Raw genomic sequence first — 72089 nt, 5'->3', positions numbered from 1 at the left:
TTCAATTATTTTGATATTTATGAAACATTATGTCTAACTGTTTACTCAAGTGCAGAGCATACCAGAATCTCTTCTGGATAATAGGAACAGTACTTCAGTAGGTAGTATGGAGGGAATGTCTATTAAACACTTAAATCTTATTCTATTCTAACTCAGTAGAAGAGTTGAACAGTCCCTTAATTTCTTCTTTACTTTTATGTTGCTGACTAAACATACTTTTCCTAAAAGACAACATTAATTCACATTTCAATAAACTGTTAACTTCTACTCACAACAGCATTTGATAACTACTGTCTTTTTTATAATGACCATTCTACCTGGAGTGAATAAATGCTTTGTTGTGGTAAAATTGGATGTTTTTAAAACATTCCAAGACTTTGAGATCACTTGGTCCCAGGTGAATATTTGCCACTTAAAAGAGCAAAATCCAAATTCCAACATATTACAAGTATTCAATATACACAAGCTTTTAACAATGAAAAGAAGAAAAGCAAAACACTTGAGCAAAGCAATTCGTCTGTGTTAATTTTGTAAAAACAATGCATCAACAGCAGCATAAATCATATCTATATTACATTACACTAAAGTATAACTCAGATTGTAGTAGCATAGCAATTCATTTTCTAATACCTGTCATTAAAATTGTTGACTGTAGTGATGTGAATTAAACATGTTAATGAATTGCCAGTTAGGTATGACATGTGTGTGGCACACTTTATAGTTTTCAGTTCACAACAGTGCTCTATGACATTCTGCAGGAGAAGGGAAAAAGAAGTAGTGAGAAAAATATCAAGTTTTTATGAGAGAGAATGTCCCAAAGACTCTTGTCATGGCCCCAAGGACCTCCTTATTCCTCAGACTGTAGATAATGGGGTTGAGCATAGGGGTGAGCATAGTGTAGAAGACAGCCAGACTCTTATCTTCTGTGGGAGAACGGAGACTCCTAGGTTGAAGATAAAGGTAGGCAAAAGGTGCATAGTAAAATGTCACCACAGTTAAGTGAGTTGAACACGTGGTGAAGGCCTTTTTCCTTCCCTCTTTTGAGTGAATATGAAAGACAGCAAAAAGAACCCGGCCATAGGAAGTTGTGATGCCAAGAAAAGGAAACAGGAGAAACACAAAGGTGCTCACAAATACTATATCCTCATAAACCGAAGTGTCCATGCAGGCCAGGGGCAACATGGCTGGAACATCACAGAAGAAGTGGTTAATGGACCTAGAATGGCAGTAAGGAATGTGAAAGGCATAGATCGTATGTGCTAAAGAGTTAATGGAGCCAAGTGCCCAGGATCCTATGATCATCTTCAGGCACATCGTTTTGCTCATGCGAATGGGATAATGAAGAGGGTGGCAGATGGCAACAAAACGGTCATAGGCCATGGAAGCCAGGAGCAAGCCCTCAGAACCTGCCATGGTCATAAAGAAAAAAGCTTGAGCACCACAGCCCAGGAAGGTGATGCTTTTCTGGCCAGAGAGGAAGTTGAATGCCATCTTGGGAACAATGGCAGAGACATCTATCAGGTCCATGAGAGAGAGTTGACTGAGGAGAAAGTACATGGGTGTGTGGAGCCTGGGATCCACACGAATGAGGTGGATCATAGTTGAGTTTCCAAGCAAGGCCACAGAGAATATGCAAACGATGAGTAGCAAAAGCAATAATCCAACTTGGTTTTCTGGAAACAACCCTAGCAAAATGAAATCACTTGAGCTACGATTCCATTTCTCCATTAGAATATATTGCCTTGCCTTTCTTGAAAGGGGAACCTGAAAGTAAAATATACTTATGAGATGAACTAAAACAAGAGAATAAAGGTCTGGCTTATAATTAATACTTGCACGGAATTGTTCTTCCTGGAGTACCGTCCTTCTGCTCAACTTATATTGAAATATGAGCTGAATGTTTCTGCTGTCTTGTCTCTGGCCAAGTTCTTGATACAGAGATACCTGTATGATCGATTTAAAATCAAACATGAGTAATATAGCTCACACATTTTCTCATAGATAACTCCATGCAAGACCATTCCATAAGATCATCACCTACCTTACAAAGCTAAGAAAGCCTCTATGTTCTGCATCACTTGCTTCCTGGCACTGTTTCCCTAAATGGTCATACTTCAGTCAGATCCCAATAACCTGGTCCTTGGTGCTCTGCCTCTCAAAGCCTCTAATAAATCTTTGCCTTTTCTGAAAATAGCTTTCACTGTTCTGTAATGAAATGGTGTTATGTATGGTCACATCCATACTAATCATAAGATGCTTTGTGTGTATACTTACATCCATAAGGGATGCTTTGGTCTTTCTAAATTTTATAGTTATGAACTTAATATACAAAATTACAGTGTTTATCGAATAAAACATAATAAATGTCACACATTAGATAGAATGTGTTTTGTTTTATTTTAAAATTGTGTATAATATACAAATATGTCCAAATTGTATGAAGGTTGCTTATATGCATTGCTTTTTCCTCTTACTCTGAAATTCTGGAATTTTTACTCCACTGGCAGGAATAAGAAGCCCTTAAAAACCTATTCTTTTGGGAAAAAAAATGTGTAGTAGCAAATGCTAAACTTTCTGCTTACCAATATTTCAAGCATTTTTAAGCTTTAATTGATTTATTTATGTGCACTCATGGAGTATATGCATGTCATGGTACATGTATGAAAGGTAGAATATTATTGGGAGAGTCAATTTCCTTCCTCCATCCAGAATATTAAATTCAAATCATCAGATGGAGGCAAGTGTCATCACTTGCTGAACTTTCTCAGCGGCCCAAATAGCAAAGTAATGGCTTGTTCTTATTTAATAATTGTCTGTGTCCTATGTATCTTAATTGCACACATTAGACTTATTCATCTGAGGAAAATAAAACAAAAGTACTATTCGTATGTAGAATAAATTAATTAAAGCAATAATAAAATTAGTAATTTTGATGCATATATGTGTGTATAATTATATATTCCTAGATATATAAATATAATATCTTCAGTTTATATAATGGTACAGGTATGCGTATGTTCACAATAATGAACTTTTGGTATTGAATAATAATTGATTTTGCAAGAGAGCATGAATAATACATAGTAGAGCTTAAATAAAGGAAATAAAAAATGGATCTGGTATAAGTATATTATAATCTGAAATATAAAAATATCATCTAAAGAGAATAAAATGAATAAATGTTTCTACCAGGATAATGATTCCTACTTTTTTATGGTCAGTCCTTGGTGTACAGCTTGCCTCAGTAATAGTGTCTCCTATTGCTGTTCTGTGTTACCTGATTCTTCTCCACACACTAGCAAGCATGTTAAATCCATAAGTATGATATATTATCTATCCAAATACATTTTCTTTCCTCTTTTACATGTCCTTAGTATGAAAGTCCATGCTTTATGTGTGTGTATCATTATATGCGGGAGAAATACTGAAGACAGAGCCTCAAAAGGTTACTGGCCTGAGTACTAATGTTGAAGAACTACTAATTCTCAACACTAAAGACCAGAAAATGGTACTTCGCAAAAATTATTCTTATTTGGTATTAGATCACTTACAATTCTATATGTCTGTGGTGAGCACAAATGCAATGTAAAACAGAGTTTGTGACAGAAATGCACTTTTATAATTATCTGATAGAGATACAACTAGGAATGCATATGCAAGAATAGAACAGGTGTACAGAACTATTTTGCGCATAGAAAACTTGATACCAGAAAAATCCTGTGCTTCCTTATCACCTTTTAAATAGAAATGCTTGGAAACTGATTGATAAACATGAAGTATAAATAACATCCCATAGGTTCTCTCAGGAGGCATTTCTGATAGCCATCTTTGAACACGGAGTCTGTACTATATTTCACATAATTGTTTGCAATAAAAGGAATGTACATGTATATGCTCTTAGAACATTTCTCATTGGTCCATAGCATGCTTTGGAAACAGTTACAGTAGAAATTATTTTTCTCCCAATGTTTATAAACTGTCATTTTGGCATGTAATTTTAGGAAACAGCTGTTTTCAGGAGGCCAGATATATGGAACTTAAGGTTTAATATCTAAAACATTGAGTCAGCGCTAATGATCTCTACATTGATGACTAGACAATTTCAGTATTTGATGTGGGCCTTATTTAATACAGAGTCATGGAAAGGATTGTATTTTGATTATGTTTTAAGTTTAAACCTTCCAGTGGCTGCAAGACAGATGTAATGTTAGTGTGTCCCTTGGTCATTCCAAAAGCCATGAAAAACACAGAGTTATTTAAACTCTGTCATGGAGATTCATATTATACAGGAGTGCGACAATTTCAGTATGCTAGACTAATTTTTCCAAAGTCATAGGTGTGTAATCACTACAGGGATGCACAGTCAGCAAGAAATCTACAGAGCACATAATCAAATAGGTAATTGAACATCTAAGTCGCTTATTAATCTTAAAAACTCCATGTGACTCTGAAGAACATGTACCTCAATGAGTAGTCTGTACTCCGCATATATTAGATCTTGCAGAAGTGTCCATATCTTTCCTCTATTCAACATCTTAGCCTTTCAGAAAAGTCAAGACCAGAAAAACTCAGTCTCTTAGTTATGGTCACAACCTTCAAAAACAGTACATTGTAGAATTTAAACATGTTTACATCAATTCTTTTACTTAGTATTTTAAAGTAACATGGAAATCATATATCTAGAATCTCTCCTTGTTATTCTAACCCAAACCAATTATGTTTGATAATGTTTTCTGGATGTAGTTCATGCAAGTATCTTATACTTGTGCTTTTATTTGTGGGAAAATGTACCTTTACAATAAAGCAGTTCCCTGCAGACAGTCTCTGTGCGTTTTGAGAAGTCTTCGCCTTCCTGTTTGTTCAAATCCCCTGCCAAATACCCCACAAGATCATCTCACTGTGTACCAACCTCAACTGAAGGATGAAAATCTTATTCTTATACAAGAGCCCCTTCTTCCACCACAAAAATAGGAAAGAACCTTTCAAGAATTATCTATTAGTCATATATTCTTGATGAAACCCAGAGAATATCATTAATCCTCCTGAAATTCAAGCTCATTGCTCAGATGAAGTATCATTTCTTACTAATTATTTTTAAATGAAACACAAGAGATTTTAGATTCATTTCCCACAGACTATATTAGTGAAAAGCAGAACACCAATGCTATCTTTTATAAGCACAACCTTGCATCACCAAGATTCAGATGTTTCTTTCTTTCCTCTAATTGATCCCTTGTCTCTAAATCTACAGAGACAAAACCTTGGCCATTTCTCCTGAATTGGCTGCTCTGAGGTAGCTCAGTTCTAAACTTAGAGAAATAAATACGTGACAATTGCCACTCCTACAATTACAAAATGCCTGAAAATAATCCAAGGAGGGTAACTGCAATATTTCAGAAATGGAATCCCAAAATATAGACTGAATTATTCCAGAATATGACTTGAAACTTGTGAAGGATGTTAGACAATATGTATTAATGTACCTCATTTATAAAATCTGGGCTCCAGAGCGGTACACATATACTGAGACATTGACTGAGGCAGAAATTCTACTTTAGTCACAGGTTGATGCAGAGATCTTGTGGTAAAGTGAATATTGAGAATCAGAGTCATCCAGGAAGACAGTCCCACCACTGATTGGAAAAACAAATTGATCAAACTTCAAAACATGAAAGATTGTGACCTAATCTTTAAATTTTCTACAATTGGAGGGATGTTCCAGGAGCAAGCAGGGAGGTGACATGCTACATGCATGTGGAGTATCTATACAGAAGCAGCAAGATATTTTTCTTTTCATTTTTTAATTATTTCTTTTCATTTATTTTACATACCATTCACAATTTCTCCTCTGTCCTCTCTTCTGTTCCTTTCTACCACCTCCCGTCTACCCCCATTCACTCCTCTTCCATTCAGAAAGGGTCAGGCCTCCCATGGGAGTCAATGTAGTATTGCATATCAAGTTGAGACAGTATCAAGCACCTCCCTGCATCAAGACTGGGCAAGGCATCCCAGCATGAAGGTCAGGTTCCAAAAAAAAAAGTTTCATGCGCCAGGGATAGGTCCAGATCCCACTGTTACCAGCCCCACCAACAGACCAAGCTACAAAACTACTACCCACATACAAAGGGCCTAGGTCAGTCTCTCAGTCTCATACAAGCACCATAGCTGTTAGTTCAGAGTCAATGAGATTATAGGGAGCTCAGATCAGATCAGCTCTTTCTTTGGGATCCCCATCATGATCTTGATCCATATGGATTATACAGTATCTCATCCCTCTTTCGAGTTGGACCTCCAGAGCTAAGTCCAGTGCTTGGCTGTGGAACTCTGTGTCTGATTTCCATCATTTACAAGATGAAGTCTTTCTGATGACAATAAGGTAGTCACCAATCTGATTACATAAAGAGGCCAGTTGAGGCACACTCTCCACTATTGCTAGGAGTCTTAGCTGGGTTCTTCTTTGTGTATTCCTGAGAAATGCCCTAGCGTCAAGTTTCTCCCTAACTTCATAAAGGCACCTTCTATCAAAATATATATGTATATATATCTTTCATTGGTCCCTTCTCCATCCCTCCCCTGTGGAGGGCCACAACCACATTCTCCATTGCAGGCATCCGGTTTCACCGCCAGGTGAACAAGATAATGCGCATGTAATTGGTGATTTTCCACTGCTGCGTCCCTGCCTACTCCCGAGGCGTCATCTGGGTTGAGGGGCAGCAGACCAATCCAGGAGTGACACGTCCGAGGCGAGGACTGTTTCCTATATAAGGGTTGGGTTCACCTTGTCCTGGGTCTCCGCTTTGGAAGCTGATGCTCTCACTCTCAAGACGCATTAAAGCTTTTTCTGCAGAAGGATCCTAAGTGTGCCGCATCGTTCTTGCTGGCGAGACGATAGCGTGGGACATATGGTGCTGAAATCCCGGGAAAAACTCTGACCACAGCTCGCACCAACGGGGACCTTTTGGATTCACCTTGGATTCAGGAAGGATTCAGAACTGCAGGTCTGCATGCTTAGAGAGGTATGACTACTCTTGGATTTTTCGGTTTTGGGCTTGACTTGTTTCCGCATTGGGAAGGTTTCATAGAGGCCTTGGTACTTATCTTAGCAGTTTTCTTATTTTTTGCCAGAAATTGCTTAAAAGATGAATCTTGCCAAGTGGTTGTTGCAAAAGCAGAGAAAATCCAGGATAGAATATCAGAAACTGAGTGCAGTGAGAGGTTAGGCGCGCGCGCAAGAAAAGAAAATAAGGAAAAAGGACTCCCCGGTGGTTCTAAGAAAATAAAAATGGGGGAGAAGACTGATCTACAAGGTCAAAAGCTTTATGTTATGTTGTCTGTATTGTCTTTTGTGTACTGGACAGGAGAAAGATATTTGAATTTGCCTAAGAATATGATGTTTTGGAAAAGAGGTTCTGTTTTCGTCTCCACAGAAAATAAGAGCCTAAAGGTGTACTTGGGATTTATGTGGTTTGAATCACCGAGACCTCCTGAAATGTTGTAGTGTATACCCCTAAAATGCAACGTCCCAATTCAGCAGGAAATAGCCAGAGAGACTAACGATGCCCAAATTTCCTGAAAGATTGTTTAAATAAGGTCCTTTCAGTGGTTGCAGAGCAGCAAGCCTGCTTCTCTGAGTTCCGCTTTGCTCCGTGCACCAGTTTGGGCTCAGAGTGGGTGCAGCTGCGGCTGGAGGGCGGCTGAAGTGGAGCTGTGTTAGGTGGCTATGGTAAGGTAACAAAGGCGGATCAATTGCCTGGGGCAACAGGTGGAACAAACAATGCTAGACCTAGAGATTTTCCATCTGAATAAGGAACTGGAAAGATGGCTTAATGGTTAAGAATGCTGCCTGTTCTTCCAAGGGTCGTGAGTTCGATTCCTTAGCGACCACATGGCAGCTCACAACTGTTTGGTTTTTTTTTAAAAAAAAAAAAAAACTCAAGTCCTCCTGAAAGATTGTTGTATATATGCTTGGTTTATCTAATGTTTCAGGATCTGCAGGGAGGTGGATGCAAAAAGCCCTTGGATTTTTAAGGTGATAGGGTCATTGGCTAAATCTGTGACTGTGGCACAGATGTTGAGAGTCTGCTAATTATCCCATCTGCCCCATGAGCTGTAATGGCTCCGGCACGGACCTTGAGATGTTGCGGCACCAACACAGCAGCGGAAAACTAGGCTAGCCCCGCGGGGAAGGCAGGGGCGCCTGGGGGTGGAGCCGCCACTTCCTGGCCCGGGACATGCTGAATCGCGCAGCGAGCAGGCCTAGGGCCATGCGCAGCCCTTGGATGGCAGGGCGGGCTCTGGAGCCCGAGGCCACCGTACCCAGCAAGGAATATGTGAGCCAATAAATCCTAAACCTAATATCAACAAACAGGGCCTAGGTTTTTCCTAGGTGCCACTGAGGCAGCACGGCCTATACCATGGAAAACAGAGACCCTCAATCAGTTATCTACCACAGTGGCTACAGCCCTGGATCAGCAGGCTACCATAGATACATCTATTAGAGGTGGAATAATGGTTCTTAATCAAATAATTGACCTAGTACAAGAACAGGTGGATATCTTATGGCAGCTTGCCCAATTGGGCTGTGAATGGAAAACTCCAGCCTTATGTGTGACCAGTGTACCATATGAGAACTTTACAAAAGCGGCTAACTTGTCCCGAGAATTGTCTTTGTATCTTGCAGGAAATTGGACCGAGAATTTTGATGATTTGCTGTCCTCCTTGAGATGGTCCTTCGTGACAATCAACTCCATGCGAGTGGACATAAGCTTGGTCGAAGGATTCCAGTACTGGGTTGTGTCCTTCATCTCCTACTTCAAAGAATGGGTGGGGGTGGGAATGTTTGGAGCAGCCCTATGCTGTGGAAGAGTGTTTCTCCTCTGGATGGTCTGCTGACTCAAATCCCAAAGTCGTAGGGACAAAGTGGTTATTGCACAGGCGCTGGCTTCCCTGGAACAGGGAGCCTCTACTGATGTATGGTTATCTGTGCTGAAGCAGTAAGGTTTATGCCAACCAGCTCCTGCATCCCTAGGACAGTGGTCCATGGCACAGGGTGGAGTGTTTGGCTTAGCTAGCCCTGAAGGTTGTCGAGCTAAAGAGCATCGCACAGAGAATGGCCCTCTCTGAGAGATATGTCGCCCTGCATAAGGGTTTCCTGCCGTATATTCCCTTTCCCAGAAAAATGGCAGAGGGCAGGCTGGATAAGTTCCAGGTGTCATGAACCTAGGGGCAGATTGCATGCAAGCCCATTACAATGTTTCCACTTTGGGAAGTGCGGCCTCTATCTTTGCCTTCTGAAGGAGTTGCCTTTCTGCAAAAAAGTAAAAAAAAAAAGGGGGGGGAGATGTGGAGGGCCGCAACCACATTCTCCATTGCAGGCATCCGGTTTCACCGCCAGGTGAACAAGATAATGTGCATGTAATTGGTGATTTTCCACTGCTGTATCCCCGCCTACTCCCGAGGCATCATCTGGGTTGATGGGCAGCAGACCAATCCAGGAGTGACACGTCCGAGGCGAGGACTGTTTCCTATATAAGGGCTGGGTTCACCTTGTCCTGGGTCTCCACTTTGGAAGCTGATGCTCTCACTCTCAAGATGCATTAAAGCTTTTTCTGCAGAAGGATCCTAAGTGTGCCGCATCGTTCTTGCTGGCGAGACGATAGCGTGGGACACTCCCCCAAGTCAACCATCTCATTCCCTCATGTTTTCATCCCCTACCCCTTCCCCTCTATGGCTCCTTGCCTGCAGTTTACCCAGAATATCACATCTATTTCCCCTTCCCAGAGCAATCCATGTGTTCCTCTTAGGGTTCTCCTTGCTACCTAGCTTGTCTGAAACTGTAGATAGTAATCTGGTTAACATCTAGTAGCCACTTATGAGTAAGTACATACCATGTTGGTCTTTCCGAGTCTGGGTTACCTCACTCAGTGCATATTTCATGTTGTCAATTTTTTACAATGGAGTAATACTCCATCGTGTAAATGTACCACATTTTCTTTATACATTCTTCTGTTGAGTGTGAGACAAATAATAAAAACCCAGAGACAGATATTGGGGTTCAATCTGAACATCAGAAAAGGAAAACAGCGGAGCCACTAGAGAGTTCTTACATCTACAGACTGAAAAGAACAAGTTCCTGTCTCAACCTGCCTTAAATTCCTCTCTAGTGTTGTTATTAAAAGTGTGAACTGCACCACCATTGTCGAGCCTCTGTGGCTAACTAGTGTGCCTGCTGAGATTAAAGATGTGAACTACCACTGCCTGGCCTGTATGTCTAACTATTGTGGTTAGCTTTGTGCTCTGATCATCAGCCAATTTAATAAAACAGAAATAAAATATCACTATATTTCTCCTTTTGTCTAAAATAAAAGAGAAAACTATAACTAATATAAGAAAAACTACATATAATAAATATAAGAACTACATATGATGTATACAGGCAATAAGTACATCAAAAATGTCTAGTCCATTTGCATTTGACAGATTCAGAGAAAATACTTCATATGTATCCTATCTTATTGAGTCCAAAAGACTATACCTCAGTCATTTTCTATTCTAATTTGTATTATCAAATTATCTTTATTGTCTCTCAACTTTTTATACTTTACACTTCTTTGGTGAATTTCTTTTCTGAGTCTGGTAATCAAAGAAAACTATAACATAACTATCTAGTCTTCAACTACCTCAGAAACCTGGGAAGAAAATAATGTTAACTGAGTAATCCGGAAGTACAAGCATGCGACTTCCAAAAAAAATTTGAGAAATAGCAGAAACATCTGACTGTCTGGACAGTCACACAAAGGTCCTCTGCAGTGTTGGGGCATCCATCCTCAGCATAAAAGCTAGAATATTCAAAAAAAATTTCTATCAGGCAGTTCGGTCCCACTCTCTCTTGACAAGGTTTGGCAATCAATTTCTTTTGTGTCTTGTCTTTCCAATTTGGACAGCATATCTCCCACGTGCATACCAGGATCGGGATCGAAGGTTTGTTCCTCTAATTCTTGTCTTTCCAATTTTGACAGCATACCATCAGCAATTAAGATAAGAGCACTTTCTCACCCAATGATTTGCTTTTGCCATGAGGAAAGTAAACTCCACGTGGAGTTTCTTTTATGCCCATCATCTTCTCTGAAGTAGATTGGTGCTGCCAGGAGTAGACATGTCTCATTGTCATAAAGAAGAGCCTATGTTATTAAAACATCATAAATGCCATATTCTGTAGATCTCTGAATTGTTTGAAGACAACTTGTCTATTTAAAATAAATCTCTTTGGCTTTGAAAACATATCTAATATTACTACAAGTTTATTTGCAATAGGTAACTAATTATTAAACTGTATTTCCTTACTATCCAAAATAGTTGGTAATAATAACTTTTGAGAACTAGACATTATAGCTGTATAGGTACAATACCTTAACCAAGATTAGAAACATATGTACAGTATGTTGTAACAGAATCAATCTCAAATTTGTATCAATATGCAAATTTGAATGCAATATACAGAAGTCCAAACCAATGCAAAATATTCAAAACTAATAGTTGCTATTTAAAAGTAGTTTCGATAATATACCTTTTTATCTTATTATATCTATATCCTCCCACTTTTCTTTCCAGAATAGATTCAATAATCTACCCTTTTATCTTATCACATTTATATCCTCCTTTTTTTCAAAACAAGAACTCTGAATCTAATCTTCTTTGTTCAATGTGTAAATGTGCCACATTTTCTTTATCCAGTCTTCAGTTGAGGGGCATCTATATTGTTTCCAGGTTCTAGCTACTACGTCTTTATAGTATGATTAAGCATCTTTTGGGTATATGCCCAAGAGTGATATTGCTGAATCCCAAGGTAGATTGATTCCCAATTTTCTGAGAAACTTCCATACTGATTTCCAAAGTAGTTGTACAAGTTTGCATTCCCATAAGCAATGGATGAGTGTTTCCTTTATTCTATATCCTCTCCAGCTTAAGTTATCATTGGTGTTTTTCCTCTTAGCCATTCTGACAAATGTAAGCTGGTAGTTTCTCAGAGTAGTTTCGATTTGGAGTTCCCTGATGACAAAAGATGTTGAACATATCCTTGAGTGTTTTTTGGTCATTTGTGATTATTCTGTTGAGAATTCTCTGTTTAGTTCTGTGTCACATTTTTTAATTGGGTTATTTGGAATTTTGATGTTTAATTTCTTGAGTTCTTTACATATTTTGGAAGTCAGTCCTTAGTCTGATGTGGGGTTGGTGAAGATCTTTTCCTATTCAGTAGGCTGCCTTTTTTGTCTTATTGACTGTGTCCTTAGCTTTACAGAAGCTTCTCAGTTTCAGGAGGTTCCATTTATTTTTGTTGTTTTTAATGTCTGTGCTACTGGGGTTATATTTAGGAAGTGGTCTCCTGTGCCCATTCATGGAAGGCTACTTCCCACTTTCTCTTCTATCAGATTCAGTGTAATCGTATTTATAGTAAAGGCTTTAATCTATTTGGACTTGAGTTTTGTGCATGGGGATCGATACAAATCTATTTTCATTTTTCTGCAAGTTGACATCCTGTTATTTAAGCACCATTTGTTAAAATACTTTCTTTTTTTCATTGTATAATTTTAGCTTCTTTGTCAAAAAGCAGTTGTTCATCGGCATGTAGATTAATATCTGAGTCTTTGTTTTATTCCATTGGTCAACCTCTCTGGTTTTATGCCAATATAAAGCTGTTTTCATTACTATACCCCTGTAATAGATTTGATATCAGAAATGATGATGCCTCCCAAAGTTCCTTGATTGTACAGGATTGCTTTGGCTATTGTGGGTTTTTTGTTTTTCCATATGAAGTTATTTATTATTATTTCAAGTTATTTATATTTTGTGAAGAATTATGTTGGGATTTTGATGGAGATTGCATTTAATCTATAGATTGCTTTTGCTAGGACTGCCATTTTTACTACGTTGATCCTACCTACTCTAGAGGATGGGAGATTTTTCAATTTTCTGGTATCTTCTTCAATTTCTTTAATCAAAGACTTAAAGTTCAGAACTTGAGGGAATGGGATAGTTCAGTTGAAGGAAGGACAGAGATGAGAGCAAAGAAAGAGATACTTTGATTGAGGGAGTCATTGTAGGGTTAGCAATAAACCTGGATCTAGTGAAATTCCCAGGAATTTACAAGGATGATTCCAGCTAAGACCCTAAGCAATAGAGAAGAGGAGACCTGACCTTGACTTGCCCTGTAGTCAGACTGATGAATATCTTAAATATCACCATAGAACCTTCATCCAGCAACTGATGAAAACAGAGGCAGAGACCCACATCAGAGCACTGGACTAAGTTCCCAAAGTCCAGTTGAAGAGTGGGATGAATAAGAATATGAACATGAGGTCAAGACCATGATGGATACACCCACTGAAACAGTTTACCCCAGCTAATAGGAGATCATCAACTCCAGCCAGACTGTGAAGGTACAAGCATAGAACCAAATAGTCCTTTTGAATGTGGTTGATAGTTGCATGGCTGGGGCAAACTGAGGGGCTACTGACACTGGCACCAGGATTTATCCCTATTGCTTGTACTGGCTTTTGGGGCTCCTATTCTTTTTCTATGTATACCTTGCTCAGCCAATATATAGTAGGGAGGGCCTTGAACTGTCCACAAGGCAATGTGCCTTACCCTCTCTGAGGATTAGATGAGGTAGGGAGGGAGAGGATGGGGAGAAAATAGGAGGATGTGTGGGAGTGAGAACTTGGATTGGTATTTTTTAAAAAATCTAATAAATTTTAAAAAAGAAAGAAAAGAAAACACAATTATGAAAATGGTAGGTAGGTCTTTGTATGATAATACAGTGAATGGTTTAAAATGAAATGACTAAATGAGGGGATAATTAACTTAGATGGGATTTATATAATGTCAGTTATAAACATTATCAGTTTGATCCTATTATTTTATCCAAAAAAATGCTTGACATGAGTGCCAAGATACAAGTCTTTGAAAAACTTATTAAAACAGATCATAGAAATATTCGGATCCAGAGAGAGAAATTTAAAAGAGAACAAATTTCAATCTTACATTATAATGTTCGATAGTAACAATCAGCATTGATTTATCCAGTTACTTTGGAACTTCCAAATGAAAGGTATATCCAAGGCTATGCAAGAACTGACTGGATTCCTGTGGAAATGTTAGATTGAGGAGATTTAAGGAAATGATCATCTCATATAGTATTCACTAATCTTTTGTGAAGCAGATGTTAAACTCATGGTCAATTTGTAACAAAATTATCCCACAAGACTAGAGAGACTTGGTTACAGCAGTGTTGAACTCTGGTCCTCAATTACTTTCTGGTATAAAGATGAGGCTAGGACCAATGCACAACAAAGTCATGCTATAGGTATTTAATTCTCCCAAGACAAACCTCTTGGAGAGGGCAATGTGCTAATCTAAAAAGATAGACTATATATACCTACCACTTCTTGGCTGTATGCTGTGTAACAGCTTTGAATGCTTGGGATAGAATTGAAGATGTCTGAAAGAAAAATGAGTCATTTACTAAAGTTATACAGGGCCCAAAAGAAACTTTCACTGATTTTTTTTACAAATATTGACTTCAGCAGGAAATAGAATGATGCCAAATTCAGATGCTAGACAAATAATTAAATCTCTGACTTTTGTAAATGCTAATTCACAGTGTAAACAGGTAATCAGGCTTTTAAAGGCAAGGGCAGTAGCCATAGAGGAATGAATCCCAGATACAATCTCATAACCATGATATTGCTTGAATAAAAGAAGTAATTTTCAGAGATTTGAAGAAAAATCAAAATATCAGGTGTTTTAATTGTTCTAAACAAGGTCACATAAAAATGCAGTGTACTAAGGGCATTCCTAGAAACAATGTTTTTTTCTAAGAATAATCCAAACAGAACATTCCTCCCTTCTGAATTTTGCAGAAGGTGTGTCAAAGGCCGATATTGGATCAATGAATATAATAACAAGGGATAGACAAAGTAACACTCTGCCATTGGGAAATGCCTTGGCAACCCTCTCGCAGACTCCCATATCAAGTCTGGTTCAGTCATTCCCTGTCACCATGGAGGAAAGTCCTCAAGGTAATTAAAGAATATAATGTCTATGCAGTAGACTGCCTTTGTGGGAGCCTGGTTTGTTTGGATGCTCACCTTTATAGACCTGGATGGAGGGGGGAGGACCTTGGACTTCCCACGGGGCAGGGAGCCCTGACTGCTCTTAAGGCTAGAGAGGGCGGGGGTGATGGGGAGGGGGAGGAGGTGGAAATTTTTAATAAATAAAAATAAATAAATATATAAAAGAATATAACGCCTATTGGAAAAATTAAACAAAACCACTCTGGGTGATAGAAAAGTCTTAGAAAATAAATCAAAAATTTCAGGAGAAACCATAAATCAAAATTGATAAGATTAGATTTGAAGAAGAAGACCTCTTAGTTAGAAGAGATGATAGTTCATCAAGCAGCATGACCATTCAACCTGAACTAAGTTATATGATGAACAAATGCTTTTCATTTCGTTTAATTGGATATAACGTCACAAAAGGAAGCCTCTCCAAAGTTAGTGTTGGGGCAAGGCTTTGATTTTGTCATTTCAGGAGAATCGGCATCCAGCTAAAAAATTTGAAGACCACTGAACAAATGAGAAATCTGAAGAAGAAAAAAGGACAAATCATCCAGGCAAAAAAAAAGTTTCAAGAAAACAAATAAATTGGACTTTTAGTATATCACATCTCCAACAGACTAAAATTTTATAAATCTTCCCAAATGTTTGTTTCTGCTGTTCTCTATTAACATATAATGTAAATTGTCTTTTTGTACTCCCAGTCCAATTAAAAATTAAAACTAGCTTTGGAGTTAGAGTGTGGCTTTTTCATTCTCTAAACTCAAGCATGCTTGGTAAAGGAATCCAAAATCGCTGTCTCATGCCAGAAGAGCCAGCTGATATGGGATAGAAGAAAAGCCAAATTAGAGGACTATTCTATTGTCGCTAATATCAAAATCTATTTTTTAAATAATTGAATTTTTTAATAATTGAATCTATTTTTACTCTTTAAAATTTTTATAGGTATAAATATTTTCTCAAAATTTTTAAGATTACAATATGTGCATATATATTGTAATCTTATAAATATAATACATATTAAACTTTTGTCATAATATTAATGGTTATATATAATACTAGTTCCAGAAAAAAAAGGCTTCACCTAGCTTTCTATACATAATTTTTGGATCTGAATCTCTATCAGGTAGCTAGAAATTTGTTTTTTTACTGTAGATTATATAACAAATATTGATCCTTTAACATCTTTGAGATCTGCTGTGTATGACATTAAAAATGTTTAAGTTTTCTGCCGTGTACCATGACCATGCCTAGCAGGAACTTTTGAAATCTCTAAAAGGAGAATAGGGCCCCACAACAATGATTCAACCTTGATTGTGGCAATGCCACTAAGCTGACAAAACCACTAAAAAATCAGTTTTGGACTACAAACTGCTCAGTACAATTTTAAGGTGGCTAGCTGAGATGGTCTAGCCTCACAGACTACTCTAACCAGAATTTGAGATAAGTATTTTCCCAGTATGCTCTCCTCCCTCCATTCTGGAATTGCACTGTATACCCTATGACACTGTGTGTCAAAAGTATGAAATCTGCTTTTCTATTTTGATTTTACAGGGAATTACAATAAAGCGATTGCATGAATTTCAGAAGACATTTTAGACTTTGAAATTTTAAACACTGTTGAGATTATTATAGACTATGGGGACTTTTGAATTTGGACTAGATACATTTTGCATTATGATATGGCTACAAGACTATCAGGGCCAGGGAGTAGAGTATGGTATTTTGAATAAAAATGCTCATCATAGACCTATATGGAGTGAGACTATTAGAAGGCATAGCTTGTTAAAATAGGAGTGACTTTGTTGGAGGAAGTATGTCACTAGAGGGCATGCTTTGAAGCCTCTATTATTCAATCCAAGTCCTAGTGTAACAGACAGAGACACAAAAATATCGGGGCTGAGGGTCTGGGGACAAAGTGGTGAGTGCAATCGTTGCAGGATTTTCTTTGTCCCACTGAGCCTGCACCCAGCAAGGCCTCCCTTTTGTCTGTGAGGTCCCTGGCCAGCAAGTGACCTGATCCTGTACCAGAAGTTCTGTTCTTCCAGGGGGGTGAGTATGTGCCCTACCGGAAGTCGGACACCCTGGGAGCACAGGCACCCCCCAATCCCCTAAACTTTCTGATAATTCAACAGGGCTTCTCCAAGGCTACTGCCTTTCTCTACATATCCCATCCCAGCTTTCCCCCCAAGCACTTCTTTCCATTTGTGGGGTCCTTAGATCCATCACCACAGCATACTCTAGGGTGGAGAGGAATTGAGAGACTCCAGTGCTGTGGGGACCTAAGAGAGAGAAGACCAAGAAAAACCCCCAAGTACACAGGTAGCTACAGCAAAGATTGCACCAAGCTGATGACTCCTAACAGCATTTGAAGGAAGAGATGGGCAGGCGTCAATGCAAGAATTCCTCAAACAATCTGAAAAACAACGTGATAACATCAGAATCCAGCAAACATGCAACAGGAAGACTTGAACAAACTAACCCAGAAGAAGTAGAAAAAATAGATTTAAACATAACATTATGAAAGTGATAAAGTCCCTTAAACATGATGCAAAAAACTCCCTTAAAGAAATGGATGAGAAGAATAACAAAAAGTTTGAAGAAATGAATAAATCCCTCTTAGGAAACCAAGAAAAAGCAGTCAAACAATTAATGTAAACAGTTCAAGACTTGAAAAATCAAATGGAGGTAATAAAGAAAACACAAACCAAAGGATGGCTGGATATGGAAAATCTGGGTAAATGAGCAAGGACTACAGAGACAAGCATAACCAACAGAATACAAGAGATAGAAAAAAGAATCTCAGACACTGAAGATACTATAGAGGAAATAAACTCATTGATCAAAGAAAACAGCAAATCCAACAAATTCTTAACACAAAACATCCAGGAAATCTGGGACACCATGAAAAAACCAAACCTAAGAATAATAGGGGTAGAATAAAGAGAAGAATTACAGCTCAAAGGCCCAGAAAATGTATTCAACAAAATTAAAGAAGAAAACTTTCCCAACCTAAAGAAGGCTATTCGTATGAAGGTACAAGAAGCATAGAGAACACCAAATAGACTGGATTAAAAAAATCCCCTTGCCATATAATAATCAAAACACAAAACATACAGAATAAAGAAAGAATATTAAAAGTGGCAAAGTAAAAAAGTCAAATAACATATAAAGGAAAACCTATCAGAATTACACCTGACTTCTTTATAGAAACCATGAAAGCCAGAAGGTCTTGGCTAGATGTGCTGCAAAAACTAAGAGACCATGGATGCAAGCCCAGACTACTATACTCAGGCAAGCTTTCTTTCACCATCAATGGAGAAAACAAGGTATTCCAGGATAAAAACAAATTTAAACAATTCATAGCCACAAACCCAACATTACAGAAAGTAATAGAAAGAAAATCATAACCCAAGGAACCCATTAACACACACAATAACTTAGACATCTAACAACCCTCCAAAAGCATAACCCAAAGAAGAGAAACACACAAACTCCATCACCAAAAAAAAAAAAAAATATCCGGCGTTAACAACCACTGGTCATTAATATCACTTAATATCAACGGACTCAATTCACCTATAAAAAGGCACAGGTTAAGAGAATGGATGCAAAAGCAGGATCCAACATTCTGCTGCTTACAAGAAACACACCTCAACAACAAAGACAGAAATTTACTCAGAGTAAAGGGTTGGGAAAAGGTTTTCCAAGCAAACGGACCTAAGAAACAAGTGGGTGTGGCTATCCTAATATCTAACAAAATTGACTTCAAACTAAAATCAATCAGAAGAGATGAAGATGGACACTTTATACTCATAACAGGGATAATTCATCATGATGAAGTCTCAATCCTGAATATCTATGCCCCTAATATAAAAGCACCCACATATGTAAAAGAAACATTACTAGAACTCAAAGCATACATCAAATCCCACACACTAATAGTAGGAGACTTCAAAACACCTCTCTCACCAATGGACAGGTCAATCAGACAGAAACTTAACAGAGAAATAAGAGAACTAATGGAGGTAATGAATCAAATGAACTTAACAGACATCTATAGAACATTCCACCCAAATAGGAAAGAATATACCTTCTTCTCAGCATCTCATGAAATCTTCTCAAAAATTGATCACATACTCAGTAACAAAGCAAACTTCCATAGATACAAAAAAATATTAGTAACCACCTGTGTCTTATTGGATCACCATGGAATAAAGTTAGAATTTAACAACAATTCTACCCCCAGAAAGCCTACAAACTCATGGAAACTTAACAGACAACTACTGAACCACCCCTGGGTCAAGAAAGGAATAAAGAAAGAAATTAATGTCTTCCTTGAATTCAACAAAAATAAAGACACAACATACCCAAACCTAAGGGACACTATGAAAACAGTGCTAAGAGGAAAGTTCATAGCACTAAGTACCCATATTAAAAAAAAAAAACAAAGAAAGCTCACATTAGAGACTTAATAGCACAGCTGAAAGCTCTAGAAGAAAAGAAGCAGACTCACCCAGGAGGAGTAGAAGACTGGAAATAATCAAACTGAGGGCTGAAATCAACAAAATAGAAATACAGAAAATAATCCAAAGAATCAATAAAACAAGGAGCTGATCAACAAGATTTTGTTGACAAGCCCCTATTCAAACTAATCAAAAGGCAGAGAAGAACACACAAATTAACAAGACCAGATATGAAAAGGGAACATAAAAACAGACACAGAAGAAATTCAGAGAATCATTAGGACTTTCTACAAAGACCTATATGCCACAAAGATGAAAAATGTAAAAGAAATGGACTGATTATTAGATAAATACCATATGCCAAAATTAAATCAAGACTAGGTGAACAATTTAAATAGACCAATAAGTCGTGAGGAAATAGAAGCTGTCATAAAAATCCAATCAAACAAAAAAAGTCCAGGACCAGATTGTTTTAATACAGAATTTTACCAGAACTTCCAAGAAGAGCTGATACCTATACTCCTTAAGTGGTTTCACATAATAGAAATAGAAGAGTCATTGGCAAACTCTTTTTACAAAGCTACAATTACCCTGATTCCAAAACCACACAAAGACTCAACCAAGACAGAGAATTACAGACCAATTTCGCTTATGAACATCGATGCAAAAATTCTCAATAAAATACTGGCAAACCAAATCCAAGAACACATCAAAAAATAATCCATTATGATCAAGTAGGCTTCATCTCAGAGATGCAGGGCTGGTTCAACATACAAAAATCTATCAATGTAATCCATCATATAAATAAACTGAAATTTAAAAACCATATGAGCATTTCATTAGATGCTGAAAAAGCATTTGACAAAATTCAACACCCATTTATGATAAAGGTCTTTAGAGGTTAGGGATACAGGAATCATATCTAAATATAGTAAAAGCAATATACAGCAAACCAACATCTAATATCAAATTAAATGGAGAGAAACTCAAAGCCATTCCACTAAAATCAGGAACAAGACAAGGCTGTCCACTCTCACCATATCTCTTCAACATAGTGCTTGAAGTTCTAGCAATAGCAATAAGACAACACTAAGGAGATCAAGGGGATTCAAACTGGAAAGCAAGAAGTCAAACTTTCGTTATTTGCAGATGATACGATAATGTACGTCAGTGACCCTAAAAACTCTTCCAAAGAACTTATACAGCTGATAAATATCTTCAGTGATGTGGAAGGACACAAGATCAACTAAAAAAATCAATAGCCCTCCTATACACAAAGAATAGAGAAGCAGAGAGAGAAAATTACAGAAACTTCAACTTTCATGGTAGCCACAAATAGCATAAAGTATCTTGGGGTAACTCTAACCAAAGAAGTGAAAGATCTATTTGACAAGAACTTTAAGTCTTTGAAGAAAGAAATTGAAGAGGACACCAGAAAATGGAAGGATCTCCCATGCTCTTGGATTGGTAGGATCAACTTAGTAAAAATGTCAATTCTACCAAAGGCAATCTATAGATTCAATGCAATCCCCATCAAAATCCCAACAAAATTTTTCACAGACCTTGAGAGAACAATAATTAACTTTATATGGAAAAAAACCAGGATAGCCAAAACAATCTTATACAATAAAGTTACTTCCAGAGGCATTACCATCCCTGACTTCAAACTCTATTACAGAGCTACAGTAATGAAAAGAGCTTGGTACTGGCATACAAACAGAGACATTGACCAATGGAATCGAATCAAAAACCAGGATAATAACCCACAAACCTATGAACACTTGATTTTCAACAATGAAGCTAAAAATATACAACAGAAGAAAGAAGGCATCTTCAACAATTGGTGCTGGCATAACTGGTTGTCAACCTGTAGAAAAATGAAAATAGATCCATATCTATAACCATGCACAAAACTCAAGTCCAAATGGATTAAAGACTTCAATATAAATCTGACCACACTGAACCTGATAGAAGAGAAAATGGGAAGTAGACTGCAACACATGAGCACAGGAGACCACTTCCTACATATAACCCCAGTAGCACAGACAACAAGAGCAACAGTGAGTGAATAAGTGGGACCTCCTGAAACTGAGAAGCTTCTATAAAGCAAAGAACATTTTCATTAAGACAAAAAGGCTTCCTACTGAATGGGAGAAGATCTTCACCAACCCCGCATCAGACAAAGTTCTGATCTCCAAAATATATAAAGAACTCAAGAAACTGGATGTTAAAATTCTAAATAACCCAGTTAAAAAATGGGGTACTGAACTGAAAAGAGAATTCTCAGCAGATGAAGTTCAAATGGCCAAAAGACACTTAAGGGCATGTTCAACCTCCTTAGCAATCAGGGAAATGCAAATCAAAACAACTTCAAGATACCATCTTACACCTGTCAGAATGACTAAAATCAAAAACACCAATGATGGCCTTTGCTGGAGAGGATGTGGAGTAAGGGGAACACTCATCCAATGCTGGTGGGAATGCAAACTTGTGCAACTACTGTGGAAATCAGTGTGGAGGTTCTCAGGAAATTAGGGATCAATCTACCTCAGGATCCAGCAATACCACTCTTGGGAATATACCCAAGAGATGACCAATCATACTACAAAAGTATTTGTTCAATTATGTTCATAGCAGCATTATTTGTAATAGCCAGAACCTGGAAACAACCTATATGCCCCTCAATCGAAGAATAGATAAAGAAAGTATGGAATATATACACATTAGGATACTACTCAGCGGTAAAAATAATGACAACTTGAATATTGCATGCAAATGAATGGAAATAGAAAACACTATCCTGAGTGAGATAACCCAGACCCAAAAAGATGAATATGGTATATATTCACTCATTAGTGGACTCTAATCATAAACAAAGGACATTAAGCCTATAGTTCACAAGCCTAGAGAAGTCAAATAACAAGGTGAAGCCAAAGAAAAACATATATAGATCCTCCTGGAAAGTCGAAGCAAGCAAGATCGCTGGGCAAAAGTTGGGAGCAAGGGGATGGGGTAGGGGTGGTAGTTGGGATGGGAAAGAAGAGAGGGGGAAAGAGAAGGCAGAAAGGAAAGACTGGAGAGAGCTTGGGGAATGGGAGGGTGGAGATGGAGGAAGGGCAAATATAGGTGCAGGGAAGAAGATATCTACATTAAGGGAGCCATTTTAGGGTTGGCAAGAGACTTGGCTCTAGAGGGGATCCCAGGTGTCCACAGGGATGTCCCCAGCTAAGTCCTTGGGCAACAGAGGAGAGGGTGCCTAAACTGGCCCTGCCCCACTATCACACTGATCAGTATCTCTAATATCACCATAGAATCTGTGTCCGGCGACGGATGGAGATAGAGACAGAGACCCTCGTCAGAGCAAGGGACTGAGCTCTCAAGGTCCAGTTGAAGAGCAGAAGGAGGGAGAAGATGAGCAAGGAAGTCAGGACCCCGAGGGATTGGTCCACCCACTGAGACAGTGTGCCTGTTCTAATGGGAGCTCACCAAATCCAGCTGGACCGGACTGAAGGAGCATGTGATCAAACCGGACTCTTTGAATGTGGCTGACAATGGGGACTGACTGAGAAGCCATTGAGAAAGGCACTGGGACTTGTTTCTACTGCATGTACAGCCTTTTTGGGACCCTAGTCTATTTGGATGCAAAGATTCCTAGGCCTGGATGTAGTGGGGAGGGCCTTGGACTTCCCACAGGGCAGGGTTCCCTGCCCTCTCTTAAGGAGGGAGGGTGAGGAAGGAGGGGAAGTGGGGGAGGGGAATGGGAGGAGAAGAGGAAGTGTACATTTGTACATATTTGAATGGAAAAAATTAAAAATAAATATTCCACTGAACTGGAAGCACAGGTGTCCCATCTGGCCCATTTAAATTTCTGATGTCCTTAAGAAGTTAAGAAAGGAATAATAGTGTTAGGAGGGGTGGTGGATGCAAACTACTAGGAGAAATTGATTGTTTTTGCACAACTGAGGAAGATAGACTATGTCAGGAGTGCAGAAGATCTTTTAGGGTTTCTTGGTGCTACCAAAATAATAAAGTCAATGGGAAACTACAATAGCGTAAGCCACGCAGGATGACAAAAGGCAGAGACCCTTCAGGAATGAAAGTATGGGCCATTCCTTCAGAAAGTCAAGACCCACTGAGATATTTGCTGAGCGCAAATGAAATACAGCATGAGTTGTAGAGGAAGGCAGTTATAAATACCAGTTAAGATCATATAATCAGTTCCAAAAACAAGATTTGTAATTATCCTAGGTGTTTATACCTGCCTTTAAGAATATGTTTATGCACCCACACATATATACTAAATAGATATTTGTGTTTTCTTCCCTTTACTTCTTTATCATGAAGTATAGCACTGATTGAGATAATATTGGGGATAATATGTTATATATCTATATTATTATATTTGAAAGCAAGACTAAGAATTCCTCATAGAATTTGTTAGGTGTTCTAAAATACATGATACATTTGCAGTGGAAAGTGGGTTCTACACATTAGGCAGAATTATGACTTGTTATTGTTTTCATTTTAAAATTGACATAAAAATAAACGTGTGTTGAGCTGATAAAGGGTAGGCTTGTGATGGCTAATCTTGGTTATCTATTTGACTACATCTGGAATCACCTAAATGCCAAGCAGTTGAACATGCCTATGAGGGATTTCCTTGATTATATCATTTGAGATGGGAAGAACCACCCTAAATCTGGCCACACCTTCCTGTGTCAGTCCATTTAAAAGTACATGGGAAAGGAAGCTTTTGCTTTTTGCTTTCTTATCCTCACTCTCGCCGGCTCGTTCACCTGTTCTGCTGCTGAGGCATCCCTTCAGTGGTATTAGAGCCTACTTCTTCAGGATTCCAATGCAGACTGAAGACCAGCAGCTATCCAGGAATGCGTCAGGACTTTACCAACAGACTGGGATTGCTGAGACATCTAGTCTCATAAAATAAACAACTACCATATTCTTGGCCTTTCTGTCAACAGACGGCATTGTTGGACTATGCAGACAGTTGCCTATAATCCACTCTAATATTTAACACCCTGACTAGTACGCTGTAAAAAAATAATAAATACCTTGAGAAATATATTTCTTTTTCTTATCTTTAGAGCTATAGGCAAGCACATTTACTAAAGTGAGAAACTGACTCATATCTTATAGGGCCCCCACAGTCTCCAAGGCAGTCAAAGATTTGTAAAAAGCAGGCACTTTCCTTATCTGCAGTCTTCCTCATCTATCCAATGATTATGTTAGATAAATCCTTTCTCCTGTAGAAATGGAGCAGATATAGGTACAAAACGTTTTGGCAGAACTTGTGTCATTCTGTTGTGACCAGATGTACAGAAGAAATCACAGCAGCCCTACATGAGTTCCAGTTCTCATCTTGTTTTCTGATGAATGGATGAAGGAAAAAAAATGAGTCCAGTGCAAGTAATTGGTAGCAGATTTTATTTTCTATAAATTATGAAGATTAAAGGAAATTTCTTAGGGTAACACACATATTGTTTAACTAAGGGCTGGAATGATTGATGCTTTACTATTTTTATGTTAACAGACAGCTAATTCTTAGTCTCAATTAATTCTGAAGCAAGAATCATGAATAAAAAATAAGTTGCTTTCATGAAAAAAACTAAGCAATATGGGATATGTTATCAATTTAGATAACTAAAAACATTTAAATGGGAAGGGAGGTAAGGATCAAGTCAGACACACATTCATCAAATCAATACAGAGGGTAAGAAAATCCAGTGAAATATTTTTCAATAAAAATATTAATGCTAAAAATGGATTTCTCTAGGCAAACACAGGTAGGACTAATTAAAATCAATGATTTTGGTTTATAATTTCTACATACCTGCCACTTGTACATTATGCTAATTCAATGTATCTTAAATATTCATTTGAATTGCTAAAATTTTCCTACAAAACCTAGAAAACATTTTTAAATATCTTTCTTAATCTTTTATGAGATGAACAAAAATATTCATAACTGATATGCTGCTTCAATTTTTAATCACTAATCACTCATTGGTTTTAGTAGATGGTAGCAAATAAGAGAAGCCTCCAAAATGCTGGAAATAGTAGAATTTTTTCTAAGCTTCACTAGTCCCACTTCCTTTGGTTATAAATTAGATTCTCTGGTATCCCATTGACTGATGCCTTTGCCGGATTTTGTAGAAAGCCAGACCCACAACACCGAGGACGACCACGATGGCCCCGACCACAGGAAGCACAACTGTGTAGTCAGATAAACACTCATCCACTACAAGAGAAAACAAATACAACAGAGCAGGTAAGATTGGGTGATGATGTTGTAGGAGGCTGCAGACAGGAAATAAAATAAATAGATGAATAAAAAAATATATTTTATGAATAGTGCTGGAAAATTTTTCCTCTGGTATCTATTTCACAATTCTAAATAGAAAAAGGTGAGTCATGGAATTTCTTAATTGATTAGTTGTAGACTTTACGCTATAGCAGATAAGAATTTGGAGCAATATTTTGGCAAACTAATAAGATACGATATTCTAACCCTGTGTGATGATTTGAATAAAAATAGTCCCCATAGACGCAAAGAGATTGGCACTATTAGGAGATGTGTCTGTGTGGAAGTAGGTGTGTCCTTGTCGGAGGAAGTGTGTCACTAGGGGTGGGCTTTGGATCCTATAGATCTGGATATAGAGCTCTTAGCAACCCCTCTAGTGCTCTGTCTTTCTGCATGCTACCATGCTTTCCACCTTTACAATAATGAACTAAAACTCTGTTGCATAAGTCAGTCCTGCCTCTGGCTATGGTTCCCCTTTTGCCTATAATAAACCTTCTACACCACCATACCTAGGAGCAGTCATGTCCTCCTTTTTTTATTTTTTTTTCATTCAACTAAGAGACAACTTGATACAACAAAGTGCACAACTGTTGTGACAGACCTGGGCCATGCTGTTTTGGTATAGTGTGGAAGAAGTTTGGTACTTTGTGCTATAAAAGCCATTGATATTCAGAGATTAATGGGATGTTCTGGGAACTGGAAAGAGAATAAGAAAGTAATACAGATGACAGAAGCCTGGCTCGGGAAGTTTCAGATGGAAGCAAAGAGTCTCTTGGTAACACTACATGAAAACTTGAATTAAGAATTTGTGGTTCAAACAGACTGGATTCCAAAAATCCAGTATATGCAGAGGAAACAAGTCCCAGTGTCATTGTCAATGGCTTTTCAGAAAGACTCCGGGCCAGCCACATTCAGAGAATCTGGCCACATTCAGAGAATCTGGTTGGATCATGTGCTTGTTCAGTCCCAGTCCAACTGGCCTTGGTGAACTCTCATTAGATCAGTCCCCTTGTATCAGTGGGTGATCGCATGGGAGGGGGGAGGAACTTGAACTTCCCACAGGGCAGGAAACCCTGACTGCTCTTAGGGATGGAGAGGGATGAGGAGAGGGAGTGGGGGAAATGGGAGGGTGTTGGGAGGAGGGGCGGAAATGGAAACGTTTATAATTTAATAAACTTTGAAAAAAATTTAAAAAAAAGAATTTGTGGTTCTGTGGTGCACACCTTTAATCTCAGCACTCAGGAAGCAGAGGCAGGAGGATCTCTGTGAGTTCAAGACCAGCCTGGTCAATAACAACTAGTTCCAGGGCAGGCAATAAAGTGACACAGAGAAATCCTGTCTCAAAAGAAAAAAAAAACAATTCTGTACAATAAAGGAACTTCCAGAGGCATCATCATCCCTGACTTCAAGCTCTACTATAGAGCTATAGCAATGAAAACAGCATGATATCGGTATCAAAACAGACAGGTAGACCAATGGAATCAAATCTAGGACCCTAATATTAGTCCACACCTATGAACAACTGATTTTTGACCAAGAAGCTAAAATTATACAATAGAGAAAAGAAAGCTTCTTCAACAAATAATGCTGGCATATCTGGTTGTCAGTATGTAGAAGAATAAAGATAAATCCATGTCTATCCCTATGCACAAAATTTAAGCCCAAATGGATCCAAGACCTCAACATAAATTCAGTCCCACTGAACCTCATAGAAGAGAAAGTAGAACGTATCCTGCATGCATGGGCACAGGAAAAAGATTCCTAAATATAGCATCAGCAGCACAAACACTGAGAGCAACAATTAATAAATGGGACCTCCTGAGACTGAGAAGCTTCTGTAAGGCAAAGGACATGGTCAATAAGACAAAAAAAGGCAGTCTACAGAATGGGGAAAGATTTTCATTAACTCCACATTGGACAGAGGATTGATCTCTAAAATATATAAAGAACTCAAGAAACTAGACATTAAAATAGCCAAATAATCCAATTTTAAAATGGATTTTTTTGACAGAAGCATCTCAAATGGTTGGAAGATACCAAAGGAATTGCTCAACATCCTTAGCCATCAGGAAAATGCAAATCAAAAAAAAAAACTCTGAGATACCATCTTACAGCAATCAGAATGACTAAGATCAAAAACACCATTGACAGCTTATGCTGGAGAGGATGCCAAGTAAGAGGAACACTCCTCCATTGCTGGTGGGAGGACAAACTTGTACAGCCACTTGGGAAGTCAGTGTGGCAGTTTCTCCAAAGACTGGGAATTATTCTACCTCAAGACCCAGTAATACCACTCTTTGGCACATACCCAAAGGATGCACAATCATGTCACAAGGACATTGTTCAACCATGCTCATAGCAGCATTTTTGTAATAGCCAGAACCTGGAAACAACCTAGATGCCTCTCAACCAAAGAATGGATAAAGAAAGTATGGTAAATATACACAGTGGAGTAGTACTCAGTGGTTTAAAAAAAAATGCCGGGTGTTCTGCTGGAATCTTCCCTGCCCTCACTGTCGCCCTTTTGTATCCTGTGTCCTTGCAATACCAACTGTCCCTATTTCAGTGTTGAGGAGTTCTATCCAGAGGTGAGTGTGTGCTAGCCAGGGCAGACTGTCCCGGAAGAGAGCACAGCCCACCCCCCCTCAGTTTCTGCAGCAGGGTCTTCGGTGTTCTGCTGGAATCTTCCCAGCCCCCATTGTCGCCCTTTTGTCTCCTGTGTTCTTGGAATACCAGCTGTCCCTATTTCAGTGCTGAGGAGTTCTATCCAGAGTGCTGAGGAGTTCTGTCCAGAGAGTGCTGAGGAGTCCCATCCAGAGAGGAAGAGATGGGCAGGCGCCAGTGCAAGAATTCCTCCAACAACCTGAAAGGCAACATGACATCACCAGAATCCAAGGATCATGAAACTAGAAGAATTGAACACCCTATTCCAGAAGAAATACAAGAAATCGACCTTCAGCGGAACTTTATGAAAATAATAGAGGAACTTAAACAGGAGGTGAAATTCTGCCATAAAGAAATGGAAGAGAAGTATAACAAAAAGTTTGAAAAAATGAGTAAATCTGTAAATGAAACCCTGGGAAATCAACAAAAAACAATCAAACATGTAATGGAAACAGTTCAAGATTTGAAAACTGATATGGAGGCAATGAGAAAACATAAACCGAGTGCCAGCTGGCTATGGAAAGTCTAGGTAAACAAACAGAGACTTCAGAAACAAGCATAACCAATAGAATACGAGAGATAGAAAAACGAATCTCAGACTCTGAAGACACCATAGAGAAAATAAACGCTCTGATCAAAGAAAACAGCAAATCCAACAAATTCTCATCACAAAACATTCAGGAAATGTGGGACACAATAAAAAAACCAAATCTAAGAATAATAGGGATAGAAGAGGAGAAGAATTGCTGATCAAAGGCCCAGAAAATATATTCAACAAAATTATAGAAGAAAACTTCCCCAACCTAAAGAACGATGCCCCTATGAAGGGTCAAGAAGCATACAGAACACCGAATAGACTGGATCAAAAAAAAATTCCCTTGCATATAATAATCAAAACACAAAACATTCAGATTAAAGAAAGAATATTAAGAGCTGCAAAGGAAAAAGGTCAAGTAACTTATAAAGGTACACCTATCAGACTTACACCGGACTTCTCTATGGAAACCAGGAAAGCCAGAAGGTCCTGGAAAGAGGTACTGCAGAAACTAAAAGACCATGGATGCAAGCCCAGACTACTATACCCAGCCAAGCAATCATTCACTATCAGCAGAGAAAACAAAATATTCCTGGATAAAAACAAATTAAAACAATACGTAGCCACAAACCCAGCCTTACAAAAAGTATTGGAAAGAAAATCACAACCCAAAGAATCCAACATTGCCAATACTGCCTACAATAACTCAGATATCTAGCTACCCTTCACAAGCAAAACTCAAAGAAGGGAAACAAACACACTCTACTACCCCCATCAAAAAAAAAAAAAAAGAAGAAGAAGAAAAGAAAACCGGAGTCAACAACCACTAGTCATTATTATCACTTAATATCAATGAACTCACTTCACCTATAAAAAGGCACAGACTTAGAGATTGGATACGAAAACAGGATCCAACATTCTGCTGTTTACAAGAAACACACCTCAATCACAAAGACAGACACCTACTCAGAGTAAAGGGTTGGGAAAAGGTTTTCCAAGCAAATGGACCTAAGAAACAAGCGGGCGTGGCCATTCTAATATCTAAAAAAATCGACTTCAAACTAAAATCAATCAAAAGAGATGGAGATGGTTATTTCATACGCATAACAGGAACAATTCATCAGGAGGAAGTCTCAATCCTGAATATCTATGCCTCTAATATAAAGGCACCCACTGATGTAAAAGAAGCACTTCTAGAACTCAAGGCAGTCATCAAACCACACACACTAATAGTAGGAGACTTCAACACACCTCTCTCACCAATGGACAGGTCAATCAGACAGAAACCTAACAGAGAAATAAGAGAATTATTGGAGGTATTGAATCAAATGAACTGAACAGACATCTATAGGACATTCCACCCAAATAGCAAAGAATATACCTTCTTCTCTGCAGCTCATGGAACCTTCTCGAAAATTGACCACATACTTGGTAACAAAGCAAACTTCCACAGATACAAAAAAACATTAGTAACCACCTGTGTCTTGTCAGATCAACATGGATTAAAGTTAGAATTCAACAACAATGCTACCCCCAGGAAGCCAACAAACTCATGGAAGTTGAACTACTGAATCACCCCTGGGTCAAGGAAGAAATAAAGAAAGAAATTAAAGTCATCCTTGAATTCAATGAAAATAAAGACACAACATACTCAAACCTATGGGACACTATAAAAGCAGTGCTAAGAGGAAAGTTCATAGCACTAAGTGCCCAGTTAAAGAAAACGGAGAAAGCACACATTGAAGACTTGACAGCACACCTGAAAGCTCTAGAAAAAAAAAGAAGCAGATTCACCCCGGTGGAGCAGAAGACTGGAAATAATCAGACTGAGGGCGGCTGAAATCAACAAAATAAAAACACAAAAAACAATCCAAAGAATCCGTGAAACAAAAAGCTGGTTCTTGGAGAAAATCAACAAGATTGACAATCCCCTATCCAAACTAATCAAATGGCAGAGAGAGAACATGCAAATTAATAAGATCAGAAATGAAAAGGGGTATATAACCACAGACAGAGAGGAAATTCAGAGAATCATTAGAAAGTATATATGCCACAAAGTTGGAAAATTAGAAAGTTTATATGCCACAAAGTTGGAAAATGTAAAAGAAATGAACATTTTTTTAGATAAGTATCATATACCAAAGTTGAACCAAGACCAGGTGAACAATCTGAATAGACCTGTTAGTCGTGAAGAATTAGAAGCTGTTATCAAAAATCTCCCTACCAAAAGAAGCCCAGGACCAGATGGTTTCAATGCAGAATTCTACCAGAACTTCCAGGAAGAGCTAATACCTATACACCTTAATGTATTTCACAATATAGAAACAGAAGAGTCATTGACAAACTCTTTTTATGAAGCTATAGTTACTCTGATACCAAAACCACACAAAGACACAACCAAGAAAGAGAATTACAAGTCAATCTCACTCATGAACATCGACGCGAAAATTCTCAATACTGGCAAACCGAATCGAAGAACATTAGAGAAATTATCCATTATGATCAAGTAGGTTTCATCCCAGAAATGCAACGCTGGTTCAACATATGCAAATCCATCAATGTAATCCATCATATAAATAAACTGAAAGAAAAAAATCATATGATCATTTCATTGGATGCTGAAAAAGCATTTGACAAAATTCAACACCCATTTATGATAAAGGTGTTGGGGCGATTGGGGATACAAAGATCATACATAAATATAATAAAAGCTATTTACAGCAAGCCGACAGCTAACATCAAATTGAATGGAGAGAAACTCAAAGCCATTCCACTAAAATCAGGAACACGACAAGGCTGTCCACTCTCTCCATACCTCTTCAATATAGTGCTTGAATTTCTAGCAATAGTAATAAGACAACATAAGGGGATCAAGGAGATTCTAATTGGAAAGGATGAAATTAAACTTTCGTTATTTGCAGATGATATGATAGTGTACATAAGCGACCCCAAAAACTCTACCAAAGAAGTCCTACAGCTGATAAACACCTTTAGTAATATGGCAGGATACAAAATCAAGTCCAAAAAATCGGGTGCCCTTCTATACACAAAGGATAAAGAAGCAGAGAGGGAAATCAGAGAAACATCACCTTTCATGATAGCCACAAATAGCATAAAATATCTTGGGGTAACTCTAACCAAGGAAGTGAAAGACCTATTTGACAAGAACTTTAAGTCTTTGAAGAAAGAAATTGAGGAGGATACCAGAAAATGGAAAGATCTCCCCTGCTCTTGGATTGGGACGATCAACATAGTAAAAATGGCAATTTTACCAAAAGCCATCTATAGATTCAATGCAATCCCCATCAAAATCCCATCAAACTTCTTCACAGACCTTGAGAGAACAATAATCAAGTTTATATGGCAAAACAAAAAACCAAGGATAGCCAAAACAATCTTATACAATAAAGGAACTTCTGGAAGCATTACCATCCCTGACTTCAAACTCTACTACAGAGCTACAGTATTGAAAACAGCTTGGTACTGGCATAACAACAGAGAAGTCGACCTATGGAATGGAATAGAAGACCCAGATAATAACCCACAAACCTATGAACACCTGATTTCGACAAGGGAGCTAAAGGTATACAATGGAAGAAGGAAAGCATCTTTAACAAATGGTATTGGCATAACTAGATGTCAACCTGTAGAAGAATGAAAGTAGAACCATATCTATCACCATGCACAAAACTCAAGTCCAAATGGATTAAAGACATCAACGTTAATCTGTCCACTTTGAACCTGATAGAAGAGAAAGTGGGAAGTAGTCTACAAGACATAGGTACCGGAGACCACTTCCTAAGTAGAACCCCAGTAGCACAGACAATAAGAGAATCGATGAATAAATGGGACCTCCTGAAACTGAGAAGCTTCTGTAAAGCAAAGGACACTGTCAGTAAGACAAAAAGGCTACCTTCTGACTGGGAGAAATCTTCACCAATCCCTCATCAGACAAAGGTCTGATCTCCAAAATATACAAAGAACTCAAGAAACTAGACACTAAAACTCTAATTAACCCAATTTTAAAAAAATGGGGTACTGATCTGAACAGAGAATTCACAACAGATGAACTTCAAATGGCCAAAAGACACTTAAGGTCATGCTCAACCTCCTTTGCGGCCAGGGAAATGCAAATCAAAACGACTTTGAGATACCATCTTACACCTGTCAGAATAACTAAACTCAAAAACACCAATGAGAGCCTATGCTGAAGAGGATGTGGAGTGAGGGGAACACTCATCCATTGATGGTGGGAATGCAAACTTGTGCAACCATGTGGAAATCAGTGTGGCGGTTTCTCAGGAAACTGGAAGTCAACCTCCCTCAGGACTCAGCAATTCCACTCCTGGGAATATACCCAAGAGATGCCCTAACATACTATAAAAACATTTGTTCAACTATGTTCATTGCTGCACCTGGAAACAACCTAGGTGCCCCTCAATAGAAGAATGGTTAAAGAAGGTGTGGAACATATACACATTAGAGTTTTACTCAGCGGTAAAAAGCAATGACATCTTGAATTTTACATGCAAATGGATGGAAATAGAAAACGCTTTACTGCATGAGGTAACCCAGACCCAAAAAGAGGAATATGGTATGTACTCACTCATAAGTGAATTCTAGCCTTAATTAAAGGTCTTTGAGCCTATTATTCGTGATCCTAGAGAAGCTAAATAAGAAGGTGAACCAGAAGAAAATCATATAGTTATCCTCCTGGATATTGTAAGTAGACAAGATTGCCAGGCAAACTTGGGTGCATGGGGGGTGGAGGGGTGGAAGTAAGGGGAGAGGGCTAGAGAGAAGGTAAGGGGGGATTGGGGATAGCTTGGGGGAATGGGATGGGGAGGGAGGAAGGATGGTTATGAGAGCAGGGAGGTATATATCTCAACTAAGGGAGCCATTTCAGGGTTTGCATGAGACTTGATTCTGGAGGGGTTCCCAGGCCCAAGGAGAGGTCCCCAGATTGTTCCCTGGGCAGCAGAGGAGAGGGTGCCTGAACTGGCCTTGGTCCATAACCAAACTGATGAATATTTTGCATATCACCATAGAACCTTCATCTGGCGATGGATCGAGATAGAGACAGAGACACACATTGGAACACTGGACTTAACTCCCTAGGTCCAAATGAGAAGCAGAGGGAGGGAAAACGTGAGCAAAGAAGGCAGGATCAGAGGGAACCCTCATCCGACGATGGATGGAGATAGAGACGGAGACCCACATTGGAGCACTGGACTTAGCCCTCAAGGTCCAAATGAGGAGCAGAAGGAGGGAGAACATGAAAAAGGATGTCCAGACCGCGAGGGGTGCATTCACCCACTGATACATGGGGACTGATCTAATGAGAGCTCACCAAGGCCAGCTGGACTGGGACTGAACGAGCATGTGATCAAACCGGATTCTCTGAATGTGGCTGACATGAGGGCTGACTGAGAAGCCATTGACAACGGCACTGGGTCTTGTTTCGTCTGCATGTACTGGCTTTTTGGGATCCTAGTCTGTTTGGATGCTCACCTTCCTAGACCTAGAGGGAGTGGGGAGGACCTTGAACTTCCCACAGGGCAGGAAACCCTGACTGCTCTTAGGACTGGAGAGGGAGGAGAAGAGTGAGTGGGGGGATGGGAGGGCATTGGGAGGAGGGGAGAAAGTGGAAATTTTTATAAATAAATAAATAAGTAAAAAAAATGCCGTCTTGAAATTTGCTTGCCCAGAAAACATCCTGGGTGAAGTAACCCCGACCCAGAAAAACAAATACGGTATGTGCTCACTTCTAATTGGTTATTACACATAAAACAAAGGGTAACCAGTCTATAGTTCATGACTCCAGAGAAGCAATGTAACAAGGAGAACCCCAAACGAGACATACATGGACCCCCTTGGAAAGGAAAATAGACAAATTCTCCTGAGAAAATTGGGAGCAGGTGGAGGGAGGGAGGGCAGACAGGAATGGGGAAGGTAGAAGGGAAAGGAGGAGGAGGAGAACATGAGGGAATGATAAAGTTAAGATGAGGAAAGAACAGAGAGGGAGAGCAAGGAAAGAGATAACATGTAGGAGCCATATGGGACTAAGGAGAAACCTGGCACTAGGGAAATTGCCAGAAAGTCACAAGGATGACACCAACTAAGGCCCTAAGCAATAGTGGAGAGGGTGCTAAACTGGTGTTCCCCTGTAATCAGATTAATGACTACCATACTTGTCATCATAGAACCTTTTTAGAGCAACTAATGGAAACATATGCAGAGATCCACAGCTAAGCTCTAGGCTGAGGTTCTGGAGACCAGTCAGAAATGGATTATATTTAATCAATTTCTTGGACTTAAGATGTTCCATGGGAACCCCAAAACAACCCAGGCTATTGCCAAGGCTAATGTTGGTTGTGGTTGTTTGAATAGAATGGCCCCCAATGGCTCATACATTCGAATGCTTTGTCACCAAAAAGTGGTATTACTTTAAAGGATTAGAAGGGTTAGGATGTGTGGCCTAATAGGAACAGATGTGGCCTTATTGGAGGATGTATGTCATTAGGAGTGGGCTCTGAGATTTCAAAAGCCCATGCTAGGCTCAGGTGCTCTCTCTCTCACACACACACACACTTTCTCTCTCTCTCTCTCTCTCTCTCTCTCTCTCTCTCTCTCTCTCTCTCCCCCCTCTAATTACAGTTCAGGATATACCTCTCAGCTACTTCTCTAGCACCATGCCTGCCTGCCATCATTATCTCTGCCATGATGGTAATGAACTAAGCCTCTGAAACTGTCCCAAATTAAACACTTCCTTTATAAGAGATGCTTTGGTCACAGTGTATTTTCACAACAATAAAAATAGTGACTACAACAGGGCCTCCAAAAGCTGAGATCCATAAAATCATAAAAAATGGAGTAGACAAAGCCCCAAATAGACATCTCTTGCCACCAAGTAAAACCTCCAATGCCAGGAATGTATTACCCAGAGCCTTCACCCCTAAAAGAGATGCCTCCATAAAATCCCTCCCCTCAGGACTCATGGAACTCTGCAGAAGAGGAAGCAGAAAGAATGGAAGACTCATAAGGGGTGGAGAGCACATATGAACCAAGACAGATCATTACAGCTGTACATATGAACTCATGGAGACTGAGACAACATGCACAGGGACTGCAAGGGCTTGGACCATATGGTGTCCTAGAAATGAAAGGAGGAGTGGACATACTCCCATCCTTAAGCCAGAAACCATCTCCAGTCAAAAGCCACTTGCAAATAAAACTTAACATTTTTTTCACTGGGGAAACAAACCACACTTAAGGATAGGCTTAATGTCCAGGAGTAGATGGCCAACAGAAAATGAACTCAACATCTTTGGGAGTCCTTTGCTTCATTATATAAATTAGAAATTATTTTTAACCTTACAGGTTCTTTGTGTGTATATTATGGCTTCCAGTTGCAGGTTTTAATGGGATTCTTATGTTTGTGTGTCTGTGTCTATATGTGTTTCTTGTGCTTTTTCTGTGGCTCTTTGTCTTGATTGCTTTGTTCTATTCGCATTTGTTTGATTTTGGTTTATCTTGTTGTATTGTATCATTTCATAGTACATCATAATATAGTGATTCCTTGGATGCCTATTTCTTTTTTAAAGAGAGAGGGAAAGAGTGTGGATCTGGAAGGGAAGAGTAAGGAAGAGGAACTGGGAGGATTAGAGGGGGAAGAAACCATAATCAGAATGTATTGTGTGAAAAAATCTATTTCCAACAAAATAAAAAATAATGAATCTAATACCACCCAAAATATTAATCTTTGCTTTTAGTTTCTAGAACTGTGAGAACATAAACTCCTATTTCTTAAGACATCCAGCCTGTGGCACTTTGCTATGGCATGCCTAGCAAAGCAATAACTTTAATACCTCATTCTTTAGCTTCAATGTAGTCTTATATTTTCTGCAATGGTTCTACCAGTGGCCATGCACTTTATTTTTATTTTGCTCACACTTAAGCATGTCAATCCAGAAATGGTGTGGGAGAATTGTTGATTCCTCCCACTCCTGCCCAGATCACGGAAGCAGCAGGATGTGAGCTGCACCACTGAAGAAGGTACTGAGCCTCATGGCTAACATAGATCAGAACAATGGGTTAATCAAGATGTGAGAGTTAGCCAGTAAGAAGCCTGACCTAACGGGCCAATCAGCTTTATAACTTAAAGAAATCTCTGTGTTATTTTCTTTGGGGCTAAACAGGCTGGGGGAACAGGGCAGGACAAAAACTCCGAACAAGCCGGCCCTTTCATGTTACACAGAAATTCAATTTTCTTGGATAATACGTGAGTGAATTATACTAGTTATCACCATTGTACTGAAACTCTGTCAATGAATTTCTTGAGGTTTTGGAATCTATTCTTTTTTAAATGGTCTGGGAACTAGCAATGGACTCAAGTTGTTTTGGTATGACTCACAGCTCACTTCCTTCCATCCCTATGTTTGCTCTTTCTATTTTCTATCCTTGGTTTGAAAAGGAAGACTATGAAGCAAACAACTCTTACTTATTCCAGACAGAAGGAGGCACCTACAGAATTCTGTCCACTTGTTGAAAGTTTTGTAGAGTGGGTGTATGTGTAGTGAATGAGAAGAGGGAAACAGAATTAGGAGCCTGCATCAGCTGACCCTCCACTCTGTACTGAAGAAAGTAAGCAGAACTGAGAAATAAACACACCCAAGTATTGGTATACTAGCTATTCAAATAAAACCCCTACACTTTACGGCTACTGGAAAGTTCGTTTAAGTTAACATGGAGAACAGTTTATACTGGTGGTGATAACAGAAGTCTATCAGCTGAAAGAACTTGTTGAAGATGGTAGAAATGAAGATTACAATTTTACAAAACACCTAATTGCTCTATTCTTCCTGTTAAGCACTGCCTCTTGTTCCCATCTGGTGCAGATACCACTTTCACAAATTAAAGTTTAATGTGGTTGTTCTTTAAAATAACTAGTTGCCCCATGGATCAACACCTCCCATTCTGGTCTGCAGAGCTTTAGAAGGGCCCTTGGCATTGCATCATCAACACCTCCTGTTTTAGAAGGAAATTGGTGTTTCGAGTACTCTGGGTATGTTTAGGGGCTCTTCAGGCTCTCTTGAGTCTTCCAGATGCTTCCCTCAGCCCCTCAAAAATGTGGAAAGAGCTAAGACACTTTCAGGAACAAGTGCATTTCATAAATGAGTGGTAATCATGGAACAGTTGCCAAACTGCATGAACTTCCTGCTAAAAATAATGGGCGAAAATATGGAAAATATAGAAATTTTCCTTCTTTGATCCACGCCTCACTATCAGCATTGTGTTAATCTTGTTCTCTTTGAGTACCCATGGTCCTTGCACATACGTTTTTAAAATTCCATTCCCATAGTAGCTTTTAAAAAAATGGCTGTTTCTAATTAAAAAAATGTTATGTTTACAGAATGACATTTATTTTTCCACTTGATCATCATTAAAAAATGAATTACACAATCTAGAAATAAGGACTTGGAGCTAAAGCAGTGACTAAAAGAGAATTCTTTTGGTGACAGAACAGTAGGGGTGTGAAAGTTTAGTGACAAGGGGAAGCAGGGAAAGAGTAAAGAAGCATTGCTCTCTTGCCCAGGGTCTCTTTAATTGATGATGTGGTTTTTTTTTTCCTTTGATGTTTTCTTTCTCTTATACATCTGCCTGTGAGCATTAGTAATGGTATCCAGACAGGGGGAAAGTTTTAGCCACCAGACCTTTTCTGCTTCGCAGAGGTTCTTCACAAGTAAACAAGCAAGTATCTAACTTATGTTGAAGCCGTATGATTAGTATTAGAGATTTTTCAAATTTTCATGGTCAATTTGCAAAGAAATAAATATATCCTAGACATCAGACCCTCTAAGACCAGCTTTCCACAGCTAAACTGTAGTGACGCCTACTTACATAAACCCTATGGCAATGGCACCAAGCAGAAGCTGAAATTCAAAGACTCAGAGAAAACCTTCAAAGACATAGGATCCAACACAAACAACACTTGAATTTTTTGTTTGCCTAATAAGAAGTTGTTGTTTTTTTCTAGACACATTTTTAGTTTTAAAATGGAGCCCAAAGTAAAATTCATATCAGAAGTTCACACATAGCCTCCATTCACAATGCTTAAAAAGCAATTTACAATGTTTTTTGAGTTGCTCTAACAAAATTATTTTAGGTGAAGTTTATAATCCTTCTGGTCAAATGTAGAAGTCTTAGTAACACTGTGTTCAGACATGAAAAACGGCTGATTTGAATAAGAATGGCTCCCATGGGCTCATATATTTGGAAGTTTAGTCATTGGTATGTGGCTCTCTTTGAGAAGGATTAAAAGGATTTGGAGATGTGGCCTTACTGGAGAAGATATGCCTTATTGGGGTGGGTGTGACATTGGTGGAGAAAGTACATCACTGAAGGTAGTCTTTGAGGCTTCAAAAGCCCATGGCAATTTGAAGTTCTCTCTCTTTCTCTCTCCGCTGCCTATGGATCAGGATGTAAAGCTCTCAGTTTGAGGGCCATGCCTACCTGTGTGCCACCATGCTCCACATTACAATGATAGTGAACTAACCCTCTGAAACACTCAAATGCCCTCTTTTATGAGTTGTGGTGGTCTGGTGTCTCTTCACAGCAGAAGAACAGTGACTAAGACAAGATCTTTTCTAAAAAGTGACTTGTCTTGACCTGGTCTTCATCTAAGTGCTAATCTCCACCCCTTGAAGTACCAGGCAAGCTCTATGTAGTAGTTCAAAAGCAAAGAAAAAGTCAGGTATGAACCAAACTGTCTATGAAGAAATGTTCAATGAAATGCCTTATAGTCCAGAAAAAGTACCCCCACAGAATTTATTTCTTTCTTGAATGTGGAGAAATACATCCTGTTTTATCCTCTCTGCAGGTGTGAAGAATCTATTATGAAATTTTAAAGGAAAAAAAATCTCTTAGTGAAAATGTTTAAACTGTTCTCTAAACATGCTGGAGTTATTTAGTCTTTAACAGCATTTACAAGAGGTGCACGCAGTGCCCCCCCCTTCGTGTGTGTGTGCGTGCGTGTGCGTGCATGTGTGTGTGTGTGTGTGTGTGTGTGTGTGTGTGTGTGTGTGTTTAAATAAGTGAGAATGTTTCATCAGTTAAGAGTCATCCTACTGAAGTAAGGTAATGGACATGCATTTAGTTTGGTATGTGTGTATATGTGTGTGTGCCATATCTATACCATATATGACATATATACTATATACTAACACAACTCTTAGAGCTTCACAGGGTTATTCTATTATAATAAATCATGTGCTCTGGTCCCTCAGCAGCTTCAGAATAAACACACCTTGGAACTGGCCCTGGGTTTCTGCAGGCTGCTTGTGACTTATCAATGGTTAACTTACCATTTCCAAAGCCGTCTCCTTCAAAATCAAAGGCTTGGAGATGGATGTTCATTGTTTTCATTTGAAGCTGAGCTGACAGTTGAATGCTCTGCTCACTCACACACTTGAAGGAATGCCCAACTACTGTCTCAAACAGCATCATAGTATGCTTCATGCCCTGGTAAGTCTTCTCTGAGGAGAAAAATTAAAATGTGATATCTTCAAGAATCCTGACATTATCAATTGAGTTCCAGGTGCCTCAGGCCTGCTAATGTATTGCTATACTTTAGTCACCTTCCTTCAGGTGGTGTGCTCTTGGAGTTCTGCCATCTTTTCTTCATGAAAACAACATTCTAGGTATGCAAGCTTTTTCTGTAGCCCTGGTTGGAATTTATGTGAAATGTTGGCAACAGTGAACTGAGTGCTTTTCCTCTGGATTCCTTCACATTGTTGGAGACAGAGTTGTCACTTTCTGAGGCTATCGAGAGCTTCCTAAATCTTGAGAAAGAGAAGTACGATTGTTCTAACACACATAGTGCATGAGAGTGGATCAGAACAAACACAGACAAGTCCGCAAATGGAGCATCTTCATACCATGAGACTGGATCAGTCCAGGAGGGAAGCTGCACCCATCCTTGGAAATGTATTCCACCTTTCTGTTTGCTGTTCAGGGAATGGACCCACTAGTTATGTCATTATACCCATCTCAAAAAGGTTGTCAATGCAAAAGGGGGCTAAGCATATGGCAAACTTCATTTGCTCCAAATCAGCACTCACCAAGCACTCTTCTAACCATGCTATGCCTTCATGAATGACAAAAAATATTTCATGGGCCAGAGTGCCAAATGTCTTGTCTGTTTGCCAGTTACAGTAAGGAATAATCTCACAAAAATTAACAAGTTGGAAAAAAAATAAAGTTAACAAGCTGTCCTGAGACGATGTACTAAATCATCTGTTTTTACTATACTGCTGCATCATGGGATGTGCATCTGTAGCTTTCTTTATATATGACCTGCCTGTCCATATATCATCTGTCTGTCTATCCTGGGTATCCTATTGCTGTCGTCCACATTAACATTAGCCTGCCATCAGTACTGTAGTGATTATGAATTACCGTTACTAGTACTAGCACCACACTGACACGAAAACCATCATTACAGTATCTACTGTTCCACATGCTAATAATGCTGAGCCCTTGATCATATGAACCGAGAATTGTTTCCCCGTCTGTTAGCCTCAACGCTAATTTCTACTCTAATATTCCTTTCCCACATTCCTTGAGAGCTGACCACCCTCCCACTGGCTAAAACTGGTCCATCCCTAGTGATAACATTAAGCAATTTCTAATAGCACTCATAATACTTATTCTCTAACTTAGATGAGGCAGGTGTAAGTTAACACATCTGAAAATCAGCTGTAAAATTTCTACTTACATTTACCAGCATAACTGACAAAATTCTCTTGAAATATACATTGAAATATACATAAAATATAACAAATGGTTTAAATAGACTTTGCCCACATGGTTTTATTTCTTAGCAAATTTCATTAGTGAGAGATCAATAATTAATAATGTTTAAACCAATCAAATGATAACACTTTGAAACGAAGATAAAAAAATCCGAAGCCAGTAACCAGCATAGTAGAGTAGCTCTATACAAATGTGTACCTAAGGCTAGACTTTCTGGGGAAGTAGCTGAGGCCCTCTGTAGATTTGTTAGATTCATTTATGAGCATTATCTCTCTAAATGTGAACATTGGTAAAAATTTTTAAACATGCTCCACTATGGATAATTTTCCATGAGAGAACTAAAGGGAACTTTTGTTAAGTGCAAATTTGATACCCCATTTCCTTAACCCAAATCCGCTCATGATACATTTATATTCTTTAGAATAAAATCTCAAGTCATTAGCTTACCTGCCCTGGACTGTCCATCCCTGGGACCTCATCTGCTGTGCGTTCACTCTCTAGGGTACATTAGTATCCTGCTATTCCTAAGCTGCTGTGGTGGTTTGACTAAGAATGTCCCCTACGAGCTCAGATAAATGGAGTATTTTGTCTTCAATTGGTATCACTGCTTGTGGGTGTGGCCTTCTTGGGGGAAATACATCACTCTGGTTGGACTTAGAGTTTGCAAAAGTTTTCAAAACTTCTGAACTTTCAGAATCTCTCTCTCTCTCTCTCCTCTCATTTCTCTGCTTTGGCTTACAGATTAAGATGTAAGTTCTCTGTTTCTCTGTTTCTTGCCCCATGCCTGCCTGCTGCCCAGCTTTTCTGCCATGAAGTTGATACTAATGAACTATTATGTCTTTGGGGGAAAAATGCAAATAAATCCTTCCTTCTTTAAGTTACCTTAGCCATAAAGCTTCACTGCAGCAGCGGAAAAGTAGTGACTACAGCTACCTTAGCAAGCTCACTCCTGAAGACCCACGCATCTTTCACTATTGTCATCTGGAAAAGTTGCCTCAAGCCAGGTATCCACATATGGAGATAATGGAGAGACTGTGATCAAACCTCATATCTTTCAAAGAAGTGTTTCTTCTCTGGAGACTTCCCAAAGGGCACACAAAATAGTTCTCCATCCTCTGACTTTCTGGTTTGGGTTTCTCCCTAGAATTCATTACCACTTAAGAAGGTAGCTTAACATAGCTGTGTATGGTGCACTTCCTTCTGGAATGCAAGCTTCACTGTGACGGAATCTTATCAGTTTGGATAATTATGACTCCTCGGTGTCTAACACAGACAGAGCATGGTACCTAACTATCTCATATTTTTGAAGACTAATATACAATTCAGGGTACGGAATAAATTGCACTCTAACAACAAATCAGTTTAAAGGGTGCCGAACTTGCAATTTCCAAAAATAACAATTGCCAATATAATCTAGACCACCATCCTCCATGATCAGATAACCTGAGGTACATATATGTTGTGAATTCCCCCAAAGCTTTACTTTATTATAGATTATTTTCTTGTTGCTTAAGAAAAAAAAAACAGCATCAAAGTGTATCGGTGTCAATGACTTAAGCAAAGCAGTGATATGACCATTGCTGTCTTACTAACCTGTATTTGAGAGAGTCAAATAGGCTCCTACTTCACTGATATAATATAAGGTTTCTTCCTGTAAAACAGCAATGTGTTAAACTTTGGGGAATCTCCATTTTTATATCTATAATCTTGGCTATTAAGTACTTGATACGAGGGCTAGAGCATATGTTTGTACTAGTCAAAATTATATTTGAAAAATTCAACAAAAGTAAACATATCACACAATAAATGAAAATAGGTGACAAAGGACTCCTGGATCTAGATTTTTCTATTTCTTATTTGTTGCTAGAGGCTGAAACTAAAATTCCACCAGAAGAATTCCAGTGTTTCCAAGTTTCCAAAATGCAATTACATCTGAAAGGCAAATAGGAATGGTTAATGAGGATGAAGGGGATTAATTTAGACTACTCAAGCTCAAGAATACATTGGGTGGAGTTTGAGGGCTTCATCAATCCTCTGGAGAAAATAAAACAAACGAAATTTTATATACATTTCCTTGGGTAGAATGTCAATTGGTCTAGAGAGTTAAATAGATTTGTGTTTTCAGATTAGTTAAATTGACCACCAAAAATGAGAAGACTGTAATTTCCTGGAATATACATCTTCATCCCACATTTTATGTTGGGGTTTTCATTTTGAGAAAAAAAAACTTCACAGTAGCCCTATAATCCTTTGAAAGACTGGACTGGACAGAATGCTCAAGCAAATTTAATTTGTGTATGAAGGAGTCAATTTAAAAGTAAATTTGTGTATCTGTTTGGTGATGAGAATTAAATCCAGGGTCTCATGTATAATATATGTATACTTTACCAGTGAGTTAAGTCCTTAAGCCCTTTCTATTTTTCAAAGTTAGTGATTCATATTGCTATTACCAGAAAGAGGTAACAATAATGATAGTATAACCAAAATCAGAATATAAAATAAAATTACTTCCAAAAGTTTCACATTTACACATGAAATAAATTAAATAATTATAAATACATTGTAGTCCATTTTTCTGTTTGTTAAATCCAAACCAAAATTAACTTGTCTTTAACATCCACTCCATGTCAGACATTGTACAAGAACCTGGCAGAAGAACTGGCTCCCCTACGAAGTACTCCATCTCATCAGTCTTAGAGGCAAGTAGAACAACATACTCGTGTGCCATCTATTTACTTTAGGGGAAAGCATTTGTGGCCCAAGTCCTGTCTGGGTTGCTTTTATGTATCATCTATTCATATTATTATTTACCTGGGATTTATTTCAGTGATGGAGAAGGGTCATCTGTCTATGTGTTACTTTCGTTGGTTAATAAAGAAACTGCCTTGGCCCTTTGATAGAAAAATAGGTAGGAAGAATAACATAACAGAATGCTAGGAGGAAGAAGGCAGTGAGGCAGACGCCATGCCTCTCCTCTCTGAGATGGAGGTGGGTTAGAATCTTCCCGGTAAGCCACAACCTCGTAGTGATATACAGATTATTAGAAATGGGTTAATTAATATGTGAGAGTTAGCTAATAAGGGGCTGAAGACAATGGGCCAGGCAATGTTTAAAAGAATACAGTTTCCATGTAATTATTTCAGGTAAAGCTAGCCGGGTGGTGGGAATGCAGCCCGCCATTCCTTTTGCAACATTTCAGTATACTTCTGCATTCGTAGCCCAAGGTTACAAGACCCTCAGCCTGAGCTGGCTATAGTGGAGCATACCTTTAATCCCAGCACATCAGAAGAAGAGGTGGGCAGGTCTCTATGAATTTGAGGCCAATATGATCTACATAGTGAGTTCCAGGCCAGTTGGGGCTACATAGTAAGAGTCTATCTCAACCCCTTCCAAAATAAAGAACTCTGCTATACAGCAAAAGTAAAAAGTAAAGTAAAAAGAGGAACTGCAAAGGGTTTTAAGTTTGGGAATTTGTTGGATGCTGTGTTTATAAAAGTCACAGTAACTTGTGTCATAATTTCCATTTTACAGATTAAGAAATATTCCCCTAGTATGTGCACATGCAGTTGGTACAGACTCCATAGTGGCATAAGTTCCTTTCTGAACAGTGGCATGACCAGGTTCATTTGTCTGACCTTCCCCCCAGATATCTGTCCATGGTAATTAATTCAATATAATAGGCAGCAGTTGAATATTCCCTGTGTTGTCTGCAATGCATATGCTCTTATAGAAATGATCCCCTTTCCCATTTTTAAGTAATAAAATAGAAGTTAAATAGATTAAGGTTGCCTGCTTACTGCCACAAAACTAATCAGTGACAGTGTCAAATTTATAGCTGACTCTGCCCTTAATGCCCAAACCTTTTCCACTCTACTTGATGTCTCTATTTCCTGTTAGGAAAACTCAGAGCCTTTCTAGTCTCCAGGGATTAGAAAGAACCCATTTCGGTGTTTGATGTTGATTTTAGAATAACCCCATTTATCTGGTGTCCACTGGGAATTTCCACAAATCTTTTCATTCCTGCTACTTCCTCCTTGAGTAATCTGCAAAGGGCACTGGTAAGTAGACCCCCATTAAAGCTAAGGCTCTCCTGAGAGGAACTGAAACCCTTCTTGTACTGGTCAGAGGAGGTTGAAGAAAAAGGCAAACACAATGTCAACACTTCCTTCCTCTCCCTCCCAAGCACCTTAGTCTTATCTGAAAAGATTTCAAGAGATCCTTATGTACTTCTGCCAGGTCCTAGCTTGAAATGTAGAACTGAAGTAGCACTAGAATGAGGAGAGGTCAAGCCATGCTAGCGCCAGTAAGTGGGATGAAATTCATGCCTCACCTTAATAAATGTCACATTCACTGATCCACCTTGAAAATCCAAGAAGAGGTTGGACTTTTGGGAGCCACATTTCCCAGATGCATGGGTTAGTTTGGGGTCAATGTTGAAGTGTCTCTGAGTTGCAAGATCCTAAACCAAATCAGATAGAGCCATTCAGTAAGAGAGCAGGGGGAAAAACCTCAAGCCAAGTCAGAGACACAGAAGTTCAAGCTACTAAATGAGTAATAAATAAACGGATGTTCATTTGAAACCCACACATTCCCCTGGTGGATGGCACCCTCTTACTTCCAAGCATATGCTTAAAAGATTTCTTAGAAGAAATTCTCCCATGATAGGGACATCTTGATGAGTAACTTATAGGAGGTAAATTGTATGGAATTCAGTTTTTGTTCAGTTCAATGTATTGAAAAGTGATAGAGGGGAAAGTTTGTATTCTAAAGTAATTCTGCCTCAAATACAGACATGTGAGTTTTCTTTGGATAAAAAGATAATAATTTATGATGGTTCCTTCATAAATAAAATGTTTCATATAACCCATTTCCCTAATGTTCTTGTTAACTTAGATTCTTGTATTGATGTCGCAATGGACTAGAACCATGAGGAACATCAGATTCCAGCATTTCATGTCAGAAAGGCAGTGAGGCTGGGAAGGCATGCAGAGGGACAAGGCCAGGCTGTTACTGTTATTCAGCTTCCCTAATATTGGCAATGCTGGCTCCAAGCAAAAAGTATACATACTGAAGTTCTCTTTGCCTTCTCTATTTTACCTTTATTTTGGAACACATTCCTTTATTATGCAAAACACTGGAAAGATGAAACCACAGGTGAGATGTACCTGTCTCACCTAAAGAAGTGACGTAGAGAACTGCTCTTCTCTGCTTTGTAAATGCTGCACTTAAAGGGGTGTGCCACCACTACCCAGAGAGAACTGCTCATTCTCAAGAAAACAGTTCCAGTCAGACTTTGAAGATAGCATTATCTTCCTATGAGCCCAACTTACCGAATCCTTTTCTTGAACAATCAGCACTAGACCCATCTCTGCTTTTATACAGAGCCTGCTTCCATTTAGGACTTCATATGTTCCAGTTTTAGCTGGTGATAACTGGGTTGCAAGAGTGGGACCTGGAACTACGGGGGCAGCGGAGATTGGTGAGCTGTCCTTGTGTGTAGGTACTAACGTTCCTGAGGCATAGGTGAGTGGAGGTGGCTTCTGGTTGGTTGTGCTTTTGTGTGAAGCCGTGAAAATTGTTTTGGGGAGGGTAGTCTGACCACCAAGCTGTGTAGTTCTCCCAGTTATATGGTTGACAGTAGATATACTATCTCCAGTTGTATGAACTGGTAAATGTGCAATTGAACTAGGGCCAATGGTACCTTCAGTAGATGAAGCAGTCACATTTGAGTTACTAGGTCTGACTAAGGTGTAATTAACTGGGCTGCTGGGTATAAGACTTTTTGTGGGTACTGGAATTGCTGTTTTAATTGTGTGAGCTGTGTTGTCAGAGGTGGAGGTTTCAGCAGCTAATTGAGTGTGATCATCCCTTGATCTTGCTACTAATGTTACATGACGTGTTTCATTATTCAGCTGTAGGAGAGGTTTTGCTGTGGTCTGTCCTGTTGCTGTCGAAGTATATTGAAGATAGCCTCTGATTTTTGGAAGATCTTTTTCTCTTATTTGATGGCCATGTAAAATTACTGCAAATTAAGAAAGCAAAAATGTTATAATCACTGGACAAATGCTTACAAGGTCCCTCCTCATTCCCATTTTAAAGCGCTCATAAGTAAACCAGTATTTGCAGCATCACGTTTGGGGAAAACTTTGCAACAATGAAGTGAAGAACACCAAAAACTCTAGTGCCAGGCCATCACTGTAATATTTTTGTTTGCACATGTGTTTTTCACATGTTTATGACTGTATTCCATACGTGCTGCATGTAACCCCTTCATCTGCATAGGTTTTGGTACCAGTGAACACCAGCGTGACAATGTTCAACTGTGAAATCAAAAGGAAGTCATAAAATGCCCTGGAATAAACAGTGTGATTATTTTATAGCCTGAGGCAGCAGTCGAGATTTATATGGTTTGATATTGTTCATGGAATCATGTAATTCCAAGTTGAAATAAGTCTCACAAACTATTTAATTTAAACCATAATTTGATGGCTAAATCGTGTCTAAATGATATATATTTGTGCAATCTATGCTTAATTGCTGTCAATGATGAGAGAATATTTTTTCACAAGATAGTCCCTTTCACATTACTTTTTCTAAATATAGACCAACTTCTATTATTTTCTTAATCTTTTGAGTAATTCAGTCTTTATTAACCAAGAAAAATGTCAAGGTGTAATAGCTCTGGTCCTTCATGTTTTGGTTTAAATGTTAGCTCTTCAGAGTGCCTTCCCCTTTTCCTCCTTATATAAAATGGCCCCATCACCATGGTTACCCATCTAGTGATATAATTATTGTTTCAGCTTCACCTATCACATCTTGTACTTACATATGGGGAAAGTATCCAGATGTTTACTGATAACATTGACAGTAGGTTGTAGAATTCCTTCCTTGAAGAAATGCTCACTTGTTAGTTTATTTGTTGGTTAAGCTTCTCACTCGCTAGATTAAAAGCCTAAAGTTGAGAACTGTGTGCATAGTTTACCGCAAGTGCCTGTGCATAAAAAGTGTTCAGGAGCTATGAGGTGGATGAGTGAGTAAAGGAGGATGCTAGTGTGTTAGAGACATTCTAGAGCTGTTATAATGTTCAAACAAGTTTGTTTCTTTAAAAATCTTCAGGACCATTGAGTATATAGTGACTGCTGTTGACACAAATTCTCTCCAAGAATATCTTTTAAGGAATTTAGGACCTCTGTCTCTCTTTTCTTACAGAGTCTATCCTTGCTTCTTTGTAAGTATATATAAACCCAGAGAAGTAGACAAAATTCTGAGACTGGCCCTTGGAAACTTTTTGATAAGGTATACTGGGAAACAGCTCTGTCCCTTCAAACTTCTTGATCCTACTGCATTTACTCAGACATTTTCAGGAGCTGTAGTAGTTGACTTTGGGCTGAGACTTGGGAAAAGATGCAAAGAGAAGGAACATAGCTTTACCCCTGATATTTATGAAATCCTTGAGTTCATAACAGTCAATATAGTCTATAAGAATCTTTAAGTCTTCTTCTTCCATTCAATACATTTAAGTGGTTAATTTTTTCATATTAATAGGTAACAACAACACCCTCGGCACTTATGCTACTGAGGATCAAATCCAAGGCTTTGTGTATGCTGGCAAGCACTTTACTACTGAGCGATATTCCATACCCATAACACTCTCCAATTACTGAACACGTTCTACATGGTGACTTCAAACCAAAAATGCTTCCTCATCTTATCACAGAAACATTTGCTCAACCATGTTCATTGTTGCTCTAGTCATAATAGTCAGAAATTTTAAACAGCATAGATGCCCCTCAACAGAATAATGGTTAAAGAAAACATGGTACACTTACAAAATTCAGCAGTTTAAAAAAATTAAATCCACAGGTATATGGATATAACTAGAAAAAAATAAAACATACTGCATGAAGACCCAAACAATCCAAGCTATTGTTAAGACGAGCAGTTTCTGAGTTCGTGAAAGCTCATGGACTCTGAACTTTGGGAGCCTACATGGGATGGGCCTAGGCACTCTGCATGTGTGAGGCCATTGTGTAGCTTGGTCTGACTGTGAGGCTTTTAGCAGTGAGATCATGCCCTGTCCCTGGAGCTTTTGGGAAACTGCTCCCCATGCTGGATTATCTCACACAGCCTTGGGGTAGAGCAGGGGAAGGAGCTTAGCCCTGCCAAAACTTGATGTGCCATGTCTGGTCAACACCCATGGGAGGACTGTCCCTTTCTAAATGAAGATGGAGGAGGAGTGGATAGTGAGGGGGCCATATGCGAGGCTGGGGGCAGAGCAGGAGGAGAAGAGGAAGGGGAAACTGGTCAGTTGAGAAAATAAATGAAAATTTTTCTTTTAAAAAAAGACTTGAGGATTTTTCTCTCTATAAACTGACAACAAGGCCTCATTGCTGAAGACGAAACCTACACAACTCATTGAACATGGAGAAATTAAGCTAGTGCATACATAGAGCCATCACCCCATGTGCTAGTGTCTTTTTACAGGACTCTACTCTGCATACTAAATTAAAAGAGAAGCATAAACATTAATCCAGCCACAAGCCCTTAGATCAACAATGTTGTCCTGCCTGAAATATATATAGGGCAATGATGGCACAAAGCTCATATGCAGGAGTAATGAACCAACATCTTATTTGACTTAAGGCCAACTCCATGAGATGGAACCCATACTCGACACTGTTTGGGTGACCAAGACCCAGATACTAGATGGCATAGGGACCTAGGGTAAAATCAAATACTATTCTTCTAAACAAAAAAAAAGCAATAAAAATGACTCCTAATAACATTCTGCTCTACCCTTAGATCTGTTCCTTGCTCAAATATCATTAGAAAAGCTTCTTCCTGCGGCAGATGGGAACAAATACAGAGACCAACAGCTGGACTATGTGCAGAGTGAGACACCTTGGACCACTCAATCCTAACTTGCTTCCATCAAATCCCTTCCCTCAGGGATCAGAGAGCCCTGTGAAAGTGGAGGTAGCAAGTGTGTAAGAGCAGGAAGGGATTAAGGACAACAAGGAAGCAAGGCTCTCTAGATCAACACAAGCAAGCTCATATGAACTCAGAAACGGAAGCAGCATGCACAGGGCCTGCATGGGTCTATACCAGGTCTTTGACTAAGTATTATCACTTCAGGTTTAGTTATTTTATTGAGTTCCTGAGTGTAAAAACAAGTGGTTTTCTAGTTCTTGTGTCTTCTCATGGGCTTTGTTCCTTCTATTGATTTGTTTTGCTCTGGTAGTTTTCTCTAATTATATTATATTTATATTTTTAAATGAATGAGTAAATGAATGAATGAAAACCTAATCCCTAGGGTAAAGATTAAGGACTGAACTGTTATTTATACCTGCTGGAAAAATGAAAAGAACTTTTCTCCTCTAGAGTGACATTGGGTATATATATCACTCCAAGACAGGCCTCACATTTAGAAACAGTTGACCAACATATCATGCAATGCACAAGTTTTTACTGTGCTTATATTTGGTTACAGTTTGTGGGGGGGTTATTGTTGTTTTTATTGTTTAGCTTTTGTTTCGGGGTGTGGTTTTATTTTGTTTACTTGTTCTGTGGGTTGTTGTATTGGGTTTCAAGAAAGAACTTAAAGTTGTGTAGGTAAGGAGGGGGAGATGATCTGGAATAACTTGGGGGAGGGGATGAATATGATCAGAATATATTTAAATTTAAAAATTGTTTTAAATAATAAAAATAAGTGATGGCACCCAATGTCAAAAGGAAAAATATCCATCCCTCATGTAAGGACTAGCCAATCATGTATACACATAAGCAAACAAATGTATGTGTGTGTTCAGTATAACACTGAGAAAAGAGGACATGAAGTGGTAATTAAAAAGACAAACGTTTACTAATGTGTCCACAGAACAAAAGATGGGAAGGTGCTGCCTCCAAAACTCAGCCTCTTCTTCCTCAGCAATGAAACTTGACTGTAGGTTGAACCTGAGTTTTGTGGAGTAAAGAACTCTTCATCCTACTTTCTCTTCTAACTGGGTGAGTGTATGTTCATAGGCAGCAATTTTTGCTTTTTATATTAGCCTAAAACAATAAGTTGTGGGGTTTTTTTCCACGGTACTAGTGACTGGATCCAATGCTAAGCCAACACTGTCATTGCCCTATATCCCCAAATCAAGTCACTTCATTTATGTATTTCTGAGAACATGAAAATATAATCCTGAAAGAATGCCACAAATAAAACTACATATATTAAGGCAGCTGCCATGATGCTTCACACAGCTTCCATAACATTCGTGCAGCATCTAAAGCCCCTGTGTCCTGCACTCGAGCATTTCAGCAGTGCAGTGTAGACTGTGTCGGTGGTCTCACAAGCTAAATTCTGTGTTTCTGGAAGAAGTTGGAAATTAGCTGGTACACTAGCAGAACAGAAAAACAACCCAATAGAATTCAATATCTTGGGGTATAAAATACTCAGGGGAGAGTAGGTACTTAAGACAGCCAGTAATTAAAGCGTGGCCTCCCAGGCAAAGTTGGTTGTGCAATAGCAGTATTTTAGTAACCTTTTGGATTCCTGAATTTACACCTTTCTGAATTGCTGTAACTGGTCAGATAACAGCCAACGTATTTTTGAATGTCACGGTTTATATAAAATAAACAGCAGTCACATTTTTAAAAAAAATAGAGAATGCAGTATGTGACTAGATAACAGCTTCAATTGCTAAGCCCTGGTTCAGTTATCCTAGATTAAGGTGATTTTTATAAACTCACACTGAACTATAATATCCAAACTAATGTGGGTGCCTAAGACAATGTCTTCTGGAGTTGATACCCATTCTAGTTCACAGAAATTCTACTTAAATCATAAAGGCCCTTGGGAAAAATAGGAGGTGGTCCCTGCCTGTGCACACTAACAGCTTTTAAATGCCGTCACAATAAATACCTGGAGGAACAGAAACCAAATCTGTAGCCCTTCCTGCCTCACTTTAGGTCCAGGGCACAGACAAGCATTTGGATTTAAAAGAACTAGATAAAGCACGGCCACCATAGAAAATGGGCTATGTCACTTACCACCCAGGGACAGGAAGAGCATGACCACTGCGGAGAGCTGCCCAAGCATGACAGGCGAGGTTGGTCTACTGCTGTTGTGAGCTTGGCTGAGCACGGGGGAACCTTCTGAACTGCAGGAAGGGAGTCAGTTTCAGAGCAGGTGCGCAGAACAGTAGGAACATCAAACTCTTCGCGCTTTGTCCACTTGTGGCAGAGACGCTGATCTCACTCACATGAAGAGAAGTAGCTAATAGAGCTAAGGATCGTGCTGCATGGTGAGGGAAACCACAGGCAGCTCACAGTGGGAAAGTAAACACTTGCCTCTTCCTGGAGTGTTTGTGGGAGGTGAAGGTGTGGGTGGGGCCTGCCAAGAGTGAAGGGCGGCAGAAATCATTTCTCCAAAAAAGGTGGCAGATCTGTGTCAGCTCCTTGCCTTATGACTTTGCTCTCCTCTTTATGTAACACCTTGAGGACATTCCTGTAGGCCCTTGACAGCCAGTTCTTCAGGCACAAGGTTGAGCAGCAGTTCTAGAACGCTGTCTCTGAGTATGATCGTGCCAGCATGGCGTTCATAGCTGCCTCACTTGGAACCTTGTGGGAGCTAGGGACATGGGGAGTTGAATCTGGCTCTGGCCGTTCACCAGATGAATTACACTGGTAACTTTTTGTTGTGAGTATGCTGATATGAAAAGATAGACAAACACATTGGTGTTTTCGCACAATGTTAGGATCTGTTGAATAACAACAAATTCACAGATGGGTTCAGTGGTAGCTATCTGCCAGGTAGTTCTGCTTTGCTTGGGTTCATTATTCCAATCTTAATTTTTAATATTGAACCAGATCACTCACACTGGCATGCCTCATACTGAGAGAGAGAGAGAGAGAGAGAGAGAGAGAGAGAGAGAGAGAGAGAGAGAGAACGAGAACTCCGGAATACCTATGAAAAACTTAGAGGTCACAACAGAGTTAAAAAATTTTTGGAAATGAATGATTTTCCTCCCATTTTAATCTGTTCTATATGTTTATTACTAAAAACTAAAATGGCAAAATTGCCTTTATTGAAAATTTCTGAAAACTAGAAAAATCCAATGATATACTCTATTTTTCACCTCCTAACCAAATTACCCTAAATTCTATTTCTATTCTTTCAACTTTGTGTATTTCATCTCAGATTTGAGGCTTCTAAAGTCACAAAAGAATTAAGACTCACCTGTGCTTCTTTGTGTCAAATTAAAACAAGAAGTTAAATTGAAGTCATATGCACTCAAACTGCATATTCCATACAGATCACTGGGGACAAATCAGGAAGCGAGCCCAGCACCAGAGAAATGAACAGTATCAGAGAACTCACACCCAAACTATTCAAAATGACTGCTGTACTGTTTAATATTTTTTTAAAAAGCTTTTGCATCTGCTGCCTGGCATCAGCAGCAGTAAATGACAGTGTGACATTTATGTCCACATTGACTCTGTCCTTTTTCTTTAATTTGCATTCTCAGAAGGATCCCATCCATGATACAGGCAAAAGCTCAGGTGCATCTGAACAGAGAGCTCTCCTTTCCTCATTTTGGTCTCCATTAAGGCCAGCACTTCTTTGCTGTCAATCCACATAAATCTTTTCAACTTTACTATAGAATCACTTTGCAATGTCAGTAATGTCCTGACCCTGTCCCTGGGAAAGTCACCTTTAACCTCACACAGGATTCTTTCACTCTGTCCTGAGTCTGGCACTATTCTGGTGGAGGGAAAGTAAGCTTGGTGCTAGAGTTGAGGGTCAGTTTTCATAGATCCTTTGCTAACATTTCTGGTTGAGGGCCTTCTGAGCCTTTGGAGGGATTTTGTTCTCAGGACACCTGGCGAGATCCTGGTTTATGGTTGGGTTAAACGTCTACGATGGCTCCATGTGATGAGCAGAAACCTCAAAAGCATATCCAAGCAAATCTGCTTAGTTCTGGAAGAGACCAAAGTCCAAAACTCTGTCAGGAAGAGGAGAGAAGAGGTTTAAATGTAAATTTTAGGAACGTAAACTGAGTCCCTATTGGGAAGACAGGGACTTACCTGAGACATAGGAAAGAAGGTGGAGAAGTCAGGGTGACTGTGAGTGTCATGGGTATGAAAGAGGAAATATGAAGTTGAGTGCAGCTGCAGAAGTGGAAGGACAGGACCAAACCCAGGTGTAGGAGTGAGGAGGTGGATGGAGAGCACAGTCAGATGAGTGAGCAGAGGGACAGAGAGAGGTTGAGAAAGCCGCCACACCAGCAATGGGACTAAGATAAACTGAAGTAAAAAGTAAGAAATTAGGGCCAACATACATGACTTGAAAGACGGCCTACCACATTTTCCTTTAACTCTTCTATCTGGCCAGCATAGAAGACAGGTAGATCATAGAGAATAACAGTTGATTATCAAAACCATAATCAAGTAGTGACACTGATTACAGCAGCTGTACCAGATGTAGTGCAGTATCCTTACTTGAACAGATCGAAACATCTCCTGGAAGATGGTATGTAGCTATTCATCTAGCAAATGCCTTTTGCTCAGTACCTTTCCATAAGGATCACCAGAAGCTCTTTGCTTTCAGTTGTCAAGGCCAACAGTACACATTTACAATTTTACCTCAAGGATATATTAATTCTCCAGCTCTGGGTGATAACATAGTTCAGAGGGATTGTGACTAACTGTCTCTTCTACAAAATATCACACTGATCTACTATACTAATGACAAATACTGGTTGGACCAAGTGAGCAGGATGTAGCAATTACATTGGACTTGTTGATAGCATACATGCATATCAGATTATGGGAAATAAATCCAAAAGAAAAACATTCAAGGGCCTTCTAACTCAGTGAAATTCTTAGGAGTCCAGTGGTATGGGCATACTGAGCTATTCCTTCTAAGGTGAAATATAAGTTATTGCACCTGGCTCCTCCCACTACCCAGAAAGAAGCATGATGCATAATGAGCAGCTTGGAATTGGAGGGGCTACACATTTCTCATTTGGGTGTGATACTCTGGCCCATATACCAAATGACTTCGAAAGCTGCTAGCTTTGAGTGGGCCTAGGACAGGAGAAGTCTCTTCGGTTCCAACAGACCCAGTGGGACGTGAGGTGTCAGTGGCAGATCGGGATCCTGTTTGAAGCATATTGATGGACCACAGAAAAGAACTTCAGGATTTCGGAGCAAGGCTCTACCATCATCTACAAACAGCTTTTCTCTCTCTTTGAGAGATGGCCCTTGCCCTGCTATAGAACCTTAGTGGGAACTAAACACTTCACAGTCGGCTGTCAAGTTACCGCAGACCTGAGCTGCGCATCATGACTTGGGTATCATCTGATCCACCAAGTCATGAAGTAGGACGTGCACAATAACAATCCATCACCAAATGAAAGTGGCATCTGCATGACCAGGCTCCAGCAAGTCTGGAAAACACAAGCAAGTTACTTGAAGACATTGCTCAAATGCCTACAGTTCCTGGCTTCTGCTCCCATGAATGCAGCCTTATCCTCAGGATTAGTTAGTTAACGGGAGAGAGAAGATCAGGGTCTGGTTTACTGATAGCTCTGCTTGTTATCCGGGTACCACCCAGAAACGGACAGCTGCAGCATTACAACTTCTTTCTGAGACATCCCTGAAATATGCTGAAATAAAATAGGTAGAAAAGGCCAACTATTGGATATGTATTGATTTATTTAGCATTTATTTACAGCACTGTATATACTGCCTATCTGCCAAACATGACTTTACTTGCTACCTGAATCAGAATGGCCTGGAAACATAGCTAAAACAGTGGGCCCTGGTCCTTAACAACCTCCTGACTTTCACGTAGGTTTCCATAGAAGCTTGATTGTTTACCTGCTCCATGGACCTTGTGGTTTTAAAGTATAAAATAAGAATACAAACTTGACCCAGTATTCAAGCCTCTCAGGGGCTGTCCTGGCTTCAGCCTGATGACATCTCTCTTCCACTCTCACTGGTGCTGGAGTGCTTATTCCAGAGAGATTCCCACATTTCTGGAGGTCCCAGCTAGATCTCCTTCACTAACACCCCAGTTGATCCAGAGAGACTGATACCCCCAGGCCTCTACCCACCAAAGGTCTATAAAACTTTGAATCACATGCTCCTGTCAGGGTTCCAGAGCACCGCTTCCTGTAACCAAGGGAATCTAAGCCCCAGAACCAGAGTCTTAGAGTGAAAGAGCTGAAGGTCCACACCAGTTAAGAGCCATCTTGGGTTTCATCACCCTGCAGGAGATTGCATCTAAAGCCTCAATGGGATACTGAAGTGACACTGGTTTCCAGAGAAATAGACAAACTAGTCATTTAAAATGGGAATGTATAACTTCTGAATTTGTGATGAATGAGTGTGCACATACTTTTAATGATCCCCCAGCTCTGTGACTGTGGGTTCCACTGAGGTCATTTCACCTGAGCAGGTACTCACCTCCCTTAACAGATAGATGATGGAGAATAGTGACATATGTGTAGTATGTGAGTCCCACTCCTGACTGGCTCCAATTTCCATTGCCATGTGGAGACAAGGCAGTCACCACACCACCTGTTCTTGCTCTGTCAGTGGCATCCACCTGATACAATGCTCACTGGCCTTCACCGGCAAACCAGCTCTGCCAGACTCCAGCTCACTGCATTCTAGGGCAAGCCAATTCCAATGTGTCAACTACGGAAAATGCCTAGCCCTCCCTTTACCCAAAATGATGGTAGCTATGTTATCCGGCCACATATTTATCTAAAAACAAGGGAGGGCCCCTCCATTATTACAGAGAAATTTTAAAAGAGTTTCCTCCTCATAGTCAAATTTTAAGGATGAGCTGCTCCCCAATTCAGATGTGAAACCTTTTATTTACGAAGCTGAAGTACACAACAGGGAAGAGCCCCTCACATCAAGAGACTTAAAGCAACAATGTATAGAGAAAGGGGACTGTTTACCTCAGTGTGGTGGCTTGAATAAGTATGGCTTCAGGAGGCTCATATATTTTAATGCTTAGTCATTGAGGAGTGTCACTATTTAGAATTAGGAGGTGTGGTCTTGTTGGGGTAGATGTGGCCTTTTGGAGAAAGTGTATGACTTGAGTGGGCTTTGAGGTTTCAGAAGCCCAAGGGAATCCCAGTGGCTCCTCCTTCCTGCTGCCTGCTGAACCAGATGTAGAGCTCCCAGTTCCTCCAACACCATGTTTGCCTGTGTACCACCATTCTCCCCATTATGATAATAACAGACTAAATCTCTGAAACAGTAATCATGGCCCGATGAAATGCTTTCATTTATAAAAGCCATGTGCTCATGGCGTCTCTTCCCAGCAATAGAAAATTGACTAAAGACACTGAGGGTGCCAAAAAATTAAACAGACCAAATCTTTCAGCTCCTGGGAGCTGTCTGGGGTCCCAGCTGTGGCATCACTGCTGTATAAACACAAAGACCCCAGGCAGAGTAAGTTGGGGAAATGTACAGACCAGTCAGACAAACAGGCTGCCCTCCATGAAGAGGAGTAATGCTGTCTCAAAGACACCATACTTTATCAAATAAAAATCCCAGTGCCAAGCCAGGTGGTAGTGGAGCATACATTTAATCCCAGAATTCGGAAGGCAGAGGTAGGTAGATCTCACTGAGTACAAGACCAGCCTGATCTACAAAGCAAGTTTTGGGACAGCTAGGACTGAAAGCCTGTCAAAAAAAAAAAACAGTCCAGTACCAGGTTCCATATTATACATCCCAAAGAAACCACATTGCAGACTATTGCCATTGCTCTTGATTACTCCCTATAACTTTATGTTGCCATTGCTAAAGGCATCACATAGTTGAATAAAGAAATCAAGAGCAAGGAGAAATTAGACTGGTACCCAAATCTTAGAAACTTTATTTTTAACAACTAGATTTCAGTATTCGAAGATACCATGCACACTACTGGCTGAGAAAAGTTATCAACACTCTTAGCCACCTTGAATTGTCATCTTTAATAGCAGATTCTCTAGAAAGTTATACACACAGGTTCAATCATGGAACAAATATTATGGGAGTAACCAACCATTTTTTTGGTTAGATTTCAGGCCAACTATATAGGATAGAAGTCATGCTGATGCCGTTAACTTGGCTCAAAATCCGACCAGTTAGGCCATAGGCTATAGGAAATAACCTAGCATTATTATTCTACTAAATTGACATACTAATAACTGACCTCTGGGTTTTTAATTTTATCCCCATAGATCAGTGCATCTTCCAACTCTCCTGAGAGAAACATCTTTTTACCGTAGATGGTGATTACTACACAGGCTCATAACTAGTCAATATGCAGAAAATATAAGGCTGTGAAGTGCTTTCTAATTGGACTTAAGACCCATTCAACAAGAGGGAAGTTGTGCCTGGTATTGGAAACCTAAGAAACTACCCAAAGCCATTGAAGTCAAAGGTCTTGGTGGAGTACCTACAACTGCCACGTTATTAAACAAGCATAATATCTAAGTATAGTCTATATATTTGTCATTATACCCATAAATGAGTATAGTTTTCACCCTCATTTCTTTGCAACAGTCAGAAACTTACATAAAACCACAGCCAATAAAAATGCAACTCCTGTTCAAGGATCACTGTGGAAGAGGAGCAGAAAGATTTTAAGAGCCAGAGGATCAAGGGGTTTTCTGTGAGATTGTGTCTCCTAGTAATGGCAGAAGTTCCACCCATAAAACCTCATTAACACGACTACCTGAGCATGAGCTGAACAGGGATAACAACAATAGACATGTTGAAGTGGAGAGAGGAAAGTCCATGAGGTCCCAACCATCCATAAAGAACTACAGGAAACCAAGACACACTAGAGCAGCAGAAATAGTTTTCCCCAGGGAAGAGCATACCAGTTGGTTCACCCAACCCATATGATCAGCTCTGAAAATATACATATAAGTAATAGTATACAGACTGAGCAGATTACATTTAGGATTATGTATGTGTGTATGTGTGTGTGTGTATGTATATATATAATCATGCAAAAATTTAATCAAAAGGGACCGTGATTTTGAAAGAGAACAAGAAGAGGTACATGGGAGGGTTTTCAAGGAGGAAGGGGAACAGGGATATTGTCATTAAATTATATTCTCAAAAAATGAAAGAAAAATTTGAAGTGCTTTCTGCACTCTAGTGGGAACTGAGGTAACCCAGGAGCTGAAAAACAAGTTCCAACTACTCTGCAGAATAAATTGCACCACAACATCAATGATGAGATGGAGTTTCAGAGACATGCAACACTTCCTATCAGTCTCTTGTACCCTGGAAAGACACCCAGAACTATTTAGCTGGCCACAGAAAACTGTGGTCATCTCTAGTAGCTTTAAGTTACTCAGGTTTTGGAATCATGTTATGGCTATAAATAGTCAGTCTACGTGGAAAATGGGTGAGGGAGGACAGTAGGGAACCCGGCTCAGGGATGTTTGCCGCTCGTAGGAAATCCACATGAGACATCTTCTAGGGTGCATCCGTGAGGATGGGGAATGACAGCCTTCCTAAAAGGTCTGCAAGGGCTGTTGTCCTCTGTCACAACCACCTGTGACCCAGAGAGGCTTGATCTCCAAGACAATGTTGATCTATTAAGGACTACAGAGCTACCTGCTGGCACACAGGGCAGAAGTCCATCTCTGTGACTTTCATTCCAGGGAGAGAAGGGTTAGGAGGCAATACAAGCATGCAGACCTGAGGGATTCCAGTTGCTTAGAAGGCTGAGCCCTAGGAGCAGGGATGCCCTGGAGCCGCAGTGACTGTCCTAATCTCTTACTACAGGGAAGAGCTAGGAGGGCAGCACAGGGCCCAGCAGAGGGGCTCTTAGTTCAATTATTCCAGGGCTTACCTAGGCCAATTCCAGTCTCAAAAACAAAAAAAATAAAATAAAATAAAATAAAATAAAATAAAATAAAAATAAAGAAACCTGAGCATGAAGAGAAGACAGATCCACCAAGCTCTCCCAATATCCAGGGTCCACTCCCTGAAGATGGTCTATCTGTACCACCCATGAGAGGAGACCTAGGCAGTGAGGAAGGCCAGTGGCTTCCACTGCTCCTTCACTCACAGTACCTCAGTGAATGTGCTGATAAATGGGACACCTTAGGGCACCAAGCTAGTCTAGAACTAGGTTTTTATATGGAGGTGCACATTTTACATCCCAGCATAGTGCACACACATAAAATCATAGACAAAATTAATATAAAAACTCATGGGGCAGTATCTCCTCTTATGCTCGATGGTGTCCTCATCTATCTCATCCTGTTCTACTCTACAGAACAGAGATGGAGAAATGCTACAGGTGGTGGCAATAGGGAGGTCCCAACATGGCCTTCCAGTGTCAGTCTCAACATGCAAATGTTCTGATCTCAGTCTCTCCCGTGGGCCCATGCTTTTGGTACAAAGACAATACTCTATTTACCTAGTCTCCTCATGGCTCCCTGAAAAAGCAGAATTCTCAGAATCTGTAAATCTTGCAGAGCACCATGCAGCACCTGGACTGGAATGCAGGGAGAAACAGGCATCTAGCCAGGGACAGTTATTGATCACCAGTTCAGGGACCCTAAGTGGATCAGGACCTGACTACCCTGACCCCTACACAATGCATCCTCCCTTGTCCCACCTCTGTGAGTTCCTGGACTGTCTTTGCTGTCTTAATGCATTTCCACATTTATTCCTCTCCTGGCTTCACTGCAATAGGTTCTAAAATTGCCCCGAGTCTTTGGCAGGAAGGAGTTAACATCACCCAAAGCACACAGTCTCAGATCTGTCCAGTCACAGGAGTGTGTGCTGGTGATCAAACAGGTGACCACAATCCAGTGCTGGGTGTTGTGGAATATTCCTTTATGCTGTGTGAAGAGGTGTCCCTGTGGTTGGTATAATAAAGCACTGAATGGCCCTTGGTTAGGCAGGAAGAGGTTAGATGGGGTTTCTGGGTCAGAGATAATTTGAAAGAGAAAAAAAGGTGGAGTCACCAGACAGATACAGAGGAACCAGGATGGGCAATCCAGAGTAAATGTAACTGAGCCACGTAGAAGAACATAGATTTTAAAATATGGGTTAATTTAAGTTATAAGAGTTAGTTATAAGAAAAAGCCTAAGCTAAGGCCAAGCTTTCATGATCAATAATAAGTCTTCATGTCATTAGCTGTGTGCTAGCGACCCAAAGAATAAATAATGCCTGTAATGATTGTTGCTAGTAACAACTACAGTAAGGCTGAAGCAAGGGTCTTTGGGGCAGCTCTGGGCATTCCAGTATGCTAGCGATAATCTTTCTGTTAATGTGCATTGGTGTTTTGCCTACCTGTATGACTGTGTGAGGGTGCCAGATCTCCTAGAACTGGAGCTCTAAACAGATTTGAACTGCCATATCTGTGCTCATAATTGAACCTGGGTCTTTTGAAAGACCCAGTAGTCAGTGCTCTTGAGTGGTATTTATTTGCTATGCCTCATTCTTATAAACACTCAGGATGAAAATCAAGTTATAAGAGTAACAAATAGTCTTAAGATAGAGTGCACAAACACACACACACTACATGTGGGGTTCATAGATGTTTTACTTTGATAATATCAAACCCTTAAATGATACATTCTTATGAAATATGGAGAATGGTTGGCCCTAGCAGCCAACAGCTAGCAGAGAGGGTGTTGTCTAGTCATGGAGACTTTTTCAGACTGTGTGGTAGAATAAATAGACTGCTGGTTGGAGGTGGGATGAGAGGGATGAGAAAAGTGAACCAAGACCTTCATGGATGGATGCTATAGTTCACACATAAATCCACATTTAATAACTTTATAATTGTAAGTTATAATAAAAAGTTACAATATGTTAAATAAAAAATTAACAAATTGAGTAAAATTTGTCAAATAAAGCTATTAGTGAATTTAAAGTAACCTTAACAGACGTTTTTTAGTAAGTTAGATTTTGAAAATAAAATGATGGCCTTTCTCTTTTTGTCCACTGGGTGGCAGAGCATCACTATCGTAGATCTGCTGGTAACGCGACAGCTCTATTGGCATAGAGAGTAAATGAAAGAACTGTTTTCATTTAGAAATCAATTTTTTTTCCTCTATTCTTAAAACTAAGCACAATTTCTAAAGTTCAGCTCCAGCATGTCAACTAAAGTTCACTATTTCACCTGGAGGCAGTGTCGTTTCTCTAAAGCAATGCTTAAGGCCTGGGCTCACCTTCCTGTCCTCCACAGGTCAGATGGTCAAATGCTAACAGACAGCATGACATCATCCTAGGAGCTTCAGCACATTTATCCTCACAGGCTGTGCAATGTTAACTCCACACAGTAAAATAAATGATGAAAGAGTGGAAGCGGAAAGAGGCTGACTGCTTGTCTAAATAGATGGAACTGGACTTCAATTGAGCCCTTTCTTACGTTGTGAGAAAAAAAAAAGAAATGAGGGAGGAGAGGACAAGTTATGGAACTGGAGAGATGACTCAGCAGTCAAGAGCAGTGACTACTCTTCCCGAGGTCCCATATGCAGTTTTTATCATTCACATGGTGGCTCACAACTGCCCAGACTCCAGTTCCAGGAATCAGTGTCCTATTCTGGCCTCCTCCAGTACTGTATGTATGTGGTGTACAGACACACAAGCAGGTATTCACACATACACATGAAATATAGATAAATAAATCTTTTTTTAAAAAAATCCAGTTGCCCAGTTGCTGTCTAGAATTCCTTTTCTTTCTCTTGTTTTTCTCTTCTTTCCCTTTCTTTTCTCCTTTTTTTTCTTTTCTCTTCTTTTCCTTTTTTCTTTCTTTCTTTTCTTTTCTCATGGCAGTCTGAACTGACTGTCTTGGACTTTGAGAGCTGGTGTGAGCTCAAGTCTAGCAAACTTCCCAACTGAGAACTCACTTCCCTCAAACATTCTGGGCTGGAACAGGCCAAATGTGAGTAGTTGCGGTGAAGAACAGCCTGATCCATTCTGCTGGCTTTTGTTGAAGTCTTGTTCCCTTTATCAAATTTAAGGGCAGTTTTTCAGTTAGACTAAAATGTAGAGTCACTCTCACTGCACTATGATCACATTCACCCTAAAGGTCAGTGTGTCTTAGCATGCAATGCTATACAGCCTCTATAGTACAGAGTCTATAATATCATCTGGTGTCACTAGCCAATTCCAATGTGTCAACTATGGAAAATGCCTAGCCCTCCCTTTACCCAAAATGATGGTAGCTATGTTATCCGGCCACATATTTATCTAAAAACAAGGGAGGGCCCCTCCATTATTACAGAGAAATTTTAAAAGAGTTTCCTCCTCATAGTCAAATTTTAAGGATGAGCTGCTTAAATTCACAATTCAGATGTGAAACCTTTTATTTACGAAGCTGAAGTACACAACAGGGAAGAGCCCCTCACATCAAGAGACTTAAAGCAACAATGTATGGAGAAAGGGGACTGTTTACCTCAGTGTGGTGGCTTGAATAAGTATGGCTTCAGGAGGCTCATATATTTTAATGCTTAGTCATTGAGGAGTGTCACTATTTAGAATTAGGAGGTGTGGTCTTGTTGGGGTAGATGTGGCCTTTTGGAGAAAGTGTATGACTTGAGTGGGCTTTGAGGTTTCAGAAGCCCAAGGGAATCCCAGTGGCTCCTCCTTCCTGCTGCCTGCTGAACCAGATGTAGAGCTCCCAGTTCCTCCAACACCATGTTTGCCTGTGTACCACCATTCTCCCCATTATGATAATAACGGACTAAATCTCTGAAACAGTAATCAAGGCCTGATGAAATGCTTTCATTTATAAAAGCCATGTGCTCACAGCGTCTCTTCCCAGCAATAGAAAATTGACTAAAGACATTCAGGGTGCCAAAAAATTAAACAGACCAAATCTTTCAGCTCCTGGGAGCTGTCTGGGGTCCCAGCTGTGGCATCACTGCTGTATAAACACAAAGACCCCAGGCAGAGTAAGTTGGGGAAATGTACAGACCAGTCAGACAAACAGGCTGCCCTCCATGAAGAGGAGTAATGCTGTCTCAAAGACACCGCATTTTATCAAATAAAAATCCCAGTGCCAAGCCAGGTGGTAGTGGAGCGCATACATTTAATCCCAGGACTCGGAAGGCAGAGGTAGGTAGATCTCACTGAGTACAAGACCAGCCTGATCTACAAAGCAAGTTTTGGGACAGCTAGGACTGAAAGCCTGTCAAAAAAAAAAAGTCCAGTACCAGGTTCCATATTATACATCCCAAAGAAACCACATTGCAGACTATTGCCATTGCTCTTGATTACTCCCTATAACTTTATGTTGCCATTGCTAAAGGCACCACATAGTTGAATAAAGAAATCAAGAGCAAGGAGAAATTAGACTGGTACCCAAATCTTAGAAACTTTATTCTTAACAGCTAGATTTCAGTATTCGAAGATACCATGCACACTACTGGCTGAGAAAAGTTATCAACACTCTTAGCCACCTTGAATTGTCAGCTTTAATAGCAGATTCTCTAGAAAGTTATACACACAGGTTCAATCATGGAACAAATATTATGGGAGTAACCAACCATTTTTTGGTTAGATTTCAGGCCAACTATATAGGATAGAAGTCATGCTGATGCCATTAACTTGGCTCAAAATCCGACCAGTTAGGCCATAGGCTGTAGGAAATAACCTAGCATTATTATTCTACTAAATTGACATACTAATAACTGACCTCTGGGTTTTTAACTTTATCCCCATAGATCAGTGCATCTTCCAACCCTCCTGAGAGAAACATCTTTTTACCGTAGATGGTGATTACTACACAGGCTCATAACTAGTCAATATGCAGAAAATATAAGGCTGTGAAGTGCTTTCTAATTGGACTTAAGACCCACTCAACAAGAGGGAAGTTGTGCCTGGTATTGGAAACCTAAGAAACTACCCAAAGCCATTGAAGTCAAAGGTCTTGGTGGAGTACCTACAACTGCCACGTTATTAAACAAGCATAATATCTAAGTATAGTCTATATATTTGTCATTATACCCATAAATGAGTATAGTTTTCACCCTCATTTCTTTGCAACAGTCAGAAACTGACATAAAACCACAGCCAATCAAAATGCAACTCCTGTTCAAGGATCACTGTGGAAGAGGAGCAGAAAGATTTTAAGAGCCAGAGGATCAAGGGGTTTTCTGTGAGATTGTGTCTCCTAGTAATGGCAGAAGTTCCACCCATAAAACCTCATTAACATGACTGCCTGAGCATGAGCTGAACATGGACAACAACAATAGACATGTTGAAGTGGAGAGAAGAAAGTCCATGAGGTCCCAACCATCCATAAAGAACTACAGGAAACCAAGACACACTAGAGCAGCAGAAATAGTCTTCCCCAGGGAAGAGCATACCAGTTGGTTCACCCAACCCATATGATCAGCTCTGAAAATATACATATAAGCAATAGTATACAGACTGAGCAGGTTACATTTAGGATTATGTATGTGTGTGTGTGTGTGTGTGTGTGTGTGTGTGTATAATCATGCAAAAATTTAATCAAAAGGGACCGTGATTTTGAAAGGGAACAAGAAGAGGTACATGGGAGGGTTTTCAAGGAGGAAGGGGAACAGGGATATTGTCATTAAATTATATTCTCAAAAAATGAAAGAAAAATTTGAAGTGCTTTCTGCACTCTAGTGGGAACTGAGGTAACCCAGGAGCTGAAAAACAAGTTCCAACTACTCTGCAGAATAAATTGCACCACAACATCAATGATGAGATGGAGTTTCAGAGACATGCAACACTTCCTAGCAGTCTCTTGTACCCTGGAAAGACACCCAGAACTATTTAGCTGGCCACAGAAAACTGTGGTCATCTCTAGTAGCTTTAAGTTACTCAGGTTTTGGAATCATGTTACGGCTATAAATAGTCAGTCTACGTGGAAAATGGGTGAGGGAGGACAGTAGGGAACTCGGCTCAGGGATGTTTGCCGCTCGTAGGAAATCCACATGAGACATCTTCTAGGGTGCATCCGTGAGGATGGGGAATGACAGCCTTCCTAAAAGGTCTGCAAGGGCTGTTGTCCTCTGTCACAACCACCTGTGACCCAGAGAGGCTTGATCTCCAAGACAATGTTGATCTATTAAGGACTACAGAGCTACCTGCTGGCACACAGGGCAGAAGTCCATCTCTGTGACTTTCATTCCAGGGAGAGAAGGGTTAGGAGGCAATACAAGCATGCAGGCCTGAGGGATTCCAGTTGCTTAGAAGGCTGAGCCCTAGGAGCAGGGATGCCCTGGAGCCGCAGTGACTGTTCTAATCTCTTACTACAGGGAAGAGCTAGGAGGGCAGCACAGGGCCCAGCAGAGGGGCTCTTAGTTCAATTATTCCAGGGCTTACCTAGGCCAATTCCAGTCTCAAAAACAAAAAAAAAATAAAATAAAATAAAATAAAAATAAAGAAACCTGAGCATGAAGAGAAGACAGATCCACCAAGCTCTCCCAATATCCAGGGTCCACTCCCTGAAGATGGTCTATCTGTACCACCCATGAGAGGAGACCTAGGCAGTGAGGAAGGCCAGTGGCTTCCACTGCTCCTTCACTCACAGTACCTCAGTGAATGTGCTGATAAATGGGACACCTTAGGGCACCAAGCTAGTCTAGAACTAGGTTTTTATATGGAGGTGCACATTTTACATCCCAGCATAGTGCACACACATAAAATCATAGACAAAATTAATATAAAAACTCATGGGGCAGTATCTCCTCTTATGCTCGATGGTGTCCTCATCTATCTCATCCTGTTCTACTCTACAGAACAGAGATGGAGAAATGCTACAGGTGGTGGCAATAGGGAGGTCCCAACATGGCCTTCCAGTGTCAGTCTCAACATGCAAATGTTCTGACCTCAGTCTCTCCCGTGGGCCCATGCTTTTGGTACAAAGACAATACTCTATTTACCTAGTCTCCTCATGGCTCCCTGAAAAAGCAGAATTCTCAGAATCTGTAAATCTTGCAGAGCACCATGCAGCACCTGGACTGGAATGCAGGGAGAAACAGGCATCTAGCCAGGGACAGTTATTGATCACCAGTTCAGGGACCCTAAGTGGATCAGGACCTGACTACCCTGACCCCTACACAATGCGTCCTCCCTTGTCCCACCTCTGTGAGTTCCTGGACTGTCTTTGCTGTCTTAATGCATTTCCACATTTATTCCTCTCCTGGCTTCACTGCAATAGGTTCTAAAATTGCCCCGAGTCTTTGGCAGGAAGGAGTTAGCATCACCCAAAGCACACAGTCTCAGATCTGTCCAGTCACAGGAGTGTGTGCTGGTGATCAAACAGGTGACCACAATCCAGTGCTGGGTGTTGTGGAATATTCCTTTATGCTGTGTGAAGAGGTGTCCCTGTGGTTGGTATAATAAAGCACTGAATGGCCCTTGGTTAGGCAGGAAGAGGTTAGATGGGGTTTCTGGGTCAGAGATAATTTGAAAGAGAAAAAAAGGTGGAGTCACCAGACAGATACAGAGGAACCAGGATGGGCAATCCAGAGTAAATGTAACTGAGCCACGTAAAAGAACATAGATTTTAAAATATGGGTTAATTTAAGTTATAAGAGTTAGTTATAAGAACAAGCCTAAGCTAAGGCCAAGCTTTCATGATCAATAATAAGTCTTCATGTCATTAGCTGTGTGCTAGCGACCCAAAGAATAAATAATGCCTGTAATGATTGTTGCTAGTAACAACTACAGTAAGGCTGAAGCAAGGGTCTTTGGGGCAGCTCTGGGCATTCCAGTATGCTAGCGATACTCTTTCTGTTAATGTGCATTGGTGTTTTGCCTACCTGTATGACTGTGTGAGGGTGCCGGATCTCCTAGAACTGGAGCTCTAAACAGATTTGAACTGCCATATCTGTGCTCATAATTGAACCTGGGTCTTTTGGAAGAGTAGTCAGTGCTCTTGAGTGGTATTTATTTGCTATGCCTCATTCTTATAAACACTCAGGATGAAAATCAAGTTATAAGAGTAACAAATAGTCTTAAGATAGAGTGCACAAACACACACACACTACATGTGGGGTTCATAGATGTTTTACTTTGATAATATCAAACCCTTAAATGATACATTCTTATGAAATATGGAGAATGGTTGGCCCTAGCAGCCAACAGCTAGCAGAGAGGGTGTTGTCTAGTCATGGAGACTTTTTCAGACTGTGTGGTAGAATAAATAGACTGCTGGTTGGAGGTGGGATGAGAGGGATGAGAAAAGTGAACCAAGACCTTCATGGATGGATGCTATAGTTCACACATAAATCCACATTTAATAACTTTATAATTGTAAGTTACAATAAGTTAAATAAAAAATTAACAAATTGAGTAAAATTTGTCAAATAAAGCTATTAGTGAATTTAAAGTAACCTTAACAGACGTTTTTTAGTAAGTTAGATTTTGAAAATAAAATGATGGCCTTTCTCTTTTTGTCCACTGGGTGGCAGAGCATCACTATCGTAGATCTGCTGGTTACGCGACAGCTCTATTGGCATAGAGAGTAAATGAGAGAACTGTTTTCATTTAGAAATCAATTTTTTTTCCTCTATTCTTAAAACTAAGCACAATTTCTAAAGTTCAGCTCCAGCATGTCAACTAAAGTTCACTATTTCACCTGGAGGCAGTGTCGTTTCTCTAAAGCAATGCTTAAAGCCTGGGCTCACCTTCCTGTCCTCCACAGGTCAGATGGTCAAATGCTAACAGACAGCATGACATCATCCTAGGAGCTTCAACACATTTATCCTCACAGGCTGTGCAATGTTAACTCCACACAGTAAAATAAATGATGAAAGAGTGGAAGCGGAAAGAGGCTGACTGCTTGTCTAAATAGATGGAACTGGACTTCAATTGAGCCCTTTCTTACGTTGTGAGAAAAAAAGAAATGAGGGAGGAGGGGACAAGTTATGGAACTGGAGAGATGACTCAGCAGTCAAGAGCAGTGACTGCTCTTCCCGAGGTCCCATATGCAGTTTTTATCATTCACATGGTGACTCACAACTGCCTAGACTCCGGTTCCAGGAATCAGTGTCCTATTCTGGCCTCCTCCAGTACTGTATGTATGTGGTGTACAGACACACAAGCAGGTACTCACACATACACATGAAATATAGATAAATAAATCTTTTAAAAAAAATCCAGTTGCCCAGTTGCTGTCTAGAATTCCTTTTCTTTCTCTTGTTTTTCTCTTCTTTCCCTTCCTTTTCTCCTTTCTTTTCTCTCTTCTTCTTTTCTTCTTTCTTTCTTTCTTTTCTTTTCTTTTCTCATGGCAGTCTGAACTGACTGTCTTGAACTTTGAGAGCTGGTGTGAGCTCAAGTCTAGCAGACTTCCCAACTGAAAACTCACTTCCCTCAAACATTCTGGGCTGGAACAGGCCAAAGGTGAGTAGTTGTGGTGAAGAACAGCCTGATCCATTCTGCTGGCTCCTGTTGGTCTTGTTCCCTTCATCAAATTTAAGGGCAGTTTTTCAGTTAGACTAAAATGTAGAGTCACTCTCACCGCACTATGATCACATTCACCCTAAAGGTCAGTGTGTCTTAGCATGCAATGCTATACAGCCTCTATAGTACAGAGTCTATAATAGCATCTGGTGTCACTAGTCTATAGTTTCATATGGTATCAACAGTCTACAGTATCATATGGCATCACTAGTCTACAGTATCATATGGTATCACTAGTCTACAGTATCATATGGTATCACTAGTCTACAGTATCATATGGTATCACTAGTCTACAGTATCATATGGTATCACTAGTCTACAGTATCATATGGTATCACTAGTCTACAGTATCATATGGTATCACTAGTCTACAGTATCATATGGTATCACTAGTCTACAGTATCATATGGTATCACTAGTCCACAGTATCATATGGTATCACTAGTCTACAGTATCATATGGTATCACTAGTCTACAGTATCATATGGTATCACTAGTCTACAGTATCATATGGTATCACTAGTCTACAGTATCATATGGTATCACTAGTCTACAGTATCATATGGTATCACTAGTCTACAGTATCATATGGTATCACTAGTCCACAGTATCATATGGTATCACTAGTCTACAGTATCATATGGTGCCACCAGTCTGTAGTATGACAGCTTCACTACCCTAAAAATTCTAGTGTTTCACTTATCTATCGTCCCCCTGCAAGACTTTTGGAAATATGCTATCCATATTTCTCGCTTTTCCAAACTATTATATGTAGCCTTTAAGATGGGCCCTTTTCACTTATCCTCCATTTAAAGTGTCTCAATGTTTTTCTGACTCAATAACTCATTTTTATGTCATTGAGTAATACCAGATGTTACACAGTTTGCAATCATTTGGGTAAATACCAAGAAGTATGATTGCCATCTTGCCTGGTAAGACGATTTTAACTTTACAAGAAACTTCAAATTATCTTGTAAAGTGATTATGTCATTTTACATTCCTACTAGAAAGAGTGAAAATTCTTGTTGTTGCATTTCTCAAATGTTGTGCTGTGTGTGTGTGTGTGTATGTGTGTGTGTGAGAAAGAGAGAGCTGTTTTACTTGCTAGTAACCATCAGTCTTCTCAAAAGACGACTGATTTCCATAAGTCTTGCTAGTTGAAAAGCTGCCTATGGACAGAAGAGCCTATCAACAGAACAGTCATACCTAATGTGTGTTTCTTGAAGTCAGTCAACGTTTCCAATGCTTAAGGTGCATGCACTGTTATTTGGGCAAGTGTCTACAAAGGACCATGTTTTACAAGGTGACCCTCAGCTTGGTGCTATCAGAAGGTAGTAGAAATTTTAAGAATTGAAGCCCAATGAGAGTTCTACTAGGAGCACATACACATATATATTATATATGTTTTTAGTAAATATAAAATGATATGCATCCTTAGTGTTATTTCCCCTCCCCCTTCCTCCTCCTTGATGAAAGTCTTCCCCTACATTTCCCACGTTTACTTTCATAGCACCTGTGTCCTACTATGGCCCTGTTTAGATGCCTCCCCCTTTAATTTCCTGGTTTCTGTGGTTACTCTGGCTTTGAAAGTCGTGTCTAAAGAGTTAAGCCTAAGAACTGTAAATAAGAAAAAAGATGGAATGCCTGTCTTTCTGGGTCTTTATTACTAATTGAGTATAATATGTTCTAATTCCATCCATTTACCTGATTCGAACCTTCTTTGTTGTTTCTGTTTTCTTTACAGCTAAATAACTTT

General features: G+C 39.6%; 2 protein-coding genes across 2 annotated transcripts in view; both read right to left on the bottom strand.

The window, feature by feature from the left end:
• The window catches only part of LOC146895580 (olfactory receptor 2L13-like), a 2486-nt gene extending 369 nt beyond the window's left edge, over nucleotides 1–2117 (bottom strand). The window contains exon 1 of the mRNA XM_085677425.2: nucleotides 1–2117. This exon is cut by the window's left edge and continues 369 nt beyond it. Coding sequence (XP_085533551.2) covers nucleotides 790–1971 — 1182 coding nt within the window. The 5' untranslated portion in view covers nucleotides 1972–2117 and the 3' untranslated portion in view covers nucleotides 1–789.
• A 22890-nt stretch (nucleotides 2118–25007) lies between these two features.
• Lamp3 (lysosome associated membrane protein 3) lies at nucleotides 25008–53211 on the bottom strand. Its single transcript, XM_048445137.3, has 6 exons — nucleotides 52951–53211; nucleotides 47244–47935; nucleotides 46244–46372; nucleotides 43507–43564; nucleotides 40464–40634; nucleotides 25008–25838 (listed from the first exon to the last, which is right to left on the bottom strand). The coding sequence occupies exons 1-6, from the start codon at nucleotides 52997–52999 to the stop codon at nucleotides 25705–25707; spliced, it is 1233 nt and encodes a 410-aa protein (XP_048301094.3). The 5' UTR covers nucleotides 53000–53211; the 3' UTR covers nucleotides 25008–25704.
• Nucleotides 53212–72089: the final 18878 nt, after the last annotated feature.

Source organism: Myodes glareolus, chromosome 2 (assembly GCF_982192425.1).
Source record: "Myodes glareolus chromosome 2, mMyoGla1.1, whole genome shotgun sequence".
In the NCBI taxonomy this organism is placed as follows: Eukaryota; Metazoa; Chordata; class Mammalia; order Rodentia; family Cricetidae; genus Myodes; species Myodes glareolus.
Note: the sequence above shows the minus strand (reverse complement) of the source record. Positions and strands in the feature narration are given on the sequence as shown.

Coding starts and splice junctions, on each gene's coding strand:
- Lamp3 (XM_048445137.3), bottom strand. CDS start 52,999: ATGCTTGGGCAGCTCTCCGCAGTGGTCATGCTCTTCCTGTCCCTGGGT. Junction 40,635..43,506: donor TTTGACTCTCTCAAATACAG/GTTAGTAAGACA, acceptor TTTTCTCCTCAG/AGAAGACTTACCAGGGCATG. Junction 25,839..40,463: donor AGGAGACGGCTTTGGAAATG/GTAAGTTAACCA, acceptor TTTCTCTTGTAG/TGGATGAGTGTTTATCTGAC.